Raw genomic sequence first — 72089 nt, 5'->3', positions numbered from 1 at the left:
GACAACAGATCCGAGATGAAATGGAAGCTCGGCACTGCCTATGTACCTAGTCGTCAATAATGCTAACTAATGGTAGCGAGCTAGCAAGCAAACGGCAAATGACCGGAAAACTTGGGCGAGTGAAATTTATTTTCGTGGATGAGTTATGCTGATTTTAGCGAAATTTCTAAGGTGGCCTGTGTGTTTGAGTCTTTTCAAGGAATTGCTCTTAACTGAATTGATGTTGCAGGTTGAACGGATTTTTTTCGTTATATCCCAAGCCAGAAAGCCTTACGTTATAAGTTTGAACAGTAAATATATTGCTATATGCTTCACGAAGGTTTGCCAAAGTGTAACTTTCGTGCTGTGATTGTTGGTATTAATATCTGCATTGTCATCGGAGGTCACTTGAAGTCGAGTCCTTCTGGGTCCTTATGGGTCTTCAGGTGGGCGTAGAGGCCGATCCTGGAAAAAATATTTGCATATATTTTGGCTGACCCACATACATTGAGATATTTATGAAGTGATTATGACATTCAAACGTTAATATTTGACTCTCAATATCCCCATTTATGATTTGTTATTTATATTTGTTTGTTACAGTTTATCTGCCACACGTAAAATGCCTTTGTTAGAGCGAATAAACATTTTTGGTTGCCAGTTAAATTAGCTAGTAAAGGTGAACGTAAATGACAATTGTCTGGATTCACAATGTTTCGAAAACCCTTTAATGCAGTTTCAGGTAGGTTAATCCTATAATGGTAGCTAGGTAAAAAGGCAGGAAAATACAGGCATCATAATGCTTTGATGTTGCACGGTGACGAAATCATATCATGTCTAAGTACCTGTAAGTGTTAATACTTACTCCAGTTTCAGGTGTAAAAAAACGTTCAGTCATGGAGGTGTGAAATGAATATTCTGTTTTGGTGTTGAGATCAAAAGATGTTTTCACAGAAACGCATTTGGACTTCATGACTGTATATTATTGATTGATAAATCAGATGAGTAACTGTGTGTGATGGGGAGAGTAATTAGATGTATCTAATTAAAGTTGAACTGCTGTTGCAGTACATGTGACAATACTCACTCTGTGCCTCTGCACAGATTAATTATTCTCATTTGCACCTCAGGTTTGGGGTTTGGGTCTCCTGAGTGGCTTAGTCAACAGGGCGCTAGTCTGCAAAGCTGAGCACTATAGCCCAGGTTCAACTCCAGTTGTTTCATTAGCTGACAATGGCCAATAGCCCAAGGTGGCAGAAAAAAATCGGCTTCATTCCGCTGAGATAGGGGTAGGTGTGTCTGCAGGGCCACCTAATTTCACTGACTCTCTGACTCTCTCTCCCTTGTGAGTTGCTTGGGTGATGTCTGAAATAGCACCTACGGTGCATTCAGAAAGTATTCAGACCCTTTCACTTTTTTCACATTTTCAGTTTTTTTGTTTTTAATAAACCTGCAAATATTTCTGAAATCCTGTTTTCATTTTGCCATTATGGGATTTTGAGTGTAGATTAATGAGGGGAAACGATTGTAGCATAAGGCTGCAACATAACAAAGTGTGAAAAAAGTGAAGGGGTCTGAATACTTTCTGAATGCACTGTATTTTTAACTGGTATCCACTTCCCTGTGATGCACTGTGGGACTTATAACGTGAAATTCGCCATTGCCTGTATGCAGGCACATCAGAGGGTTGCTTCAGTGCAGAAGTTTTCAGGGAGAGGCAATCAATGCTATTAGCTGTTACACAATAGGGGGTTGCATACTGTAGTGAAGGGTGAGAGCAGTCACCCCACCCAGCCTCGAACCCAGGTCTACGGGGTACCAAACTGCAGCTTTGACCGTAATGCCAAAGAGCCAGGCTCGTTGGTATGGCAGTCAGAATGCATACTCAGCTGTAGTGACAGCACTCTGTCACAAGACATAAATGCATGTGTGAAGTGGTTTACATAAAGCTGTTTATTAAATCTTCCAAAAAACAAATTAATGCAAGAAAAACAGGCTATATATATTTTTTTTTAAAAAACTTGCAAACAGTAACTGAGCTGCTGGTAATATTTGGTCATACATGTGCTTAGTTTTGTGCTAACTGGAGTGACACCTGTTTTTTTGTTGTGTGTGTGCTCAAAAATAACTGCATTTTAAACCAATTCAGATATTCTCAGACCAGATATTTTCATGGTAACTTTCAAAGTCATTTGCTTTTGAGCAAAATGAGAGTCTGAGAGTCAGAATGTAGGAATGATTAAACCACTAGAGACCATTTTACAGGAACTGCAATGTCAGTTGTCAAGAGATTACCCTGAAATTACATGCAAGCTGTGCTGTAATTGATGTGAAATGTGTTACAGGAGATCGAGTTCTTGACGTCTTCAATTGGTCAACTAAAAGTAGTCCAGACAAAGTATGTGGAAGCGAAGGATAGTTTGAGTGTTCTTAACAAGGACAATGCGGGTGAGTGATTACAGCCAATCTGACAAAAGATGGGTGTGGACAGGGTGGTGATAGTAGTTTATAGCAGTGTGTGTTTAGTGTTTATGAGTGATGGTGTGAAAATTATATGTCTCTTATTGGTCCAGTAATGCAATCAGTGGTCATGGGTGTGTCCTTGAAAAAATTCTAAACTAACATACTTAAAGAGTGTCTTGTTCTCTGCCCATTGAAAACAAGATCTGCCACTGATCAGCCATTGTTCTGTGCTTTTCCTTTTCCCTTTACTCAGGCAAAGAGCTACTGGTTCCCCTCACCAGCTCTGTATCCTTTCTTACTGTCTTTAACTCCAGCAGTCTGCAGCTGAACCTGCCACAGTTAAACAGACCTTCAGATCTGTGGGTTTTGGTTAATGTTGGTTAATGTTGAGAGGTGGATTATGTCATGGATATTTGGATTAATACAGTTTGTTACGGGCTTGTGATTGATGTGAGTGTGTTAAATTTACACTGACATGTTGTTGATCATGTCATAACGTAACATGTCATAACACATAACGTTGATTTTAGGAGAGGAGACTCCAGTGCAACATCATCATCATCACCTGTGGGTCATTAGTACTGTGAAGTTTTGTTACCGTTTAATCCCTTAACCCCGTTGCTGTAGATGTATGTTCCAGGGACGCTCAGTGATGTGGAGCATGTCTTAGTGGATGTTGGGACAGGATACTATGTAGAAAAGGTGAATTGAAAATCCCAACTTAATACACCAAATAAACATGACAAATGGGGGGCCAGAATATGTGTTAGTATTAAGCCACATTGTATATAGACATTTTTGTAAAGTATGACACTTGATTTGATGTAGCTAAGCAAAGAAATGTAATCTTACTGCACAGAAAAGATGTGACTGAATGTCTTTCACCCTAGAATGTGGAGGACACCAGAGAATTTTTCAAGCGCAAAATTGACTTTCTCACAAAGCAGATTGAGAAGATCCAGCCAGCCCTGCAAGAGAAACATGCCATGAAGCAAGGTGGGAGAAGAACATGCTTTCTTGTGTGTATGAGCCATAGAGAGAAAAACAGACTGAACATATTGACACCTGATTATACACAGAAGTTTGCCTTGTCAAGACATAGAGAATACTACGGCTCTCCTTATGCCAACTAAACATTTATGCTTTGTTTTAATTCTCTGCAGTTAAGTACAGGTCGTATGTCTTGCGTTGTCTTTAGATAAAGTTAGCTCTAGAAGAATATCAGATGTCCACTACTTTCCCATTCCTCCTATCTCATGCTGAAAACACGTAACCATTGCAGCTGCGGTTGTAAAGCTAAAAGCTAGCACATGATGAAATGTAATTCTTTTTAATCTGAATTAATATTATTGCAGAAGTTAAATTCTTATCCTTTTTCCACTGTTATAGAATGTGGCTATTACAACTTAAAATATCTGAAGAATTTAAATATTTTGCTGTATATTTATTAAACTGCGGAAGTAATGTTAAGCTATATGGCTGGAGAACCCATGGTTTGTCAATATTAATTATATTGGAATGACAAGGAGGTGTTGTTAGGCATCATGTCAATTTTCATTATATACCATGAATTCTTTGTTTCATGAATTTTGTTTCATGTATTATGGTGCGTTTCCACCAAGCAGTACAGTAGAGTTCGGTTCGTTACGTAACGGTTTGGTACGGTAAACTCTGGTATGGCTTGTCTCCACTGCCAACCGTACCCTACTTAATAGGCGGGGCGTATGCTGGATGGCGATTGCTGCGTCAGCTAGGTAATGAGGTGACATCATAAAAACGCGCGAAGAACGCAATACAGCAGAGACGGTTGATGAACTTTTGTGTTTGTATTAAGGCTGTGAAAACGCTTGTTCGCGATTAATCTGGAGACTTTAACGCGTTAATGTTTTAACGCAAATTAATCATATTATCAAGTTTGACCGCAACTTCCTTTCGCATGTAACTTATTTGTTATGGTATGTAGCGCGTATGTAACTTTATATGATTCGTTATGTTTTCATTTGCGTTAAGTTTTTTTTTTTATAGATTTCAGTTAGCATTTGCTATATTTTTGGAGTTAAATCACTGTTTCCTCAAAGCCAAAGTTAGCTAGAATTTCTCCAATCTAGTGTTCTAATCGCACCAGTTTTAGCATATGCGCTAAACAGCTAATCACATCGGTGTGACCGTACGCGCGAAAGGGTTAAAACGAAATTTGCCGTTCAGTACATATGCGTTTGCCACGGCTTTCAGTAATTCAGCCAGGTAAATATCCGCACTGGAATTACTGGAATATTATCAAGTCAAACTTGATAATATGATTAATTTGCGTTAAAACATTAACGTTAAAGTTTCCAGATTAATCGCGAACTAGCGTTAACGCGTTAACGTTGACAGCCCTAGTTTGTATTCACGTTGTCGCACGGAAGTGACGACTCTCTGTTGACCAATCAACGGACGGCAGTGGGTGTAGCTCCATCCTTTACAAACCGTATCACCGTGCTTGGTACCCCAACAGAAGGGTACCAAAAACCAGTAAGGTATGCTTATTTTGGTACGGTTCGCAACTTTTGATGATGGAAATACAAATAATTGCGTACCGTACTGTACCGAACTATACTGTACTGCTTGGTGGAAACGCACCATAAGTAACACCCATGGTAATTTACCCATGGTATATTAGGGTATATGTTCCTACTGGTAATGTAAATTATGATAGGAACAGTGAGTCAGAACTAAGGATTTTATGGTACATCTTAAATTGTGGGGACTTGGGTGTGGTTTTGCACCAAATAAAGTTGAAGAATTGGGAATTTCGAATAACACACAGCATGCTGATTTAATGTGTATTATGGCTTTCTATCATGAGCTGCACTGCTAAATGGAACAGTGGCATAGATGACTTTAACCGGCCGATTTTGAGAACTTCTCCACCTTCTCCAACTTGTGTCAAGTCGGAGTGGAGCCAAATGTGGTCCAATGATTTTGCTGGTTCTGACATGATTTAATTGGGCCCGGATGGGGGGGGGGGGGGGGGGGGGTCATGATGAAATCAACCTTTTGTTTTGTGTTGTTCACCCCCGCCATCTTCAGATGTTAGCAGTATACAGCAGTACAGGACAGTCATTTCATTGTGAAAAAATGTATAATGACAAAAAAAGATTTGCCTTGGACTTATGGATGACATTCAGCTTGCGCAGTGAAATTCAGGTTCTCTTTAGTATTTGGGCCAAGGCTGCTGTGCAGCAGTAACCACTGTGTTCACAGCAGAATGAGTGAGTTTGACCTGCATTAGCTCATAAATACATAAGTACTATAAGTAAGTAAAAAAGAAAGTGTGTGGTCTGTGATTGCACTTAATTGTGTTTTATCCTAAATAGCACTAGCAGTTTTCACAACGACCCTTGAGTGTCATTAATGTGAATGATTCTTTAATAAAGGATAAATAGGTGAAAGGTGATAGGCTGAAAGGTGTTGACAGTGTCATTGTACTTTCATGTTATTACATGATGTAACTCATGACTGCAAGTATGCTCATGACTGCATGCTCAGTCACTTCTCCACAGAAATATGCAGTGCTGCTTCAAATGCATATGAAATGATGGACAGAATTCAGTAGACCATAACACCATTTTCATTATTTGTTGCTCTTTTTCAGCTGTGATTGAAGTTATGAACATGAAGATTCAGCAACTGCATAGTCAACAGACATCACAATCTGGGACTGCCAAGGCCTAAGAGAAAAGGAGGATGGGGGTCCTTCAGGAAGCAGGGTTTTCCTGTACACAGAAATTGCAAACTTGATGCAGGATGTCCTTTAAAAATAGTCAGTTCTCATGGCAAACACATTACCCAAGCATGCATCAGGATACTAAGTCTAAACAGCTGTCAAAGAGACCAATGAATAATGAAGGAAAAGTAGAGTAAACCTCCTCCATCCTTACTTACAGGTGAAGGAGGGAAGTGGAAGTGGAAAGGAAGGTTCAGGAGTTTTTTTGGTTCAGTGGAAATGAACACGTTAGTTGAATCCATGTGCTCTGTAAATCTTACAAATTTGACTGAATCCCTCTGTATCTTTGCAGCTGTTGGTCATTGTAATTAGCCAGATATGTACTCATTTGAAGTTGAAAACAAATGACTGCATTCTTTATCATTTTCTTGTACACTGTAGCCCCTGAAAATGGCAGAGGACGAATAAAATGGCAGCAGTTCACATATTTGTCAGAGTGCAGTGATTACTTTAAAAAGTGATCAGTCATCAGTTTTTGTTTGCCTGAATGAATGATATGTTTGCCACAATAAATAACCTCTGACCTCCCTGCGGGGGGGCAGCAGTGTAGCATAGTGGTAAGGAGCAGGACTCATAACCAAAAGGTTGCTGGTTCACTTTCCTGCTGGGACACTGCTATTGTACCCATTGGCAAGGTAATTAACCCAGAATTGCCTCCGTAAATATCCAGCTATATAAATGGATACCATGTAAATAATTGTAACCTATGTCAGTTGCTCTGGATAAGAGTGTCTGTTAAATGTCAATAATGTAATCAGGGATGCATCAGGGGTGAAAAAGATGACAAAGATGCAAATCCCCTAGGGGGGACTGGGGGCTTGGCCCCCAGGGAAGAAATTTTTTTAAATATCAGCTTTAAAATGTGGATTTACAGTTGATTTTAGCATGAGGATATAGAGGAAAAACTCACCCTAGAATTAATGCAATCTTACTGCTACAAAAGCAATGTAAAGGGGACTTAAAAAAAAACACTCAAGAATGCAGAGCCGGGTCCAAAATTGTATTAAAGTGCATTGCATCCACAATACAATAAAGTTCATCAAACAAAAAAACGCAATATGCACAACTGACAAATCAAATGGAAAATACAGCTTATGTTATATTTTGGTAGAGATAGACTGTCCTAGAAAAACTGTCACAAGGTAATTTCAATTCAGATTCTGTCGTTTTCAGTGAGCTTGGCATTTGCCCCCTTTTCAAGTGACATAATTAGGCTATTGTAACAAGCGTTCCGTTTTAGCTAAATGTCTACACGGGTCTCATGAATTACTCTCATGTTCCAAAACAAATCCAAAACCAAATTGTTTAATTACGTCGTGGTTATGGCAGTATTAGCCTTGCTAATATTATCTTACCATAAAGAAAATGCAACCATCAGGGGCTAACGTTAAATTGACACTTTGGTTGAAGAGCTCAACTTATAATCGTCGGCAAAATGGTAACGTTAACGTTAAACGAGTAGTCCCAGAGCCCTTACGTCAGTAACGTTATACAAGTGGAATTAGGAATAACAAGTACGTTAGCTAACGTTGGAAATGGGAAATATGGAAATAACGTTAACACCACATCCAAACTGTGATGCCTTAGCGTTTGCTAAATCAAAATAACTCAACCTTATCAGGCTAATTAACAGTCCCAAGCTTGGCATATCGTCATATAAACCAATTAAGGGCTGTTTATCAATTCCAAGAACGCAAGAAAGTATGTGTGTTCTTGAGAAGAACGTTCTTGCCAAGCGTCCATGACGAGAACGCATTTGTCAGAGATTGAGATGCTATGTTTACTTGCTATTTCGCTATTACCCTGGGCTCAGCTCATTTAAGCAGTGATATGACAACACTGGCATTATCAGCGCAACTTTTGATAAACTTTTGTTTCATTGTGTTTGTGTATTACATTTGTGTTTTGCCATAGTATAGGCTGCTACTTTGATCATATAAAAAAGTTAAAGACGAACTCAAAACTCGTGTTTGTCATTTCACTCATGTGGTAGGATGAGTAGCCTACTAAAAATGTCATGATGCCCCTGCCTTAAGCCAAACAGTCGCATGAATCGCCTTTAAAATGAAGCGGTTGATTGACCGGGGGGGGGGGGGGGGGGGGGGGGTGTTGGCTCTATAACGATGAAAAGTAACTTAATGTAAATTGGTTTAAGTACAGTTTTGAGGTACTTGTACTTGGCATGAGTATTTCCAATTTAGGGGACTTTGTACTTTTATTCCGCTACATTTCAAAGCAAATATTCTACTTTTTATTCCACTACATTAATCTATAACAGCTGCAAATACTAGTTACTTTTATACGCAAAACATGCAGGCAGTTCATACAAATGATGTACTTTTTTAACTCAGAGTCAGCCAATCTAAAGAGGAAGCCATCACAGTAACTATAACCAGCCCACAAATCCTTTTAGCTCCACTTAGAAGTTAATGCATCAAATATGGAATACCTCTTTGCACTAAATTATTATTTTTTTTTGCCAACGGGAGTTTCCTTTAAGCTATAACATTGGCGACGCAGAACATATCGGGAAAGCAACTGTTTGTAGAGCCGTGAGAAAAGTGTCCCTTGCGCTTAAACGCCTGTTGCACATTTTTGTAGTGTTCCCTGGGCTTTTAAATTGTAATTGTAAATTGTTCACATTAAAACAACGATAGAAAGTACAGTAGGCTAGCCTACAGTACATACACAAGACATTAGCATAGGTGTTTATTATAACTATCAAGACATAGGCCTATGTATTATATGGTATACTATGTATTGTACCATTATACGCCTGGCAGCGCAATCGCTTTATTTCCATGAGACATGAGATACACATGTTGTGTGCGGGAAGCGTTGCCTGCGCTACGTCCGGTTACGTCCGCCATGTCCCATTCCGCGATCGGGATTTTTAAACTTTATTTTAACCTTATGGGACTACGCAGGGCCGGAGTGGGACTCATTTTCAGCATTGGAGTTTCATGCCTCAGACCGGCCCACTTTAGATCACGACCTATTATATTAAAATCATGTAATTATAACGTCACATGTTAAGTCTACAATAGCGCAGTTCTTTAAAGCTTTGTAATTCAGTCTATTTTTCTAAAATATTTACAATTAAGTGCAGGTAAGGGTTGCTTCACAATGTAGATTTATTTCAACATGAAAATATTAGATTTAAACAAATAGACAAAATATAAAGTGTTGCACTTTCTAATAACATTAACATCTTTTTCCTCTGCCAGAAAACAGTTCCATCACAATTTAGATTTCACAAATATGAGAAAAATGAGTTAAAGGACAAATCTCCAACACTATTCTTTACAACATCAGAATGTACTTTTCTGCAATATCAAATATCAAGTAAATTAGTGTTCAGATATCTGATCCTTAAACAAGAATAAAATAAGTATTGTACTATTGTACTATCCTGTGACTGAGGGCGAGCAAAGTAGTCAAAACTATCAACAGATTCATCTTCATCTGTCTCATTCCTGACTTGTGGTTCAGGGTTCTGCTGCTGAGCTGCTGCCTTTGTAATCAGTCCCTGAGTAGACTCTGCTGTCCCTTTCACACTTCCTCCAGTTTCCCTAGACTTGCCTCCTGCTCCTGTATCATAATAAAAAATAATTTTCTGTAAGGTTTTAGCACATTTGACATGGAAAACACATTTTGACAGAACCAGTTAGGACTTTTTCAATGGCTAAATATACAGGCTTATTTCATATTATTTTCATCCTATTCTCTTTTAATTGTGGGCTTTGTATATTCACTATCTTACTTTTAATGATAAAAAGTATAACGGGTCACTACTATCATTTGGGAATAGAAAGTGGTTATATTGGAACTAGCTTGTCACACACTTCTACAACAGCTCACCTGTTCCTTCTGTACTGACAGCAGCTATCCCCTCCTCACTACTGGCTCCTGGCTCTGCTTCTGACACTAAATCACATTTTAAAAATGGTCATTATCACCACAAATCTCCCCTTTTTACAAAACCTTCTGATCAATTCAAGTCAGTTTCATTAATGTAGTGCTGAATTATCTAGCATCTCAGGGCACTTTTCATATAGAGCAGATCTACACCATAGGGTACTCTTCATTATATTAATTCTACTAATATTCACTCAAGGAGTAATCCTACCTGCCCTCTCTGGACCTGTGAGCTCAAGGCTGGTGCTTGGTGATTTGTCTTGCTGCTGAGGGGCTACAGGGCAAAGTTTCTCAGTTATGTGGCGTCGCATCATACTATTATTTAAATTACATAACGTTATGTTATATGTCACAACTCCACACAATCCATTGACTTGATAAATAATTAGTCTGAACGGTGGTTTGCAAGTTGTATTGTGTTTAGCATCTCGCCTTACCCATTTCATCACCCTCAGAGTCATTTGTCCCTTCAAACCGCGAGCTCTTTTTAAAAAAGTTGCCAATTTTGGCACATTTGGCTGCGTCTGTTTCCAGAGCTTTCTTCTTTTTAATCCTGGCCTTCTCCGCACCACCCTTGCTCTTCTTACTTTCCATTTTTCTAAGACCGCTGACCTTCTCTTCATACACCCCTGCACTGACTGTGTGCGCTCTTTAACTGATAAGTTATGTTACGTTTCCATGGTTATTATGGACGTATATGTGAATGGACGTTGTCCGAATGGACGTTAAGCGGCGCATGACTGTACAAGCCTTTGGCCTTTTCTTTAGTGATTTTCACAATTTGTTTCCAGTGACTCTGCATTTGTAAATTTGTGTTCCCTTTAGAGCTTTTTAAACATCTCTCCAAATATGGAAAGCTGCTATAGTATTTCATATCTCATTCGTATCGAATCGTTATCGAACTGGAATCGAATCGTTACCTTGTGAATCGGAATCGAATCAAATTGGGGCATCTGTGCCAATACCCAGCCCTAGTGAATAGGACGTGTTTCCACAGCATTAATGTGCAGGTACATTGACTACTGCCTTACATTAACAAAGACTATACATCACAATATACTGCAACTAATATCTCTCATCATGATGCAACACACTTGATCACAAATGTTGAAGCCAAGTGGCCTGGCTCTGTGCATGACTCACTCACGAATGTATTGTGAGTGTACCCTGAGCAACAGATTTGCACATGGTAAGTAAAGCTTTATACAAATATCATTCCCTTGTCTCCCTCTGTTAACACCCTCAAAATGTACCCACTATATAATTACAGGAGAGTTTGATGGCCACCTGCTTGGTGACAGAAGGTACCCATGCCAGCCCTTTCTGTTGACCCCTTACCCTGACCCTGAGCCAGGCCCCCAACAGCATTTCAGTGTGGCCCACTGCAGGACTAGAGCCCGGGTTGAGATGACAATAGGCATGCTCAAAGCCCGGTTCCAGTGTCTACGTAAACTCAGGGTAACTCCAGAGAGGGCATGTGACATTACTGTGGCATGTGTTGTTCTCCATAATATTCCCACAATTAGAGGAGAGCAACACCCTGCTATACAAATGAATGACCCTGAGGAAGACCATCCCATCCACCCTGCAGATGTCCCAGATGGAAGAGCTGTCCGAGACATAATTTGATGGAATCATTTCACAGATTAAGCTACCACCACCCCCAGGAGTCAAATAAAGACAAATCATTCACATTTCATTTGGTCTTCTTTATTTCCTACAAATACAAATGAAACAATTAGTATTTTTATATTGTTCCAACAGTTAACATAATTCACCTGTGACCATGCACCCACCTCTAACTGGCATTCTAGTAATTCAATTTCAAGATCTGCCTTTTTAATCTGCTGCTCCAAGCACACCCTTTCTAGTCCAGTTTTTGCCATTTTCTTGAGGAGATGCATTTTGTACAACTCCTTTACTGGTAACTGGGAAAACATAAGGATGGCATTAAATTCTACAGTTCTACATGCAGAATTAACCTGGCATTTACTGAACATCTCACTGTGTTAATCTGTGCTGTGGAGGTTGATGGACCCTCCAACTGGTAATGCCCAGTCATGCTCTGTTAAAAAGGATAATAATGTGCAAGTTGTTTTTCCATTCATTATTTATTCTCATCACTTCAGTGTACATTTCAAACTCAAAATTCCACACAAGAATGTAAAAATTTAAATGGGGAGAGAACTATCAGTAGCTAGTGTTAAAAGGTTGGCTGTTCCTTTAAGACTGTGGGGGCTGAGCAGCCAATCACTGGCCAGCAGAAGGCGTGCTTCCGGAGCCTTGCGTAAGGAGCGAAGAAAGGCAAGTTCGTGAACTGACCTGACCTGACCCTGACCCATCTATGATGCTGAAACAATGAACGGGCTGTTTTTTATGATTCAGCTTGAATGGGTTCTTAGCACTTATATTTTATACACACAAATGTATAAAGTCAAACTACAGTTACAGTAGGTCTACAACTACAGTTAACCAGTTTAAAGCTGCTTTACAAACCTTCAACCTCCTCTACTGTCTTTTCTCTTGCGGGCTCTTTCAGTATTTCTTTTGTTGGCATACTGCATGTAGCATTCTCTATGGTAGCCAACATGAGCTGGCACATCTGGAATGTGGCTGTCTTTTAGGTCATATTTTTCTACAACTCTTTCTGCAATTTGGCTTTCTTTTGAATTCAGATTCACCCACTCCAGAAAACTCAAAGCAAATTTTGTTCAACTTGCAAACGAAAAGGGTAAGACGTTTGTTGTACAGCTTGTTACATGCATGCAACACTCCATATTTTTTCCCGTTTACATCCAGACATGCTGGTATACTCGAGTTCGGGTTTATGCAAATGAGATGTCAGACATCAAATGAGACAGATATCAGATATGAAATGAGGTGGCAGACATGACTCAGAAAAATAGTTGGATGAAGTAGTTTATTTGGGCATTCTTCTGAACAGATCAAATTATACATTAGAAACTCATAAAGCAGTCAGTTTAGGGTCTATAACAAATATATAAAATCGTTACTGTTTAATGTTAGAACAATATGAGAAAATTACATAGCAGAATAAATCAGAACACTGCCATTTTAAGCACCTGCAAAGGAATGTGACATCTTACATAGATTATATTCCATATTTAGACATTAATTCGTTCGTTAATTCCGACAACTACAACGAGACTTTTTTTAAGCTTCTGAACTTGTTCAGAACCAAGCTAATGTATCATACCGCTATGTAAGTCCAAGACCCGCTCTGCATGTTTACATTTAGGGGTCCTATTTAAGCCGTACGCGATTGGTTGATATTTTTAATGACGTTAAACACTACAATCTGATTGGTTCATCAACTAGAGCTATCCCGCGATTTGGCCGAGTAGACTGACAATTAAAATATAAGTTTGTAAAAATATATGATGAAACCACAGCTGCCAACAAATTTTATTAGACTTTATAGAATTATTTAATATCATACATAAAAAATGGATTACTCTATCGATGGAAATCGATCAACAACACGAAAAATGCGTTCGGCCCACCGTCTAAATACCTAAAATTCGCTTGGCTTTCCTCGCGCGGGTTTGATCACTTCACTTGCCTGAAAAAAACGAATTTCGCGCCACGTTTTCGTTTAACGTTTTTTAACTCAAGCGAACCGTTGCGAACGCTCGTTTCGCGTCGCTCGCAGTTTTGCCGTGATTAACTCCGCCCAATAGCCTCCTGCCATTGACTTTTCATGCATTCGCGTCGCTCGTAAATTTCGCTTTGCTTTCGGTTAAAACGCCCTTTCCCGCGTACGGTCACACCGGTGTGATTTGCCGTTTAGCGCGTATGTTAAAACCGGTGCGATTAGAACACTAGATTGGAAAAAATTCTAGCTAATTTTAGCTTTGAGGAAACTGCGATTTAACTCTAAAATATATTAAATGCTAACTGAAAACTAACATAAGGAAAACATAACGAACGACGTAATGTAACGCGCACTACATAACTACATTACCCCCCCCCCCCCTCCCCAAATTCAAAAACTCATCGGAGCTACAAGAATCACACAAATGACCTATTTTAGATTCAAAACGGCGATTTTCGCCGAAAGGTGACAAGTTTGCACCATGTAATATACAATGTTAAAACATTACATTTTAACACCACCCCTCTACCCCCTGTGATAAGAGAGCACTCACCCGAATAAGTATCAGCTAGATGGTCAAGTTCAGATACAGTTTTTATTGTCCTTTTTAATACAAGTGCATCCCAGCTTTGGGCTTTTTTGGGCTAGTAACACTTCAGAAGCTATAAAATAATACCCAGTTGTCTCAAGACTGTCTTCAAGATCAAAGGTAGCTAGCTAGAAATAAAACCATGTAAAATAAATAATGTTTGTAATGTCACAATGCAGGTCAACATAAGAAGCTTTGATGTTTATTTAAATAAAGTTAATTCACCTCCCTCTGGGTGGGATGGGATACCATGGCCACACTTGCTAGCTAACTGCTAGTAGCTCAGTTGAGCTCATTTTATTGTAATAATTGTGCAGTAATTAGATGTGTACCTATGTTTCAAACTTTTTGAATCCCTGTCTGGTATATTTTCTTCTGGTTGCAGTGTGTTTTTGAGCGAGCTCCAGGACCAGAGAACAGGATTATCTGATGTTATTTTCCTGTAATCAGAATACAGAAAAATAGCATTTTGATCCTGTCTTGAGATCATACTACTTTTCACATTGTTAAGTTGGATAAGATGGTGATTTTCCAGGGATAGCTTTACCCAGTTGATATGTGGACAGTGTACAATGATGTACAAGTGTCTTTGCATCACAACCAAAACTGCATGTTAGATGCAGGAGCGGAGGCGATGGCTCATTGCAGAGGGGGCGAGGACCTGTAGTGGGCCCTTATACAGCCTATTATAGGCTGTATGGAGATGCAAGACAGCTGCACCCTCTGCCCCCCTGCTCACTGCACTACAGGTTAGATGCAATTAGATTGCCAAGTAGAGAGAACAGTGTAAGCGTCAGGAAGAAACACATACATGGAAAACTGGAGCTTCTGTTTGAGAGAATGAAGGTAACTTATCTTCATACCAAAGAGACATTTGTAGACCACATTGATAACCTGACCTTAATACAGTTGTTTTGACAAGAAAAAACAATGTACACTTCATTGAAACTAGATGTGGGTACTGAACAAAAAGCTTGTAGCTGTAACTTTGCCCAGTGGGATTTCAAATTGGAAATTTGGGGAAAAAAAGCCTATCCAGGAGACTTTGGAGAGACATCATGTTCTAGCCAAGGTGAAAGACCTCATTCTGGATTATTACTGCAATTTCAGCCTGAGAGTCTCAGCAGAGTCATCAACATCAGAGTGGCACAGACCAGAGGTTGGGATTATAAGAGGCTGCACCATTTCAGTGACGCTGTTTGTTCTGACAGTTAACATGTTGGTGAAATAAGCGGAGCTGCAGGGCAGGAGCCCAAAATCCAGGACCGGGATTCGCAAGTCACCAATCTGGGCCTTCATGGATGATCTAACAGTGACCACAGAGTCAGTGCCTGGAGACAGATGGATCCTGAAGGGACTGGAGAGGCTGATGGAATGGGCCAGAATGACATTCAAGCCTGAGAAATCAGGATCCTTGGTGCTGAAAAAGGCCGGGTCATGGAGAGTTTCCGGTTCTCCATCGCAGACACATCGATTCCAACCCTCTCTGAGAAGCCAATGAAGAGCTTGGGGAAGACTTTCAACAGCAGCCTCAATGCTGCAACATCAGTCAAGACCTCATCCGAGGAGCTGGATGGGTGGCCTGGCGGATTCACCACAGTGCCCTCTTTGCCCGAGGAAGGGTACCCTTGAGCACGTACTGAGCTGCTGCCCAAAGGCACTCGGTGAAGGAAGGTACCGGTGGCGGTACAACCAGATGCTCAAGACCATTTCAGAGGCCATCTGCAGTGCCATCACCAGTTGCCGGAGAGAAAATCCAGAAAAGCCAGCCATCGGCTTCATTAAGGCTGTAGAGAAGTCGATAAAAACGTCTAAAGTGGCACCAGGGCTCTTCAACACAACTCAAGACTGGCAGCTGTTGGTGGACCTGGGACGGCAACTCAAGTTCCTGCAGCATGTTGCCAAGACCACTCTCAGACCTGACATAGTGCTGCTGTCGGAGGCAACCAAGAACATTGTCATGCTAGAGCTCACTGTGCCTTGGGAAGAACAAATGGAGGCCTTTCAGCGGAAAAAAAAGAAATATGATGGCCTAGTCAGTGACTGCCATGGACATAGCTGGAGGGCAAGGCGCTTGCCTGTACAGGTTGGGTGCAGGGGTTTTGCAGGCCAGTCCCTCTATCCCTACTCTGCACTTGGCATTGCAGGAGAGCAAAAGAGGAGAGCCATCAGGAACAGCACATGGATCAAGAGGGCAGATTTGTGGACAATTGCTGCTAGAGCGGAAGCTGAGGTCTGATCAACCTTAGATGGGCCGTCTGGGCAAGGGTGTCAGATGAAAGATCCGAAACACCCGATGACCCCAGATAACATCACTGATGATCTGCCCCAGCTTAGCATCTTATAATGTTTCACTACAACTGTACCACTCTCATGCAGATACAGTAGTGGCGTGGGTGGTGAGTTTTCCTTCGATGTAGGGACATGGTCAATGCTCAGGTTTGAATCTCTCCATGTGAATTCCTTTCTTATTATTCAAATATTTGTATTGATTTTCACATATATTGAACAATCACAGTGGTACTCAATACTCCAATACAAAATTTCAATACAAAATAGAAAAAAAATAGAAAAATAAAATCAGATTATAAAATCAGCTAGGCTTTACAAATCATGAATGGAAATGTCACTTCAGTACATTAAATTGGCATTTAATGGAAGGAAAGAAAAAAAAAAACAAAATCAGAGCAAAAATATATACAGATACAAATGCTGAATGAAAAGCAAAAAGGGTAATGGGAAGGGGGGGGGCTACATTGCATTAGTGGAAGGGACTGTTATCTTTGAAATGATAGGCACTGAAGCATTTGAAACAAACCCGCCATAACTTCACATTCTTTATGTGGTTCTTTTTCTCTAAGATATATAGATACATGGTTTTCTGAACCTTGGGCTCATGAGACTCATGGAAATATTATGCAAATGGCAGTTCAGGTCTAACACCCAACACATGTATGATTCCAGAGAAAGGTGAGGTGTGTGTGTGTGTGTGTGTGTGTGAGGGAGAGAGGCTGAAAAATGAAAAATAACAATGATGATACATCTTATACAGCTCTGGAAAAAATTAAGAGACCACTCCAAATTTTTCTTAAATTTTTCTCTTCACTACATGTATGGCAGCCATTCCATACCAGTGACTGTTGAATTCCAACACAAGCACACCTTATTCTACTTAATGAGGTACTGATTAGGTGATCACCTGAATCAAATCTTATTTAACAAGGAAAAGTATAAAAACCACTGCTGTGGTCATCACTATCCTCTTGCAATAGGACCATCTGGATGGCAAAAACAGTGCTAGTACTACCTCAAAAGTAATTGGAATCAAAAAATAACTATTGACCATGACAAAAGAGTTGAAAAGAAAAGTTTTGAGTGAGGAAAAGAAGGGTTCAATTATGGCTTTACTGGCAGAGGGATACAGTGAGCATCAGGTTGCTTCCATCCTTAAAATTTCAAAGACCGCAGTTCATAAGAACAAGGTCAAGCAGCAGACAACAAAGCCACAGACTGGCAGAGGGTGAAAACAACTCTCCACTGCCCGGGATGACCGCCAACTCATTCGAATGTCACTCAACAACCGTAGGACGACATCAAATGACCTACAAAAAGAATGGCAAATGGTAGCTGGGGTGAAGTGCATGGCCAGGACGGTTCAAAACAGGCTCCTAGAGGCAGGGCTGAAGTTGTGCAATGAGAAGCAAAGAAGAGCCAGGCTAAGGTTTGCAAAAGACCATAAGGATTGGACCGTGGAGGACTGGAGTAAGGTCATCTTCTCTGATGAGTCCAATTTTCAGCTTTGCCCAACACCTGGTCATCTAATGGTCAGACAGAGACCTGGAGAGGCCTACAAGCCACAGTGTCTGGCACCCACTGTGAAATCTGGTGGAGGATCATTGATGATCTGGGGGTGCTTCAGCAAGGCTGGAATTGGGCAGATTTGTCTTTGTGAAGGATGCATGAATCAAGCCACATACAAGGTTATCGTGGACCTTTTTATTCCAAATAAAGGTCACCGTGCACTTATTTAATTCCTTAAAAAAGGATTTAGGAATAAAGACTGGAATTTGTCAAAAGAATTACAAATCTGGGCATGATAGACATTTTTATAGAATTGATCCTACCAGGAAGTGACAACGGGAGGGTTGACCATCTCTCCATGTCGTGTTTGGCCTTAATAAAATTTTAAAATTACTGTCCCACAGATCTTTGTATTTATAAGTAACACAAACACCCAGGTAAGTAAGGCTATCCTTACTGACGGAAAAAGGGAAATTCCGGAATGACATTTGACGTGCTTTATTATTTATGGGGAATAGAACACTTTTAGTTAGGTTTAATTTATATCCTGACACCCGCCAAAACTCTGTGATAAGGTCTACAGCACATGTGTCAAACTCAAGGCCCGTGGGCCGAATCCAGCCCTCCATCTCATTTTATGTGGACTTCGAGAGCTTGCAAAGAAAATGATATTCTTATAATACAATTCTATGCTGCCTTACAGAAGTATGCATCTTGATTTTTCGATTTTGTTACCTGCGCAATGAAGACATCTAGCAACTGGATGGCAGTGTCTCAATATCAAGCATCAATCAATATCTCAATATCAATATCAATCAAAAATTTTTGAAGTGTCCCAAAATGTCCAAAAAAAGAAAAGTTGATGCAGAGGGAAGGCAATTTAATGAGAGGTGGTAAAGCAAATATGTTTGTGTTTAATGGAGACAAGCCGGTATGTCTATGCTACCAGGCAGTGGCAGTGCCCAAGGAATACAATTTACGTCCTCACTTCGACACCAAACACGGAGCTAGGTATGCTAACCTTAGCCACCAAGAAAAGCAACAAAAGGTCCAAGAATTACAAAGCAGCCTGCATTCTCAGCAGAATATTTTTGCAAAAGTTACAGCAAAAAATGATGCAGCAGTGAAAGCCAGCTTTATTGTGGCTGAAGAAATTGCCCGAGCTTCAAAGTGTTTTTCAGAAGGCACATTTTTGAAGCAGTGTATGCTGAAGGTATGTGAGCAGGTGTGCCCTGACCAGAAACAGGCTTTTAACAATGTCAGCTTGTCAAGAAACACTATCGCAGACCAAGTCAGGGAACTTGCAGTAAATCTGATGACGCAGCTGGCTGAAGAAGCACACAGTTATCTGGTGTTTTCATTAGCTGTTGACGAAAGCACTGACAATACTGATACGGCACAACTAGCCATTTTTTTAAAAAAACCTTCAGGTATATACAGTACAATATCATGAATTGTATTTCAATCAAGAATAGGTACAAGGTAATACAGTGCTGGCCAAAAGTATTGGCACCCCTGCAATTCTGTCAGATAATGCTCAATTTCTCCCAGAAAATGATTGCAATTACAAAAGTTTTGGTAGTAATATCTTCATTTATTTTGCTTGCAATGAAAAAACACAAAAGACAATGAAAAAAAAATTAAATCAATTATCATTTTACACAAAACTCCAAAAATGGACCGGACAAAAGTATTGGCACCCTCAGCCTAATACTTGGTAGCACAACCTTTGGACAAAATAACTGCGAACAACCGCTTCCGGTATCCATCAATGAGTTTCTTACAATGCTCTGCTGGAATTTTAGACCATTCTTCTTTGGCAAACTGCTCCAGCTCCCTGAGATTTGAAGGGTGCCTTCTCCAAACTGCCATTTTCAGATCTCTCCACAAGTGTTCTATGGGATTCAGGTCTGGACTCATTGCTGGCCACTTTAGAAGTCTCCAGTGCTTTCCCTCAAACCATTTTCTAGTGCTTTTTGAAGTGTGCTTTGGGTCATTGTCCTGCTGGAAGACCCATGACCTCTGAGGGAGACCCAGCTTTCTCACACTGGGCCCTACATTACGCTGCAAAATTTGTTGGTAGTCTTCAGACTTCATAATGCCATGCACACGGTCAAGCAGTCCAGTGCCAGAGGCAGCAAAGCAACCCCAAAACATCAGGGAACCTCCGCCATGTTTGACTGTGGGGACCGTGTTCTTTTCTTTGAAGGCCTCGTTTTTTTCCTGTAAACTCTATGTTGATGCCTTTTCCCAAAAAGCTCTACTTTTGTCTCATCTGACCAGAGAACATTCTTCCAAAATGTTTTTGGCTTTCTCAGGTAAGTTTTAGCAAACTCCAGCCTGGCTTTTTTATGTCTCTGGGTCAGAAGTGGAGTCTTCCTGGGTATCCTACCATAGAGTCCCTTTTCATTCAGACACCGACGGATAGTACGGGTTGACACTGTTGTACCCTCGGACTGCAGGACAGCTTGAACTTGTCTGGATGTTAGTCGAGGTTCTTTATCCACCATCCGCACAATCTTTCGTTGAAATCTCTCGTCAATTTTTCTTTTCCGTCCACATCTAGGGAGGTTAGCCACAGTGCCATGGGCTTTAAACCTATTGATGACACTGCGCACGGTAGACACAGGAACATTCAGGTCTTTGGAGATGGACTTGTAGCCTTGAGATTGCCCATGCTTCCTCACAATTTTGCTTCTCAAGTCCTCAGACAGTTCTTTGGTCTTCTTTCTTTTCTCCATACTCAATGTGGTACACACAAGGACACAGGACAGAGGTTGAGTCAACTTTAATCCATTTTAACTGGCTGCAAGTGTGATTTAGTGATTGCCACCACCTGTTATGTGTCACAGGTAAGTAACAGGTGCTGTTAATTACACAAATTAGAGAAGCATCACATGATTTTTCAAAGGGTGCCAATACTTTTGTCCGGCCCATTTTTGGAGTTTTGTGTAAATTGATACTTGATTTGACTTTTTTTTCTTTCTCTTTTGTGTTTTTTTATTGCAAGCAAAATAAATGAAGATATTACTACCAAAACATTTGTAATTGCAATCATTTTCTGGGAGAAATTGAGCATTATCTGACAGAATTGCAGGGGTGCCAATACTTTTGGCCAGCACTGTATGTGTGCATTCTACTGGTTGCGCTTGCATTTTGTTTGTTTTGTGTTTCCAGGCAGCATTACCTCATCAACCTCAACCCGAACCTGACCAGTATGGTTATGAACTCAAACAACCCTAATTTTTATTTTGACTTTATTATGTATACTACTTTGTATATGTACTCAGTGTGTGTGCAGGTGCGTGTGTTAATGCAGCCACGTGTTTACTATACAGTGCGGGCTGTATAGCACTGTAATCAAAGCCACTCCTCATTAGTTGAGCTTATGCACACTGCAAGGCTATCTGCAGCTATTTGTTTTTGTAAAATGGTGCACCACTGTAAAAATCGTTTGCCCCTGTAAACATACCAGTTCCGATGCACAAGCATGTGTTTTTGTTAACAAACTCATTTTTAAACTAAATTTTACAATAGTTGTACACTTGAATATCTGCTTGCCATTATTTTTCCTAGACTTCTACTAGAGCTAGTTATTGATGAAGTTATTTCTAAAACTAATAATAATCGAATGCAGAGGCAATTATGTAATATGAGAGTACATACATTTGTATATTCTTACAGTTACAACTGGCCCTTTGAGGGCAACCATAATGCTGATGTGGCCTGGGATGAAATTGAGTTTGACACCCCTGGTCTAGAGCAATCGGTATATTAGTATATGAATCCGACAGAAAAAGGAGAAGATCATCTGCGTAAAGCAATAGTTTATGCAAATGTCCCCCCTTGTGCTCTCCAACTAGCCTAGTGGACTGTCTTAACATTATTTAACATTTGACAATCCTGTGAAACGCTTTTTGTGCATCTAAGGAAAAAAAATCTCCGGCTCGATAGGCAATAGCTGTAACGATGGCGGCGCGTGCAGACGCAGCGGCTCCTCTCTGTCCCAATAGAACGGCGTTTTCGTGTTTATTCTCGTGCAAGTCGGCGTGTTTTTTTCAGCGTACGTTATGTTTGTTCAACACAAGGCAAACTTACAACCGGAAGGATTTGCTAGTCATCAGCAGATCTGGAATCTGGAAATTAAACACCACGTATTCTGAGGAACTCCAGAGACATGGTTTACTCCGCTGGCCTACCACATCACCGGCCTCGACTGCAACTCCCCATCCGGAGAGGAGGCGTTGCAAGCGGTGTGAGAGAAAGCAGAAGAGGGGCAAGCATGGAGGTACCCGAGTCAGGCTAGCAGCTAGCCCATACAAACCGACTATTCCAGCCATCCTCCTCGCCAACATACGCTCTTTAGACAATAAAATGGACCACATACGGCTTCTGAGATCTTCACAGTGAGCCGTGAGAGAGTGCTGTGTTTTTGTATTCACTGAAACGTGGCTCAACAACAGCATACCGGACTCCGCCATTCAACTTGACCAGCTAACATGCTATCGAGAGGACAGAGCCCTGGTTAAGAACAGTAAGACCCGCGGTGGCGGGGTCTGTGTTTACATCAGTGATGCATGGTGTCCTGATGCCACAGTGGTCTGCAGACATTGTTTACCCCTGGCGGAGTTTATGATCTTGACATCAGTTTATGTCAAGTGCCGTCCATTCTACCTGCCGAGGGAATTCACAGCCATCCTGCTAGTTGCTGTTTACATTCCCCCCAGCTCTAACAACAGCGACAAGAACGGGGCAATCAGTGAGCTCTACCAGGCTATCAGCGATCAACAGACAGCCCACCCAGAGGGATTTCTCATTTTAGCTGGAGATTTCAATCATGCAGACCTTAAGAGTGTGTTTCCAAATATACATCAACACATTAACTTTCCAACACGGGGAAATAACACATAGAGGAGCATATAGAGCCTCACTCCTCCCCCACCTCTCTGACCACATCACTGTTGTGCTAATGCCAGCATACAGACCACGGGTGAAAGTCACCAAACCAGTTCAGAGGCAGATCAGAGTGTGGCCAGAGGGCGCCTCCTCAGCACTGCAGGACTGCTTTGCCACCACGGACTGGGACATGTTCAGATAGGCAGCCACTGACAACCAACACATCAACATTGAGGAGTACACAGAGACAGTTACCAAATGCATTGATAATGTTACTGCCTTCAATGCCGGTGATGATGCTGCACTGAAAACAGCCAGAGCCAACCTGTCCCGCGGCATCAGGAAATCCAAAAAGCAGTTCACACAGAAGTTAGCACAGAACTTCAGTGACAGCAGAGACACAAGGAGCCTGTGGCAGGGGATCCAGACCATCACAGACTATAAGCCCCCACCACGGACCTGTGACAGCAACATCTCTCTGAGCCAGGCAGTTGTCCCTACCTGCATCAAAGCAACCACAATAATACCTGTGCCAAAGAAACCATCTCCATCCAGCTTCAATGACTACCGCCCTGTTGCACTGACGCCCATCTTAATGAAGTGCTTCGAACGGTTAGTCATGCAGCACATCAAATCCATCCTCCCTCCCTCCCTGGACCCACTCCAGTTTGCATATCGAGCCAACCGGTCCACAGATGACGCAATCTCCACTGCTATCCACTCAGCCCTCACCCATCTGGAAAAGAAGGACTCATATGTGAGAATGCTGTTCATAGACTTCAGCTCAGCATTCAACACAATCATCCCCATGTAGTTAATTCAGAAACTGGATCACCTGGGCCTTAGCACTTCACTATGCAACTGGTTACTGGACTTCCTCACTGGAAGACCACAGGCAGTTCGGGTCGGCAGCCACACATCCAGCAACATCATACTGAACAGGGATGTGTGCTTAGCCCCCTTCTCTTTACGCTGCTGACCCATGACTGCACACCAAAGTACAGCTCCAACATCTTCATCAAGTTTGCGGATGACACAACTGTGGTGGGTCTCATCACCAACAAAGATGAGGCTAACTACAGGACAGAGGTGAGCCAACTTGCCAAGTGGTGCGGCGACAACAATCTCTCCCTGAATGTGAAGAAAACAAAGGAGATGGCCGTCGACTTCAGGAGAGAGCACACCCAGCATCATCCTCTGACCATCAATGGTGCAGCTGTGGAGAGGGTGAGCAGCACCAAGTTTCTGGGTGTGCACATAACAGAGGACCTCTCCTGGTCAAACAACACCACATCACTGGCTAAGAAAGCTCAGCAACGCCTCTACTTCCTCTGCAAACTGAGGAGAGCCAGAGCCCCAGTTTCCATCATGTGCTCCTTCTACCGTGGCACCATTGAGAGCATCCATACCAGCTGCATCACTGTGTGGTTTGGAAGCTGCACCACCGCCAACAGGAGAACCCTGCAGCGCATAGTGGATGCAGCAGAAAAGATCTCTGGTGCCTCACTCCCCTCCCTCCTGGACATCTACAACACACGCCTAGCAGATCTGCACAGTCACTTTACTTATATAACAGTCTACATCATATCCTGTGGAATCTATATTTATATTTACAGTATATTTTTATATTTCTAAACCTACCATGTGCCTTGATGCCCTTGCTGTAAATATTTGTAGCTTGTTTCTGGGAAAATTCTTGTTCTTGTCTCTCAGTGTCACTGTGTTATGTCGAACTGTTGTATTGTTACCGTGGGCCTGAGAGAAACGCAATTTCAATCCTCCGTATGTCCTGTGCATATTGGAGAACTGACAATAAAGTTGACTTTGACTTTTGTTGGGTTGATAGATAACATTGAACACACGGCAAAGGTTGCTTGATAACTGTCTACCTACAATGAAACCCATCTGATCTGGATGTATCAATTTAGCCATAATTTTCTCAAGCCTACCTGCCAGCACCTTGGTTAGGATTTTATAGTCGCAACAAAGTAGACTGACGATAAGACAGGCGATAAGACTCACACATCAACAGATCTTTATTCTTTTTGAGTAATAATGAAATAGAGGCCTGTGCCATAGCTGGGGGAAGAGCCTTTTTGGCCACAATCTCTTCAAATACCTTCGACAACAAGGGCAGTAATTAGGGTGCAAATTTTTTAAAAAACCATCAGGACCTGGTGCCTTTCCGGCCTTCATTTTTTAATTGCACTGTCAATCTCTGTTAAGGCGAGACACGGTAGGCAAAAATGACGTTCAATTTTCAGATTTCTGGTTATTTTGCTTCTATAACATGTCTTCTACAACACTATTGTCATAAAATGTCCAAACTACACACAAATATGTTTACTTTACTACATTTTGTCTACTTGAGTCCTCTAATTTTTTGTAACTTTAGCCAATGTTAGCATTTTTGAGCGTGATATAGCTCCGCGATCTTTCATAAAACCACAGAGTGTAATACCTCATTGTAAAGCTTGTGTCCTCTAGCACAATGCTAGCTGTTCCATATATGGCCATTTTCCTTGTAGCAACGACAAACAGTGAACAAACCGAGTGATGAAATGGTTGCTTCTCGAAATCTCATTGGCTAATGAAGTTTATAGACCATTTCTGGCTTTCTCAAAAGACACCAGCACAAATTAAAAGAAGGTCTTACATATGGGGATGGATAGATCAAAGATAACGAAGTTCAGCATGAGAACGTGATAGACAGGTAGGGCACAAAAGGGCTGCGCAGTGATTTGAAGGTCCTGTGCCTATGATTCTTAGTTGTAGTTAATATAATAATAATAAAGTATATATACAATTTAGATATATTTAGTTGTTTGATGGGCAGTTGGGGGTATCATTGGATGGGTTGTTGTTGCTATAATCATTAAATACTACTTATTGAATATATGAACTCACAATATATGTCTTTAATGGCCATTTTCTCAAAATTAATTTTTTTCCATGCTCTGAACCAAAAATCTCAACTTCTAGAGCACTTATTTAACCAAACTTTTCATATTCATTCATAACAGTATTCTCGAGGATATTACAGAAGGATTTGTTTATACATTTCTTATTTTCTGATTTATTAGACATTTTGTTCTTAAAAATGTGCCGAAAATGCATTTTTAATACCTGTACATAGTATTTTCTGATTTATAAAATGAAAAATGGATGTATCCAAAATCTGTTCCGTAAAAACTTTGGTCTACACCATGTTGTCAAAATGAAATAAATATTTTAAGTCTGGCTTTATTCATTATCTAGATTTCTGGTTTTTAAATATATGCAAATTAGCACATATTTAATGAGATGTTGCCTAATTTGTATGTTTAAATGTGAATTTCTGGAAAACTTGCAATACAAAAAAAAATTATAATAATGAGAGTAATCAACTGACAAAGTTTCATGGTGATACCTTTTAGTTAAAAATTTTCCCCCATTCACCTGTAGTGTCTCGCCTTAAAGTTATATTTCTTTCCAATCCACATTTGTCTGCTTCATCCAAGGAGGGCATTTCCAATTTACTAAAAAAGTCCTCTACTAATTCTTTGTTACATGGTTCTGAGATATACAAGTTTTCATAGAAAGACTTAAATTAAGTGTTAATGTCCCTTTGGTCCGTAACAATATTACCTTCTCCATCTTTTATTGCAGGTATACAACCTGCTGTTGCTGACTGTTTAAGTTAATGACACAAGAGCCTTGTAACGAAGGGTGAGAGCAGTCACCCCACCCAGCCTCAAACCCGGGTCTACGGGGTACCAACCGTGCGACTGTGACTGCAACGCCAAAGAGCCAGGCTCGTTGGTATGACAGTCAATGCTCAACTGTAGTGACGGCACTCCGGCACACTGTCCTCCCCTTTGGGAAGCTCGCCCATGTGCTTCACGCACCAAGGCATGCGTCCATGTGCTTCACGCACCAGTGGCATCCCCCACTGTACTTCTCCCATCCCAGGGTGCCCCACCCATCTCTGGGATCCCTCACCCCGTGCTTCACCCATCTCTGGGGTCCCTCACACACCGGATTCAACCAAACCTGGGGGTCCCCTCGTACAGCTCACACACACTGGGCACGCCTCCGATGGCCTTGCGGCGAGCCATCCCACGAGTGACGGCGAGAGCAGTCACCCCATGGGGTACCAACCATGCGACTTTGACCGCGACACCAAAGAGCCAGGCTCGTTGGTATGGCAGTCAGAGCACATACTCAACCGTAGCGACAGCACTCCGTCACAAGCCTACTGGCACACTCCCCATGTTCACAGAGACTATGACGAGATTTTAAATGAAGATCTATGCCGTTATCGATAGTCAGGGAATCAAATTCTGTCTGAAGTGAAATTCTCTCTCTGTACAGATTCTCAGAGGGTGATGAGGAGTGTAATTGGTCAACCACTCTAATCCTGTCAATCAACTCTGTGGCCCTTTTACTTTCACTAGCATTATAAGATATCACTTGTCCCCTCACATATGCTTTCATGGTTTCCCATAGCGTGCAATAACTTATCTCAGGGGACTCACTGGTTTTGAGAAATACAGAATACATGCGTCAACAAATTTTTTATCTGCGAGGAGTGTTGGGTTAAGGCGCCATGTACGCTGAGGAAGTATGTTTTGGTCTATTAAAAAATAGTCAATTCTAGAGTAGGTTTGGTGCACTGGGGAAAAAAAAGAAAACTGTTTGGACGTTGGGTATTTGAATTTCCAGGGGTCGGTCACTGCATAAGCCTGAAGAAATGCATTAATGCAACACGCAGATTCCTTAAGCGTGGTGACCAACATGACCATTATGGACCCTTGCACACCACCTTCTTCAAAACAAACTCCTTAGCTAGTTTTGGATCCTAGAAACTTGACTCCTGTCCGTCCGGTGTTGTTATTCTTAATATCGCTGGATATCTCAGGCCGTAGCGAACTCCTTCGCAGCCCCGAAGCAGGCCCCACACCTCATCAAAGGCTGCCTGTTGTCTACTCATGGCCTGAGTAAAGTCTGGCAGGATTCGGATCTGGTCACCGTCGGCGGTCGTCACTGCTTTCATCTCTATGTCTTTCTTTAACAGAGACTCTTTTTTGGAGAAATAATGGCATCTCACTACAAATGCTCGTGGCGGAAGGTTGTCTTGCGTTGGTTTGCTACGGAGAGTGCGGTGCACCCGATCTATGGTCGGTGGCTTCTCAAGACCCAGAGCTTCTTTTAGCATGTTAGCCACAAACTGAGATGGTTGCTTTCCATGCTCACGTCTTTCCTTCACTCCCGTGTCGTGGATACTGCAACGCCGAGATCTTGCCTCCAAAGCTTCGCATCGGTCTCTCAATGTGGCCAGTTCTTTTTTCATGCTGCTGACATCTGATTGCAAGGAGGTGATTGAATCCGAGTGGCTGCTAACCTCAGTTTCTAGCTCAGATACTTGACCCTTGGCTGCCCCGATTCTTTTATTAACTTGTTCCACTGCACTTGTAGTTCTGTCCGAATTTGCTTAACTTGTTTATCTAAACGCATGATGATTTATGTAACGTAAAAAGAGCTATATTCTGAAATTATTAGTTCACATGAGGAGCTCAGCAAAACTCCATCTTTACATGGTGCCGCCCTTACTGGAAGTCCCGTGAATTCCTTTCTTAATACAATTTTTGAAGAGGAACAAATACAGATACTGAGATTAAAACAGTGGTTGTCTGTGAAATTAATTTTCCTGCATTATACACTTCAGTTTGTCTGTTCCACGGGTTTTTGTTTTAACGGTTGAAGTCCATTCCAAGCAAACCCTTTAAACTGGTGACTACAATAGCTACCTACTGCAAGATCAGTCTGATCTGGCTAGTACACTTTGCAAGAAACAAACACTGTATCATTATCATATAGGTACAAGAAAATAGTTAACTTGCATACAACCACACAGCCAAACAATCAAATTACTCTTGTTGTGCAGCAAGTATAACTTACTAAAGATCTTGAAGGAGCCATGAGCTGTTCAGAACACACTGATCTGTCTGAAATACATTACCCCACACAAATCTGGAAACAAATCTGCAACTAACAACTGTTTTGATAGTCAAATAATCTATCAATTATTGATACAAATAATCAACTATTCGGATTATAAAGCACACAATTACTCAATGGCTCATTTATCCATCACCTTTTAAATTTAGCTTGAGGTTGGACTAATTCAGTGAGGGCACTTGCTTGCTGGGGAGTACAAGTCTGCTTCCTCTGAAGAAAACCATCCATGGAGATCCAACAAACCCATAACTCATTCGAATTAAAACCTGTGTGTATTTGTGCTTTACAACATAACCGCCACAAAACAATTGGGGTGTGGGGTGGATCTCAATCTCAATCTCTCTCTCGGATTGAACCAGCAACCGTTTGGTTACAACTCCTGCTCCTTAACCACTATGCTACACTGAATGAATTTGGGGCAGGCAGTGAAATTGGGGTGCAATGATAAAAAGAACGGCTCTCAGGTACGACTGATTTCCCTTCATTCGTACCAAAGAGCCCTTCAAAAGGCTCAGATGGGTCGTGAACGTAACATCACTAATTCGAATGCAACCCACATTGGGCACGCACGCATAGAGTTGTAGAAATCTTCTGCGATTTAGAAAGTATCAAATTCTCAGATGTTCTCAAAACTTGTGCACTCGGCAGCAACACTATCTCCAGCCATAAACGTTGCCATGACAACGATGCAACGTTTAAGCAGAGACGGGCTCTGGTTTACATTGTAAAGTAAGGGCACACTTGGAATGTGAACAGGATTGTTGTGAACAAGAGGTTATTATTTGCTACACTATGTTCAACGTCATTAATAATTTATTGATCAAGAGAAAATGCATTTCAAAATAAAAAAATGTTACAGCTCATAACGTGAACACAGCTTTTAACATTAACATTACTAACTTAAGACGAGTCTTAATCATCCAGAGAGCCAACGTGCTCGAGCATAACTGATGTGCTCCAATGCCAGGCAAGGTCAGGTTTGCAAATGTTGCCGTTCTCACAACCTTCTTGGCAGAGTGAACCCTTTCGCCCTACGGTCACACCGGTGTGATTAGAACAACTATGTAACATAACACTTGCGCTACAGAGCATAAAAAATAAGTTACATGCGAAAGGGTTAAGAGTGAAATGCTGCCACACTTTTGAGGTCTTTGGTCATGAGGGTGTTGCCAACTCTATTGTTCACTCCAGTAAAGCAACGTAGCTTAGGCTACATGTCTGAGCATTCAGAGTCAGCATGAAAAAACACACACAATGACGTCAACTAATCGACAATTAAATTTGTTGGCAACTAATTTGGTCATCGATTTTAGTTGACTACGTCGATTATTCCTTGCACCCCTGTCTGGAAATATAGGGAGGCTGTACATAGTGCACACAATCACACATGCACACTCTTGTCATGTTCTCTCTAATGGGCGGCAGTGTAGCATAGTGGTTAAAGAGCAGAACTCGTAACCGAAAAGGCTGCTGGTTCGATCCCTGATGGGACACTGCTGCTGTTGTAAGGGCTCAGGCAAGGACTCGGTCGCAGACCAAGAGAGCTTCAGGTTCCAGGCGGGTTTATTAATGACGGCAGGCAAGTTGCGCAACAAAAGCAGGCAGGGTCAAAAACCGGAAGGCAGTCCGTGGACAAAAGCAGGGTCGGTAACAGAAGCAGGCTGATCTGATCAGGCAAACGATCAGGCAACAGGACAAAACGGCAGGCAGAAAACAAAGACGAAGGGCAGGCAGAGTCAAACACGGAGAAATCAGACATCCAAAAAACTGCAGGAACGAAACAGGTACGAAACACACTGCAACGAACTGGCAAACAAGACAGGAACAAGCAGGGTAGAAATAGGGCTGGGCTGATGAGGAGATGGGATGCAGGTGAGCAGGCAGGCAGGTGAAGGTAATGGGGCAATCAGGTGGGCGGGGACCAGGCGGGGAGCGGGGCGGGGCTGGAACACAAGGAAAAACAAAAAGCACATGGACAGGGAAAAACAAAAACACCACAGCTAGGGGGGCGGAGCCCTGACAGCTGTACCCTTGGGCAAGGTACTTAACCCACAATTGCCTCAGTAAATATCCAGCTGTATAAATGGATAACATTGTAAAGAAATGTAACCTATGTAAGTCGCTCTGGGTCAGAGCATCTGCTAAATAATGTAATGTAAATTCTCAGAAATCCTACTTAAAACATCTACTAACTGAGATTACTTTTGGCTGGGGGTCTGAACCTTCATGTTAACAATGTGTTCAATACCACAGCTACTTCACTCAGCATGTAAACGTGCCAAAATGTTTGTTTTAAATGTGCTTAAGTATCCTTGTTTCCCTGTCCATTTGCTGCATTAAAAATAGTAATCTTATTTGATGAACTGCTCCTTCAGTTTATTTTTATGAGAAACATTGGTGAGCCTGAGCATTTAAGGCCTTAGCATTGCTGTTCCTCCATTTAAGTGTTTCCTTTGTCACTTCACTCCTGAGACTCTGTATCTGAACAGGCTGACACTACTCATGGAGCCCCACAGGGATCCATCCTTGGTCCAGTTCTCTTTTTTTTGTATATGCTCCCCCTTAGCAGATTAATAAGTGTTCATGCTATTAGTTTTCACTGTTATGCAGATGACACACAACTGTCTAAACTGAGGATAAAGGCTCAGTTAGCACCTTAGAAAAATGCCTCACAGATATAAAACTCAAAATTGATGTCTGAATTATCCTCCGTTAAATCAAGACATGGCAGACATTTTAATAATTGGGCCAAAAGGAAAAAAATTTAAAATGATAAAATATTATATTAAATAAAATTTACTGTTATTATGGACACTCATCTGAGTTTTCATATCACATATAAAAAGTGTAAAAAACTGTATTTGTTTCTTAGATGGAAAAAGGTCAAAGATCATTTCTGTCACAAGCCAATGCAAAACAAATACACACTTTCATCACTAACCAGTTAGACTTTTCTAACTTGGTTTTCCCATCTTCGAAAGAAATCAACAGAACAGCTGCAATTTGTATAAAAATCATCTGCAAGAATTTTTAGACATAAAGAGAGCATGTATTTTCCTGTACTTAAATCACTGCATTGGATACCAGTTCTTTTCTTAATGGAACAGCACCCAAACACACTTTCAATCATTTAACTTATCAGCCAATCAGAACTTTGAAATCTGCTGAAGCAGTGCTCCAAAAGATACTTATGCATGAAGTGGTGAAGCATTCTTTTCTGTGTATGTACCAAAATTATGGAGCAGTTTGCCACAGAAAAATAAGAGAATTAACATCCACTAGTTTACTAGTAATAATTGATAAACCAAACAAAACGTTGTGGAAAAAAATGTTTTTCCAGACTATACAGCAGGGCGAAGGATATGGTTTGCAAAAAAAAAAAAAAAACACCTCCCATAAAAGTTTGTACAAGAGGAAAGGTCACTAAAAATCTAAACTGGAACATATGGATATCAAGGATTAAGTCTTCCTATTCCACTTTAGGGAAAAGTCCACCCCATCTTCTCCGTTTGATTTCCTGTTGATTGAATCCTGAACCTCAGCTATCATTGTGTAATTTGAGACCAGGCAGATAACCAACATTTTTACATTATCAGTAAAGAAAGGACAATCCACAAACAATAACATATGCAGAGGATGGCATCAGATCACAGACTGCTGTTTATTGAGCCAGTTGCTATTGGACCAGTCTATGCATCATTTCAGGTACAGCTGATATCTTGCTCTTAAGATACAACTTTTGTTTTGTTCCTGCTATGGAGGGGAAGGCATGCAGTGCTTTAAATTTCAAAACTAATTTACAAAATGATTATTCATGCTAAACACAAGAAGCTCTTTTGTGGCTCCACAAAAATCTCACAGCATCCAATAAAGTCTACCCTGATAATCCCATCCCATTAGGGAAAATTGATAATTCTTCAATAACTCAATTGTACTTTACCATCACGTTCACCTACCCCACAATAATGATTGTACCTCTGTGAGGAAGCTGGCCAACACTTATCACAAACAACCTACTGTCCAGTCACATACCTATATTTAACAAACCTGCACAGGCAGGTGAGGCTTATCAACCAATGTCTGGCTCACACAAATTAACAATGGAACAATTGATCTATTTAATATGCCATGACGCATATGCAATAACTAGGGATGCACGATAACTGTTTTTTACAACCGATATCGATAACCGATAAATTCCTGCTTCTCATGACCAATACCGATAACCGATAACATTTTTTATAGTTTTGTGGTGGATATCCCCCTGGTCTGGGCCAAATGGACCGAGGGTCTTCCTCCACATTTTGATGCCTTCCAGAAAATAATAAGTCCTCACAGAGTCTGATGTAATCATGGTTGTTTGGTTTATTGCATATGGTGATCAATCACATACAGTAAACCGGGTTGGTCCGCGGAGCAACAGGTGTATATGCGTGTGTATACATTGACAAACACTCCCCAATCACTCCGCCTTCCCCTCAGCCTACATCCATCCTTTATGCCTTTTCTCACTCCTCCTATCCCAGACCACAATTTCCAACTCCTCCCAGGCTCCTCCTTCAAGATCATCCCATTTTCCATTTTAATACACCATTATTTATTTTTTAAGCTGTTACATTTACCCCGCCTGGAAAGTCCCATAAACTCCATAGTCATTAATTGTATATTATTTTTAAACATAACACTTCTGAAATTTCCCATTATTTCCACTCCACACCTATATGATTTTTAAACATAATTAAATAATACACAGCATATATGCCTGGAATATTACCATTATTTCCAGGCCCACATTTAAATAATAAAAAAGGTTAAGTAACTCAGTTAGCCAGACCGCGGTGCTGCAGACTGTAAGCAGGCACACAGATATGTATGTGCCATAAGCTACAAGGTTAGGCCTTAAAGCAAAGGGTTAATGTAAGAACTAGGCCCCGTCTGGACACGGCCCAAGAGAGAGCAAGACAAAGAAGAATTAAAACCCGCAAAGGGGGGCCATTGGCTCAGCACTACTATGATGGGCAACTATGACAAACTGCAGTAAATCCACATACAGTTCACAAGCATTTGCCAGTAGATGTCAGCTAGATGTAGTAGATGTCAAGCAGGCAATCAGCTCTTATTTTCTAGCTGTATGACTCCTAAAAGAAAATATAAAACTAATATGGGATGCATATGTTAAAAGGAGGCAAAAACATGCTGACACGCTGTAGGGGCATGTCAGGGGGAGAAGATACAATAAGCGAAGGTGGCATGACTATGAGTCAGAGAAAAAGGATACAATAAGCGTAGACCGTAAACCAATAGGAGAAGTGAAGGGAGAGAAGATACAATAAGCGTAGATTATGAACCAATAGGAGAAGTGAAGGCAAAAAAGATACAATAAGCGTAGACCATGAACCAATAGAAGTTGGCATGACTATAGAACAGCAACATAGTGCACGAAGGTTCTGGGGTGACTTCCAGGGAGGGCCAATGCTGAAGGCAGTGTTCCTTCTCCAAGGTCACCCACTGTCCTGTAATAGCCCCCAAGATTACCCCCCTAGCGGTGTCTTACAATGGCCTACATGCAATGTTTATGACCTAGGGTAACCCCCAGCATTATTTAGGCATAGAATCACATCATATTACTTTTCAGTAGTAGTGCTTAATGCAAATTTTCCACTATACAAAGTATAATAGAATACACATTATTTAAGGCTAACATATTAGATTGTCTGGTTTCCTTATACACTTCTAGACCTCCACATGTACAGTAAAGATAAAGTAAATAGCTAATGTAATATATCAATAACTTAAGTTAATATGTCAATAACTGTGGTTAAAATCAAAAGCTAACATCTGTTGGCAATGCTTATGATGTTTGCTGGCAATAACTTATTTCCACCATGTAACAAGCTTAATCGTACTACGTCAAGCTCCGCTTTTCTCTGGGGGGGGGGGGGGGGGGGGGGGGGGGGTGAAAGTGGCAATACTCATAATTTTCATATGGGGTATACACTTTATCAAAAATTTTCCACCACAGTTTATATACACACTTGAGTGTAAGAAAGGCAAAGATGTAGTGAGCAAAGATGAATTTAACATTATAGCTCTGCCTCTGTCCTAACCAAATATAAATGATATCACTACTGTTGTAATCACAATAAAAACAAGAACAGTTCCAATTTTTCAAATGAACATTTATTATTATTATTTGAACAGTGAATCAGTCAATAGAAAAATAAAGGCTTCAGAACCAAAAGCCTATGGCTGCTGGAAATAGAAAGTAGACCAGGGGGTTTTTAGTTACTTGGCATCATAGAAAATAAAGCCTATCAGATAAACATGTTCCACAAGAATTCAAAATCAAAATAAATTAAATGCTTTCACATTCTGTCAAATCAGATGTCAATGTTAACACAGGTTACCACTAGTAAAGTGCATCATGTAATACAAAAATAAAGCCTTTCAGGACTGACAGGAATATCACGGTTTTTATGTGAAAAAGCAGCAGGTTTAGAACGAATGTTGCTTTGTTGCATCACTTGTAAATAGCCATTCTAATCTAATCTAAGTTGCCCAATATGTAAATTTTAAACATGCCCTTCCCTATTTCATGGAGGACACAGTGACATAGTGAAACAGCACCAAACCACTAAGAAACTGTTAGGAGACAGTTTTGTGGAACAGCATGGCGTTTGATCTGGAGACACATGATGTGTATTTGAATACCAATGCTGGAGACAAGCGATGTGTATTCGAATACAAAGCGATGCCACAACATCCGACCGGAGCCAAACAGTGCCTCTTGAGGGTAAAAGTCTGCGGAACACGGGGTTCCCCATAACCATATATGGACATCACTTCCGTCTGAAGTTTGAGTTTGAACCCTGTGGAGCTAATTAGGTTACAAGGCTCAGGAAAGACCCAATTAGAAGAGGGAGCTGTTTAGCTCATCATAACTCACATGTAAATGTAACTGTATAAAAAAAGAATGAAATGCTATACTTGTTGAACTTCTGCTCAATGCAGATGTTCCCACGGCCGGCTGTGCAAATAAACCTTCCTGTCTTTTTCTACGAACATCGAATCTGCTTTGTCGGAACAAAACACGTTTTGGTGTTCGGGACTTTTACTAACAAAACCAAACTGTGAACAACCCCCCTGCCCTCCACACACTGAACTGGATCACTATGACAGTGATTCTGTCTCAGCAGAAGTTCCTCAAAATAAGGTGCAGGGGAGGTACGCCAGGTAGGGGGGACGATGCCATACAGGGAGTGCCACTGCTGTGGGCTGTTCACCTGCTGCCTGAAAAGTTGAGAGCTGTACTGGGATCGTGACTGGGACTGGTGGGAGTACATGTTGAGGTTTGCGCTGCTGTAACAGTTCTTTGAAAAGACAGTGTCGATAGCCTTCATTCACACCTGGAAAGAAGAGACAGAAATGAGAGGTTGGCTTTGTACACAGTTAATATTTTTTGACCCTTTTCACAGCATTGACTATTCTCTGCTGCATGCAATCCAGTTTAAGAAACTCCTGCTCAGGGCACTTAAATCCATGTTTACAAACCTCTATTTATTTATTTTTTCTAACTCTGGTAAGGCTGGGTGTGTAACAATGCCAAACTATGCAAAACCGGAATGCCAATGGAAGAACTTCAATTCTGCTTTACAGTTAATTTACCTCTCGGAATTTGGTGATGTGTGAACACATGAACTGTAGTTAGATGGAAAATAGGGAGTATAACAGAAGCCATGGTGTGCAGATATACCAGCCTATGGGTGTGTTATCCTCATGCTCTGTATCAAACAATAAGAAAGTACTGGACAGAAACTAACAGTGACAACAAAGTACACTTTTTTTGGGATTACCAAGATCCTAGTACAGATTAGATTGTGGTCTTATGAATGACAACAACTGCTCTTGCAAGCACAAGTTAGTTTCTAAGATTTTTATGTTCAATTTGCATTCAGTGTTAGGTTTCATGTGTCCTCAATGGCTGACAGCAATCAATGAAAAACAACCTTTCAATATAATGCATCAACAGAGAGTGGTTATCATCTGAAAGAAATTCACATTTTTCTCCTTCAGATTCTGAAGTTAGCACCAATCACTAATTTTCTTTGGTGACCATGACCTAGGTTTGCAGCAGAAGACAGTTCTTATTTCTCAGTCTTAGGAAAAATTTGCTTGGGGGCAAAGGGAATAAAAGCCTATTGATGAGTCCCCTCAGATCTCATAATCTCACAGTCATTAGGGCAGGATCACTGAAGGAGGAAGAAGATGAGGAAGACAAAGAAGAGTGAATGCTAGAAAAGGATGAGGGAATATTAGAGTAAACAGAACAGATATAGAAGAATAAAAGCCTCCACAGTAGCAGTGACCTGGATCCTTCCAAGCGCGATACTGATCATCACTGGGGGATAGCCTATAATGCAAATAAACTTCAGTATCAAAACAAGTATCATCTTCAATAAGGTCAAACATTTCTTCAAATTAGGTTGAAAACACTTGTTCTGAAAACAGTCTATGGAGTTGACATAAGGTTGAAGTGACATGTCAGATTCATCATCTGATCTTAGTAAGCATACTGTTTGTACCATGTGTTTTTCCAGTAACATAAAGCAGCATCAGGGACATTTGTACCTCATATACACATCATACAAAGCTGCCAGCTGGACTACTGTAGTCACATCCTTATCAAATCCATGCTCACATATAGCCTCAAGATCATCTGCTGTGCCATCTCACTGTGCTGTGAGAGACCATATGTTAACATGTTAACATGATCACTGCAGAATACACCAGGAGCCCCAGTGAGGTTTACCTGTAGGGCATCAGTGTCCCACCGGAATGTAATGTACCAACTATTATTGTGTGCAAATTCTACGCTGAACACCTTCGGACAACTGTCATTTTTACGAAGGGCCTCCACCTCCTGGAAGAGAGTGTAAGAAGGAAATGAGAAATGCAACACCTCCTAAACATTTTAAACAAAACATTAACTACTGCATCATTTGTACAATACACGTCAGCTGTTCTCAGACATGTAAAGCCTGTGAGAGAAACCCCCCCCCCCCCCAAATTTTTTATTTATTTTTTTTGGGGGGGCATCCTCTATCCTCTATTGTAGAGCATTGGTGCAATTAATAAAGCTAAACCTAAAAGTTTAGACAGAAGCATTTAGCTTCTTTTTTTGCACTTTTGCAAAATAACCTGCATATTTCAACTGCTGCCCAATCCTTTACCGCTACAGTTGTCGTCTCATGCACCTCCCTCAAAAGTAGGATACAATGTGTGTGATTAGGACGCATCCTCTCTCTCACCTTTCATCCACTTGTACCATGGGAGAAGTTGTACAAAGGAAAAAAAGATCAGGTTACCCCGATCAAACATGTTTATACTTGTTACATACAGGCATAGATCTCAATATACAATTAAAGGAGGCTGGTGACAGCATTTTCATATGTCGTTATATGTGATTGCTATCTACAGGTCAACATTACCAAAAAATTTATTCTGCAGAAACCAAAAATGTTGGTGTCAGTCAGTCTTTCCACGGACTTTCAAAACAATGATGCGCGATAATCTGTGTCAGTTCATGGCAGATCATGTTTGCTGTACGATTCATGCATCAAAAAGGAAGGCAAAGGCATACAATTGTTCCAGTAAAATGTAGAACATCATTGCTAATAAAATTCAAGCTCACAGAAATTGGTAAAATAAAAAATTACAGACATGAAAGAGGCACAGCCTGAGCTACTGTGGAGTCCATATGGAGCCCTTTTTTTTCAAATCCATACTAAACTTACATTACAAATCAATATTTTTTTCTAAAATGTCTTTTTCTACGAACATCGAATCTGCTTTGTCGGAACAAAACACGTTTTGGTGTTCGGGACTTTTACTAACAAAACCAAACTGTGAACAACCCCCCTGCCCTCCGAATTGCAGCGATCCGTTTGCTTCTCTTTTCTTTAGTTTTCGGCAGTCTGTAAAAAGAGAGCTCCCATTTCTTGTTGAATCTATTTGTATAGTCAATCGCATAACAGCTCTTTCCCATTTTAGATGTTTTTTGTGTTTCCGCGGCATTCAAGCTGAACGCTAACGCTGCCTTTCTGCCATTCAGTGGGTGTTAACCCGCACTGACTCTGCCTACTGTGATGTCACATGCATAACCCCCCCCAACCCCCACCCAATTTTTTTTTTTTTACGGATCTGCATGATTCATGTGGGTCACATTTTCAGGTTGGAAAATCCAGAATTCCGGATTAATCCAGAAAAATCACATCCCTGAACCTTGCCTACCTAAATGACGGAGATACGACAACTGAGAAGGGATGTAGCCTTTTCACCACAAATGCCATTATCGCTCTGTGACACTCCTCAGGTTCTCTCTTTGGTCAGCTTTCCCTTTATTGTCAACAAGAACAGTGTGTCACGGCTAGCTTTCCCTGGCTCTACTGGAGGTGCTAGCGAGGTGCTACTAGCGCTGGCTGATGACACACTTGGGCTCGGAGACCACAAGACATCAAACACTGTACAGTCTTTCAGATCGATGCCGTGCTGCCTTAAATATTGGTCAGATTTGATGCGCAACCTGACTTGCAGCTAATTAGCTTCCCACATGCATTGCACTTTGCCTTGTTGTCATTTTCTTTTCTAAAGTGAAGCCACACTTTTGACCACTTACCGTGGTCCATCTTTCAGCTAGTTCATATCTAAACAAATGGACACGTAAATGGACACGCTGTTGCTTTGATGTGTGATGTAGTCACGTAGAGATTGATTTATGAAGCAGTCAAAGCCAACTGGGCTACTTTGAAGACAACATTTCAGGGATCAAAGTTTTAAAACACATTATCATTGCAGATGTTCGTAGCAAGGAATTTGTCACTGATGACTTCTCGCTGTGGGTTTAGTGTACAAGCCACGGATATTGCCAGATATAGTAAATTAAATCTGAAGAGTTGGCATGAAAAAGGGGTGCATTTGCTTTCTATAAAAGAATACAAGATGGACTTCTACAAAGACTAGGGCTGCCCCCGACCAAAGATTTTCCTAGTCTAATAGTCTAAGGAAAAAGTCATTAGTTCAAGCCATTAGTCGACTAATCGTCGCATATTTACGACATTAATTTAATTATTTAAATATACATTTTTTGGGGCATCAGAAAATGGTTTGAGTTCCAGGGCTGAGGAAGAGTATTATAAGTAACATTGTTAACTGTGCTACGTTACAGAGAAATACAAAACCGCAATAATGAGCCTTTAAAATATAAATTTTACAAGCGCACGCACAAAGCGAGCCGCCTGTTAACGACATTGCTAACGGCAAAAGCGGTAATGATCCTGAACGTGTCGGAACAACTAGCAAGGAGACTGATCATTTTGTTAATTTATTTCAACACAGTGTAACATAATACAACTTATGAACTTGTAACACCAACACAATAACTTTTAAAACAAATGATAAATAAACATGAAACAGAAAATGAAGTTAAATATGCAGTAAGTGAGGTAATTTAGCTTCCCCAGTCCCCAAGAACATTTGGATGAGCCTAATAGCGCATATGACAATGTATTTATTTATTTTCATATAGCCTTAACTTTGCAATTCGTTAATGTTAATTAGGACATTAATTATTTAGCATAATGGAATAACCCTTTCGCGCATATGGTCATACCGGTGTGATTAGCCGTTTAGTGTGTATGCTAAAACCGGTGTGATAAGAACACTAAATTGGAAAAATTCTAGCTAATTTTAGCTTTGAGGAAAGAGTGATTTAACGTTAAAAAACATATCTAATGCTAACTGAAAACTATGAAAAGCTTAATAACGCTAATGAAAACAACGATCCATGTAATGTAACTGCGTGCTACACTGCATAAAAATAAGTTATGTGCGAAAGGGATAACGTTAGGCTATTTAGGGGAGAGCCGGGATGAAAATAACACTTTTCAGATAAATGTCATTTTAAATGATAACGTTACAGACAGACACTAATTTTCGTTGCGATCAACAACTCACGTGTGTGTTCTATCAATACCAGGTGCTATTTTGTACAAATGTGGAACGACTTTGGGATAATAATATAAGTATAGTTGTTATTGTAGAGGGATGAAAGAAACAACTGTTACAATAGTCCTGACAATGACTCCTGACATTTAAACCTGACTTGCTTCTAAGCTGAGAAACTATGGCAAACTACATGGCAAACTTCAGGATGTGTTAAAATACTAATTAATCTGTCAAATGATCATGACTATGACACATGAAACAATAGACACAGCTTGTCATTCAAAAAAAATCCACGGGATGTTCAGGGTACTGCTAAGTGTTGCATGTTGTACATGCTGACGCAGTCAGGCATATCAGACTTGTATGGGCTCGGAGAAAATCGCAGTGTTACTTTTGTCCCGTGTTACATTCGTCCCGGCTCTCCCCTACATGTTTCAGATGATAAGTCATGTTTGAGGTGGACGAATGATAGGTGAATCTTTGCATGTCACCTTCTTGTGATCGTCCTTTACACGGTCAAAATGATCCCAAACTTTGGATGATTTCCTGCCTGACATAGTCTAATAACTTTTAAGGCGCAGCTCCGAATGGAGTTTGAGGGTTTGTTTTTTTCTGCGACTAACCAACCAATGAAAACTTGGTCAACTAAGGGCGTACTCACACTAGGCCCAGTTTCCTTGTACCTTGCCCAACCATGAATGCCCCCCCCCCCCCTCCCCATTCCCCCGCTGGCCTGCAGTCACATTGCGCTTAACGTTCCAGGCCCAAGCATGCTTACGTCATCACGATACAAACTTTTTGTGTTGAAGAAAAGCGCTCTCGCGCAGCACAGTGGAGTTCATGATTGTACTTTGTGGCTTATCTGGAGTCGTTTTGGGCGCGGTGACACATGGCCCTTTCACATGCCTTATAGATGGTTATCAATTATGCAACACAGCAATTTTCAGTTAATCGTGCTGCATGTATAATAAGATTTTTACGGGGACAGCTGACGTTTCAGTCATTATGCTGTGTCAGATTACAGCAGCCTAATCACAATAATGTTAGCTAATGTTAACCAGTTAGGGCTACTACTTGTGTGTGCACTACTGTCATCATTACAACAACAAACCTTTTCTATTAGGTACTACTTGGATAGTACACTTTTCAATTCATTCTTGAGTATTTGGGTTAAACACAGGTCTGGTTCTCACCTTACTGATGAACGTGAATTGTAGTCGGCGAGTAAAGCTCCAAATTCCTCCCCCAATGTCAGCTGCCTCCGTAAAAATCTTCATATACGTGCAACACGATTAACTGAAAATCAATGCGTTGCATAATCGATGTTAACTGGCTGGGGAGCTAAAGTTAGCTATCTAGCAATAGATTTGACAAACAGCTCGTTAGCTAACCGGCTACCTATCTGAACAATTGTTGAAGACTAGCTACTTAAACAGGTTAGCTGCTTCATTTGTGATACTCTGACTAAGCCACTGACAACAGCAATGCTTACATCGCCACGTAGAGTATGGTTAGTTTTATTTTGCTTGGTAGTAATCAAGCTAATGTGGGGATCCACAGTTATTTTTAGGTATAGATCTACAGAACTAACCAATCAAAGATCATTTTGGAGGTAGCCAGATTGTTATAGCTGTTAACAGACTGTTATGCTACCTGACTAGCTAGCGAGCTGTACCCACTATGCCTTTCGGCGGTGTAATTTTGTAAACGTAAAATTATTAGTGTTACACAGTGGCAGCTGGTGAGCTAGAAACAGGGGAAGCGGAAACACTAACTTTAAATCTATCATTAGATATCTTTCAACATGTTCCCTTTTATCCTCCTTGATTAACAATAAAACAAATAATTCACAAAATAATCAACACCAACCACGTAATTAGAATAAATGATTATGCTCGCGAAACACCGCAGATTGTCTGCTATTTTGTGTGCTATTGCAAAAGCTACAGCAAGAGATTGTTTAAATAACAAGGATGGCAATTTGAATAATTAAAGTGGCAAGTAATCCCAAACTTTCTCTTAAATGTTCCACATTATAGCTTTCTTATGTTACAAAATTCAAATTACAAAACAAACTAAATTTAGTTAAATCTATTTACATTACTGAGAATAAACTTTTAGGTTAGGTTGAGTACAATGAACAATAATGTTTAGAACACAGGACCGCACAAAAGCTGTGATATATCATGAGCATTTAACGTAATTTAAATCAATAAATGCCATCCCTGTTAATGAAACAATCTCACGTTGTAGCTTTCGCAAGCACTCAAACTACAGACATTCTGCGTTTTAACCGAACGCGAAGCGAAATTTATGAGCAACACGAACGCATGAAAAGTCCATTGCAGGAGGCGAATGGGCGGAGTTAATCGTAGCGAAACTGCGAGCGACGCGAACGGGCGAAAGGAGCCTTTGCATCGGTTCGCTTAAGTTAAAAAATGTTCAATTCGAGCAAAAATTTCGCCTGGCGAAAGCCAATCACCTTCAACTAGGGTTAGAAGCCACGCCCCCCTCTCCAGCAACAGATTGGAGAAATTCTAGCAAATTTTAGCTTTGAGGAAACAGCGATTTAACTCTAAAAATATAGCAAATGCTAACCGAAATCTATAAGAAACTTAATAACGCAAATGAAAACATAATGAACCATATAAGGTAACACGCGCGCTACATACCATAACAAATAAGTTACATGCGAAAGGGTTAAAATGAAATTTACAGCTTCTGTCCCTGCTAAAGAGAAACACCCCTATAGCGTGATGCTGCCACCACCATGCTTGATATGGTTGACTGTTTGGGCTCTGTTGGTTTTGCACCAAACATATAATTTGGAATTAAGGCACAAAAATTCTACCTTAGTCTCGTCAAACCACCAGAACTTTTATTACGTGGCAACAGGAAATCCAGTGTCTTTTTGCATAATTCAGATGAGACTGGATGTTCTTCTCTGTGAGAAGTGGCTTCAATTTTGCCACCATACAGTCGCTTTTTATAACCTTCTCCTGATGTTTACCTTTTAACAATTTGATCCCAGAGATGTTTGGTAACTCCTTGTTGCCCATAGATGTTTTCTCACACAGGCACTCAATAAGGAACAAGGAAACCTGCTGAGAAAACCTACAGGAGCAGTTTTCTGAACTAAAAATCACTTCAGGTGGTCACAGGTGAAGTAAATTAGCTTTGGGAATGATTTGGAAGGTGAATAGTTAGACATGAGCACAATTACAGTTCCCATTGTAAAAGGTGTGTAAACGTATGCAACCAAGGTGTTTTAGTTTTTCTACTTTTAATTAATATTCAGAAATGTGTTGACTTTTATTTGTGGGTTCAATAAGAACAACGTTCGAATGTTTATCAGACTACACTAACTAAAATAAAACATCCAAGTTAACTAACTTTACCTACCGACTTGATAGCTTACCGAAAAAAGAAAGAGGGCTACTGATCAATAACCTGTAATACTTATTTGACCCCAGCTAAAGCCTGAAATGCATTTCACTTAAGTGTAAATTAGTCGCCCTAAATCGGAATGCAGTAATCGTTAAAAACGCCCAGCGAGCGACACTTAAATTTTGGTCTGCTCAATGACAATAATGTAATGCAAACATACACGGAGAAGTCGCTGTTAACTGTAGGTACACTGCGCATTAGCTAGCTAACGTTAGCTAAGATGATATGATTATGCATCATCTCTCTCCGAAATCGGCACCATGCTAAAAAAAAAAAAAACGTTGTTAATGTTCATACAACTAGCTGTCTAACGAGCTAGCAAAGCGATGCTGGCTAACGCAGATAGTCTGGCTGCGTAGCTAATCTACAGTCAAAGTTTCGTAGTTCTGCAGGTTCAACGTTACCTTAAACTTCAACGTTCTGCAGCATACTTCTGGAATGGTATCAGTCAGTTGAGAAATACCATTAAACTAGGCAGCTACTAGCTAGATCGGTTAAGCAAGCTGTCGGCCTTGTCTCTCTAACCTAGACATCAAGCCATTGCTAAAGTTTAGCAAACGTTACAGAAATCACCATTAGCTTTGGCATAAACGTTACTTTAGAATCACTAATAAATAGCAAGCTACATGTAAGCAAAGCTGCCAAATACCTGCAATGCATCGGTAATTTACAGTCTTCTAACGAATTATCAAAGAAAAGTCACCTTAACAGCCAGCTAGGCTCGCTTGACCGTTTCACTAGGCAGCATTGCTTTATTCGCCAATATTAGCTATGCCAAGTCGACATATTGCAGTGTAAGATATATTATCTTGGAAACATCCGATTCCGATCATCCAGTTGCTAACTGCTCGCTAGCTGGCTAACGTTAACAAAAATCATTGGTGGCTGGGATGGGGGAGGGGGCAGTTCATAGATTTGCTAGTTAACCTTAGCTACTTTACTACCTTTACCTTAGGTACTTTGACGTCCAGCTAACGTCAGTCTAGTTTCTGACGTAAACGAAGTGGACTATGCTAGCTAGTTAAGAATTGTTTTGTACCAGCTATTCTAGGACAAGGCCTCAACTCACCGCGCCGCCACGGTTTCCGACGGTTTCAGAGGTTTTCTTTTTCTCCCCTTGGGTGTCTGATCTCTGCTTGGCCTTCTGCTGCTGCTGCCCGTTCCCTTTAGAAATTCAAGTTCCCCCTTGAGGAAGCCATGTCTGTTCACAGACGCTCCAGAAGCACCCAAGTACAACTGGATGTACGGAAAGCGAAATAGCCCAAAAGTAGTGCCGCTGGTTTCAAATGTCTTGGCACACATACAATAGCATACATTCATACATTCATATTAATGTTCTGTTATTTTAATGTTGTTTCCTTGCTTTTGTTTTTGTCTTTTGCAGTGGTCGTATGTCGCATTTAGCCAACACCATTAATATGTCTGAGCCCACGTCCAGACTCAATGGTTTTTGTTGTTTGTTTGTTGATTGTTTTTAGTCAATAAATTCAAATTATTCTCAAACTCATTTGTCTGTCGACGAACTTACTGATAAATTCATACATAGGCATAGGAATAATAGGCTAGGCATTTTTTCGCTGAGGTAGGCTATACTTTGGGGGAAGACACAAATAATTGTGGGCTATATTTTTGCTACGCAGGGTTATTTAATTAGTAAATGAATGAATGTTTCAAAGAAGGGAGGAAGGAAGTAAGGATATGTATAATGATAAATATAGTAACTTTACACACGTAAAAAAAACCCACCCATTTAAAGACCTATCCGAAGGGTGAGCTGTCACGTGACTGTGGATGGCTATCTTTAGTTCTCCGCTAGGGGAACACCTTATTCAGGTGAGACATGCTACCTTGTCAAAATCTGTTCCCTTATCATTAATGAAATAAAATCCATGGACACTAATGAAAACATAAAATACAAACAATAATTCCACACAACCACGCGATTTGTCATTAAAAAAACAACTTTTTTAAAATCGCATCTGTAAAAATAGTGTTTATACAGTAGGCTGAACATAGAAGGCTTATATTTTCATTATTCCCCACTTCAACATCTTTGCTCAGCTGAGCTATAATTAGGGGTGCAGGGTGACTACGTGACACTTTGATTATTGGTGTGATTTTGAATCCAGCCCTCAATGGGTTGATGAGTTTGGTTTCCATTGACCATTCTTACGTCATTTTGTTCTCAATGAATTACACAATGTATATCAATGAAGATTTTCGATTTGAATATTTCAGGATTAGGCTACACTGAAAGGCTCAAATAAAAACAAAGAAAAGGCAATAATTCTTGCCAATGAACTATCTATACTTAATTGACTCGCCAGGCACTAAGCACATTTTTACTAAAATACTGTAGGCTAGTTAAGTTTAAATAGGCCCATTACTTTCATTATAGAACCTCCATGCAGGTTACTTTTTTGTCTTGTAATGACAATATAGCTGTTTCAATAGGTGGTCAACTTTACCATGTGTCAAAAAAACAACAACATGGAATTGAAAAGGACAGAAGTGGTTGGCCCTAAAGAAGCCAACCAAATATTCATGGAATTCCATTTGGTGCACACTGTGGAACTGATAAGACATAGTCAGCCATCTCAAGCAGATTCTACTGGCCTGGAATGGGCATTGACATTGATAAATAGGTAAACATTGAATTACTTCCTTTCAGCTTTTCCTTTGTAGACATAGAAAAGGATCACTTTCAGGACTGCATTTCTCATGGCTTTATTTGTTTTTGAATATCAGGTTTCACAGTGTGCCCAGTGCCAGTTTAGCTGCCCATCCATCAAACAGGAGCCCAAGTACATTCCAATATGTGTATGTAAGCCTGCTGCACAGACATGCATGTGCATGGGTATGGGGATGTTTCATTAAATCACAGAATATAAATATATGTATTGTGTTGTTTTAATTTTAAGGTGGACCAGCCTTTGGAACTACTTGGAATGGATTTGGTTGGTAAAGTCACCCAAACCAAACAGGGCAACCAGTACATCTGTGTCCTTGCAGATTATTACACAAAATGGGCCGAAGCTTTTCCCATTCCAGACAAAACAGCTGAGGTTGTCTCTCAATGCATAGTGAAATTCTTTTACAGATTTGGGGCACCGAAGAGAATTTTAACTGACCAAGTGACTGAATTTGTAAACCAGGTTAGTAGTTAGGCTTCTTGAATGAGTTAACTTCACTATGCATCAAAGATTTAATATATACAGAAGATAATCTGTGCTATTTGCAAAACATATTTATGGTTTATTATAGAATTAAGTAAATGTATGTTTTCAAAACAGATCAACCAAGAACTATGTGGTTTCCTTAATGTGGAGCGAAGACTATGTGCTCCATAACATCCACAAACCAATGGTCTTGTGGAAAGACTAAATGGAACCATTCAAAGGTGAGGCTACATTAAAAATAGATGACTCTAAATGAATACAGCATTCAAGGAAATATTGGTGTGTTTTGAATTTGTTACTGATGACAATTAACTCCCTTTTCTGTTCTGCCTCCAGAGCCTTGTGTAAACTAGTAGAGGACAAACCAGAAAAATGGAATGAATACCTTAAAGCAGTAATGTTTGGGTTGAGGACCAAAAAACATTTAACAACCAAATTCTCCCCCTTCTAGCTAATGTTTGGAATGGAGGCATGGTATCCATGTGAAGTGCCTGAGACATATGAAGTATGCTATAATCTATGTTTTTCTGAAAATGTCATTTAATATTATCAATTACAAATTTATGAAATAACTTCCCAAATCTGCAATGTTATTTCTGAAAAGGTGAAGACCACAGTGGAATTAATCATAGCTAAGGATAGTGCATCCAGCACAATTGCCCTAAAAGACAAACTGGACAGTATCGTTAAAGAAATGTGCAAAAAAAAAAACAGGACAAGAGACAGAAGGTTCCAGGCAACTTTTTCTGTGGGCCAAAGGGTCCTCCAAAAAAAACATAAGGACTCAGCAAAGAAAAGGAGGGAAGCTGGAGCGCAGCTGGCTGGCCTTATACCATAATCCAACTCGTCAATAAAAGTGCAGATTTATTGGACGAAAAGTTAAAATTAATAAAGATAATAATAAGATTTTAATAAAGATAAAATTAATATTGATCATTTAAAACCTTTCAAAGCAAACTCACTCTAAATACCCCACAAAATTAACTCATCCTCTGAAGAACCATTAGAAAAAAAAACCCTGTCCAGAAAGAGAAAGGCCATCTGTACAATCCCCTCCACTTGCACCTGTTGATCTGACCATTATTGTTGTACCTGACACTCAGCATCCACAATCACCTCCATCCTCTTCACTTGATTTGTCAACCAAACCACCAGACCAATGTCATCCTACCTCTCCAATAGACCTCACATACACACCAGAACACCAAAAAACAGCATCTCTCAAATCCTCTCCCCTGTCACCAATGGACTTGTCTTTTAAACGACCTCCATCAGACCAATTTCCACCTGGATCTTCCTATCATGTCTCCCACATACAAGAAAAGTCTCAATCTGGCCAACTCGAACTGGAAATAGTGGTAACAGCAAGCACCAGGGAGGACACTGTGCATAGTTGTAAGTATCTAAATACATGCCTAATGATATAAACTCAGATATCAGTCTGAATTCTAATATGTTTGTCAGGTGTGAGGTGCTGTCTTTGTTTATCCAATGTAGGCATCGAAAGTGCGTAGAGTGGGAAGGATAGTCATGTGCTGCTGTCAAAAATAGGTCCATATAAATTTTTTTATAAGGACATACAACAGCTTGGCCCTGGAAAGGAGTTGGAGAGTGAGGTGCATATTTCATTGATATTCAAAGGCATATGGCTTTTAGCTGCTAAATGTATTAATATCTTCTTTTCCAATGTTCATCTACACAATAAATGCATATCTGAGACTCATTGTGAGGCAACACAATGAGGGATCTATGCATAAAGCATATCACATTGATACGTTTGCCATAACAGCCATGTGGAACCAAACAAATCAAAGACTGAAGGTGTGCTGCACATTTTAATGTTCATTGCTCTATGTTATTTTGTATTCTATTACTTATGGTAATTTTCATTATGTTATGGGCTGTGTGTCTATTAATTTGGGTTGTCGGTACAGACCTAAGGCCTTAGATGTTATATTTAGTAAGGGGTATGTCACAATTGTGTAACTGCTTTTATTTCTCTTTTGTCAGTTGGACCCAGCCATGTATGGTGTGTTATTAGGAGTAGTAAACAACTGCCACCATTGGTTTCTTGCTGTAAGTATGTGTGGTAGAGAGCAGTTTCCCTTAACTTTCCCCTAACCCCCTTAAAATGTTAACACCAATATTCCTCCATCACATTCTCTGTGGATGATATTTTTGTATGTTCCTACCCAGGCTATCTATCCACCTAAAAAAACACCTTTCTCCTTGACTCACTTGGAGAGTCAGAGAGCAAGAAAAAAGGTGTTTGGAGACAACAAGGTATTTTTCCTGCACCACAGTCACATACTGTGTTGTTTATTATGTATAACTGTATTGTGTGATTTGTTAAACAACTAAACTACCTTTTTGTTTGTAGAGCCCTGATGGGAGAAAAGGGTGTACCTGTATCACATGGGACATGTGAAACAAAGCCTCACCCACTTCAGAAGGATTCAACATCTTGTGGTGTCTTCGCTTTGAAGGTGTGTGACATGGCAAATGTCACATGTTTATAGAGAAATATATATAAATTGGATGATGCATGGCATGGCATTTTTTTTTTAACTTTGTTACTTCTTCAGTTTGCAGAACACATCCTTAATGACACCCCAATCAGCTTCTCATCTGATAATGAAACAGTAAACAAGATCAGAATGGAAATAGCAACAAATCTACTCTGTCAATCTGGTATGACTTTTTACAACACCTGTGTGCCATTGATGTGTGCTTTTTGATGTGTATCACTTACATTAGTGTCTGGGGAACTGGCAAATGACTAAAATAAGGGGAATTTCAGTAATCACACCATGTCCATTGTATGCTAAATCATAGATGACCTAAGCAACTTATGTCACTTCTGTGGGAATGCAGAAACGTTTGATGATGCAGCAGAAGTTCTCTGCGTAACTATGACTGGGAATTTTTGGTTGGTGTGCAGCATACACTAATTAATGAATGAACCAGGACTGTTCCCAGATAGTAAACATTCTGGCTGTAGTCTGGCACACATTTGGCATTTTTGGATTAGTTTTGGCATAGAGGTAAGCAAGGTAATGGCTTTTGGCTTAACTGTGGCATGATTATGGTTTACTATAATAGATAAAAAGGCGCAGGGGTTGAAATATACGGCTGAGTTATGGCATCTTTCTGGTTAGCCAAAAGACTGAGCAAAGAGTGGGAATTTTCAGAATTGCTACCCAGAGAAGAGCCATCCTACTTCAGTTTCTCCAGCGTGATCATTGAGTAAGGTATGTTCATTTTATCTCTCCAAATATTGTTGTTACTGCTACACAATAGTTTATAGTTTCGTTTTGGGGGATCGCTTTATAATGTTACGCAAGCAATACATTTCACAAAATAGTAACTTTAAATTTAAAGGTCAGCCAAATGCACTGCGATCAGATCATTATTTTCCTGGTAGACAGCCACTGTATACTTAACATCTTAACATGTATTAGGCGTACATATTAAAATGTTATAGGTTTGTACTTAGTAAGGTCCGATTTTATGTTATTGTCCTGTTTAAATATCTGATAATAGCCAGGCTAACAGCTCCCGTGGAAATAGCTAAACGTTAGCTAGCAATTAACGTTAACTATCACGATGTCTTACAGTGTGCTGGCTAGATGGCTAATAAGCGAGCTATCCGGTAGCAAACCTGATTCCTGTAAAACAGGCAGACCCAGGCCACTAAATTTAACTACATGAATGCTACCGTGCATGAAGAGCTCAATGTAGAATTGGTAGCTTCCTTACCTTAGCGCAGATCATAAATAACTTAACTAGCAACGCTGTAGCTGAATTTCAATAACGGCCAAACTCAAACAAACAAACTCAAAACCCTTATGTCAAAACTCATACACGCTTTTATTTTTAGTAGGGTTGACGAATGGTCTTTTCGCAGGCCTTAGAAATACCGTCAATGAACTGCAGCTTATATAAAATGCAGCTGCTAGATTTCTTACCAAAAACAAAAAAGTCACATTTCCCCAACATTTCAGTCCCTACACTGGCTTCCTGCAAATCACTACTTATTGTTTATAAATCAGAAAATGGAGCAGGATCAAAATACCTCTCAAATATGTTTCAGGACTACATGCCTGCTAAACCTCTCGGGTCAGAAATCTATTGGCAGTACCTACAGGTAGAACTAAGCATGGTAAAGAGGCTTTTAACAACTATGCTTCTCACCTCTGGAACAAACTTTCTGCTGACACTGAAAGGTGCCCCAACTGTAGCCAGTTTCAAATCTAGACTTAAAACTGTTCTCAGAAGCTACACTGCGCCCAGTTTTCTTATGGTCTCATTTTTATTTCTTTTACATGAGCACTTTTAAAGGGGACATATGAAATATGAAAATCTGACTTTTACCGTGTTTAAGTGCTATAATGGGGTCCCCGGTGCATCTACCAACCCAGAAAACGTGAAAAACGACAACCCAGTAGCTTTGTTTTGGTCAGCCTTTCTCTGCAAGCATGTGAAAAAACGAGCCGCTCAGATTTCGCTCTCGTAGTGACGTAGGAGGGGGATCTTATTATAATATTACCACCCCTTAATCTGCACGTTTCCACCCACGGCGCCGCCATTTTGTTTTCGCAAGCGACAACGGTGTACTTTCCCTTAGCTTCCTTACGCTCTATTACTTTATGCTACTCGTGCAGACAAAAGTTGTTTGACAGAAATGTATCCGTGTTACTTATGACTCACGCACAAAACAGCTTAGACTACTAATATGATTCAAGCATTGTAGTTCATTTGCTGATTGCTAGCTTTTTAGATACCCTTATATGTTTGATGCAGTGCTACGTTAGCTTGGATAGTCTGCAAGTTGACCCTGGCAAGCTCGACTGCTAAAAAAGGAGCGTTTCTGTCCGAGCCATATTTTGGAAAAAAAAATATTAGATCATTCACAGCATTTGATAGCAATCATAAACGCTTCGTCTCCTCCAGCAGCCATCTCTCGCTCAGTTTCTAGAACGCTCTGCTCTATGCTCTTTCTCAGGAGTCACGCTCAACGGTCGCCCTGGTAGCTTGGAAAAGTACCGGCGTGGGCACACCACGCTGAAGTTGGGGGGTGTGATTATCAGGGGCTCATTATCATAATACAGAAGTAGCGCTCAAAAGCTGCCATTCTAGACAATGCCGTTTTTGCAAGGTGAAGATAGTGCTGTGGTGCTTTATCCTTGTGGTATTTTGACCAAAAAAAAATGTCACAGCCCTCCTTATAAAGACCTCAGGCAACTGTGTCAACTTGTGTAAAAGTAGGTAAAAATGTCACCTTTAAATTCTTTTATTATCATTTAAAGCCCTTTAAATCTCTAACCTTATAAAAATGGAAAACTGACTTCACCAAACAATTGCCGAGGCTACTTATATAGCAGATTTAGTAATTGTTTGTTTTGTCTTTGTTTATGCGCTGTAACTTGATGCTGTGAGGAGAAACCCAGTCTGCTCCGCCGCCACAGACCTGGACATCACCCAGGCTATCAAGCGCTGGTTCTACTGGGCTTGGGATAGGGAAGGTGGGCGGAAGAAGCACCTGCCGCCTGCCAGTCAGGAGAATGACTGTACTAAACACACAGTGCCATGCAAAAGTTTGGGCACCCCTGGTCAAAATTTCTGATACTGTGAATAGCTAAGGGAGTAAAAGATGACCAGATTTCCAAAAGACATAAAGTCAAAGATGACACATTTCTTTAATATTTTAAGAAAGATTACTTTTTATTTCCATCTTTTACAGTTTCAAAATAACAAAAAAGGAAAAGGGCCTGAAGCAAAAGTTTGGGCACCCTACATGGTCAGTACCTTTGGCAAGTATCACAGGTTGTAAACACTTTTTGTAGCTTTTGAGTCTTTCAATTCTTGTTTGGGGGATTTTCGCCCATTCTTCCTTGCAAAAGGCTTCTAGTTCTGTGAGATTCTTGGGCTGTCTTGCATGCACTGCTCTTTTGAGGTTTATCCACAGATTTTCGATGATGTTTAGGTCGGGGGACTGTGAGAGCCATGGCAAAACCTTCACCTTGCGCCTCATGAGGTATTGTGGATTTTGAGGTGTGTTTAGGATGATTATCCTGTTGTAGAAGCCATCTTCTTTTCATCTTCAGCTTTTTTACAGACGGTGTGATGTTTGCTTCCAGAATTTGCTGGTATTTAATTGAATCCATTCTTCCCTCTACCAGTGAAATGTTCCCCATGTCACTGGCTGCAACACAAGCCCAAAGCATGATCAATCCACCCCTGTGCTTAACAGTTAGAGAGGTGTTCTTTTCATGAAATTCTGCACCCCTTTTCCTCCAAACATACCTTAGCTCACTGCAGCCAAAAAGTTCTATTTTAACTTCATCAGTCCACAGGTCTTGTTTCCAAAATGCATCAGGCTTGTTTAGATGTTTCTTTGCAAACTTCTGACTCTGAATTTTGTGGTGGGGTCGCAGGAAAGGTTTTCTTCTGATGACTCTTCCATGAAGGTCATTTTTGTGCAGGTGTCGCTGCACAGTAGAACAGTGCACAACCACTCCAGAGTCTGCTAAATCTTCCTGAAGGTCTTTTGCAGTCAAACGTGGTTTTTATTTGCCTTTCTAGCAATCCTACAGGCAGTTCTCTCTGAAAGTCTCTCAGTCTTCCAGACCTCAACTTGACCTCCACCGTTCCTGTTAACTGCCATTTCTTAATTACATCACGAACTCAGGAAATGGCTACCTGAAAACGATTTTCTATCTTCTCGTAGCCTTCTCCTGCTTTGTGGGCATCAATTAATTTAATTTTCAGAGTGCTTGGCAGCTGCTTAGAGGAGCCCATGGCTGCTGATTGTTGGGACAAGGTTTGAGGAGTCAGAGTATTTATAGAACTTTGAAATTTGCATCACCTGGCCTTTCCTAGTGATGATTGTGAACAAGCCATAGCACTAACAAGCTAATTAAGGTCTGAGACCTTGATAAAAGTTATCTGTTATCCCAAACTTTTGCATGGCACTGTATTTACTGAATTGTTGATTATAATAAGCCAATAACTATATGCCAAAATATGCCAATAAAACATAATGAAATGCATTTCATCTTCCTATTGTTTTTTTGTACAAATATATATAGACACACACAATATAATTTAACAATATAACCTTATGAGCCTAGGATACTAGGACATAGCAATTAATAATTATTAGCAATGAACTCATGTAAACATATAGCAAATTAATTAAATTTAAAGATTATTAAGAGGATTTTCAATGTAGAAGCAATCATTTGGCATAATTATGGCCTCACTTTGGGTCAGTTATGGCTACTTTTTGGCTGGATTGTGGGGATTCTGGACTCTTTTTGGAATTCCACAATTGGTTTTGGGTGCGTTTTGGCCTCCTTATGTTTTGATTTTGGCATCCCTAATTTGGGTCATTTAGGGGCCGTACATCCTTCCAAAACGTTGCCAAAATGGCAAGCCATTATGGCCAAATTTGGGCCATAATGATTTTGCTATCTGGGTTGCTGTCAGTATTTCTTTAAAGCAGTTCACATTTTTTTTTACAGATTGCCTGTGATACCTGTGGTAGGTGGTTCCACACAGGATGTGTGGACAATCCATCTGTGGAGGCTACATACCTGTGCTTTGCATGTGTATAAGTGTGTGTCTTCTGGCAATAAATTATGTAGTCTACAACGTTGTTGGAGTGTGTATTTTTCCATTATGTTTTCCCTTTGGGTAATTCATTACTCCTTGTGCAAAATCAGTCAGTGAAAACTCAGACTGGCGTTATTGAAATGTAAAAATGTAAAAAATAGTAAATTAAAACATATAAGAACATACATTGCTCTTATATGTTTGCTCTGCTCAACTGCTCTTGCCTGACGAGTTAGTGTTGTGTTTGTGGAGTGGTCTGTCTGCTCCTGCATCCAAACGGATAAAAATAAAAAGTGAGGCTATTCATCTAGTTATTTAATAAGGGTAGGTCTGATCTGCTCCTAAAGTTGAATCTTTTGTTGCCATTAGGGGACAGAGAAGGAATTTTCCACTTTTTTTCTCCGTTGAAGTGTTGGCCAACGAGTTAGCTCGTTAGCAAACGCAGCTAATTCGGCACATATTCAGTTCAGTTCAAGTTCAGTTCAGTTCAAAGTTTATTATCATATGCACAGTAAAGAAACAAGTTCCCTGTACAATGAAATTCTTCCTTTGCCTTCCACTTATGAATGCCGTTAAGAATAAAACACAAGAAAACACAAGAATTTAAGGAAGAAAATATATAAAAAAGGTCCGAGAGTGTAAGAAAAAATAAATAAAGGATATACATTAAATTATATACATTAAATGTGCAAAAAGGACATCAGTGCAGTGTAGGATGTGCAATGTTGATGCAATGTCAGTTCCATTCCATTGCACAGTTGGTTGCGGTGTGGGTGTGTATGTGTGAATGTATGCATGGGCTAGGCCGGGGAGGTGTGTATTTGTGTATTTGACCCATTCAAGAGTCTGATGGCTGTTGCATAGAAGCTGTTCCTTAGTCTGGATGTTCTGCATTTCACACTCCTGTACCTCTTGCCAGAGGGTAGGAGTGTGAACAGTTCGCACTGGGGGTGGGTGTAGTCCCTGGCAATGGAGCAGGCTCTTTTGTGGACTCTTTGATGATAGATGTCCTGCAGAGAGGGTAGCGGTGTCTTAACAATCCTTTCAGCAGTCTTTACCACTCTCTGCAGAAGCTTACGGTCCATTTCAGAGGTACTCCCATACCACACCGTGATGCAGCTGGTCAAGATGCTTTCAATGATGCAGCTGTAGAAGTTGCTGAGGATCTGTGGTGACATGCCAAATTTCCTCAGCCTCCTCAGGAAATACAGCTGCTGTTGTGCCTTTTTGACCAGCTGGGTGGTGTTAAGTGTCCAAGTGTGGTCATCACATATGTAGACGCCCAGGAATTTGAAACTGCTCACCCTCTCCACCTCAAGCCTATGACTGATCAGTGGCTGATGAGTTTTCTTCTCCTTTCTCATGTCCACGATCATTTCCCTGGTCTTGTCCGTGTTGAGGGTGAGATTGTTCTCCTCACACCATGTCACCAGATTTGCCACCTCATCCCTGTATGCTGTCTCGTCACCGCCAGTAATGAGTCCGATGACAGTGGTGTCATCAGCAAATTTCAGGATGGTGTTGTCCTTGTGAGAGGCAACACAGTCGTGTGTAAACAGTGTGTAGAGCATGGGGCTGAGGACGCATCCTTGTGCGGTGCTGGTGTTCATCACGATACTACTACATGTTGTATTTCCTATTCTGACAGCCTGTGGCCTGCCAGTGAGGAAATCTAACATCCAGTTACAGAGTGTGGGGCTGAGACCAAGGTGCAGCAGTTTGCTGGTGAGCTTGTAGGGGATGACTGTGTTAAAAGCAGAGCTGTAGTCAATGAAGAGCATCCTGACATAGGCATCTTTGTTTTCCATCTGTTAGAGCGGTAGGCGTACTGCAGGGGGTCCAGTGTTCCACGTATGCTGCTCTGGATGTGGGCCAGAACCACTCTCTCAAAACACTTTGCGATGATTGGAGTGAGTGCAACTGGCTGGTAGTCATTCAGGCAAGTCAGTGGGCTCCTCTTGGGAACTGGGATGATGGTGGTGGTTTTGAAACACGTGGGGACTGTGGCTTGTGAGAGGGACAGGTTGAAGATGGAGGCCAGAACATCAGCCAGCTCTGTGGCACGTGCTTTGAGAGCCCTCCCAGGTATGTTATCTGGGCCTGCTGCCTTGCAGGGGTTTATTCTTCTCAGGACTCTGTGTACATCAGTTGCTGAGACAGTTAGTGGGGGGGGGGGGGTTGCATGGTCTGGGTGTTGGAGCACCTCTTCTGAGTATTGCTGCTGGAGATCTCGAAGCGGGCGTAAAATTGGTTTAGTTGTTCTGGCAGGGTGGGGGGGGGGGGGGGGGGGTTGGTGATCTCTTTGGTGGTGCCTTTGTAGTCTGTGATGTGCTGCAGGCCTTGCCACATCCGTCCAGCATCAGCAGTAGAGTAGAAGCCGTCCATCCTTTCTCTGTACTGCTTTTTAGCCTCCCTGATGGTTTTCCTCAGTCTGTACTTTGCTGCCTTGTACTCCTCCTCGTCACCTGATCTGAATGTGAGGGATTGAGCATGCAGCATGTGGCGTACCTGACTGTTAATCCAAGGCTTCTGGTTTGGAAACTTCTTGATTTGTATGGTGGGTACAATGTGGTCAACACAGGAGCTGATGTACCCAGTTACATACTCAGCATACTCATTTATGTTAATAGAAGAATCCTCCAGTGTGGCTGCAGCTCTAAACACATCCCAGTCTGTCTGTGCAAAACAGACAGAACAGTCAAAACAGTCCTGTAAGATACAGACAAAACAGTCCTGTAAAATACTCTCAGTCTCTGGAGACCAGCATTTAACCTGTTTAACCGCTGGGTTTGTTAGCTTGAGTCTTTGTCGGTAAGCCGGGTACAAGAACAGGGAGATGTGGTCTGAGAGTCCAAAGTGGGGGCGGGGAGGAATCTTTACGTGTTGGAAATATTTCGGAAGCACAGTCCGTAGATTGCAGTGGTTGAAGTCTCCTGCGACGATGAAAACAGTGTCAGGGTGAGCTGTTTCCAGCGTGCTGATAGCGTCGTGGAGTTTACCGAGTGCTGCTGATGAGTTAGCTCACGGAGGGATGTAAACGGCGGCCAAAAACACAGCACTGAATTCCCTCGGTAGATAGTAGGGTCGGCATTTCAACAACAGCATCTCTATGTCTGGCGAACAGTGTTTGTGGATAGTTTGTACATCTCCACACCACAAGTTGTTTGTGTATACACACACACCACCTCCTTTAGCCTTACCGGAGGCGTCAGTGCGGTCTCCTTGGTGAACAGGGTGCGTCTGTAGCTGCACGGCGGATTCTGGTACTTTGGCTGACAGCCAGGTCTCCGTGAACATTAGAGCGCAGCAGTCTCTGATTTCCTAGTGTGTTGTGATCCTGGCTCTCAGTTTGTCAAGTTGCTGCCTTGACAAACTGAGAGCCTTGCGATCGCATGTTAGCTAGCAGGAGGCTGGGTAGCGGTGGTCGGCTAGCACGAGCTTTAAGCCTGGCATGCAGTCTCCCCCTCTTGCCCCTCTTGTGTCTCCGCCTTCGCGGGGGTCTCCTCAGGTCACCTGAGTGCGGTACCGCAAGTAAGCTGTCTTGGGGTTGGTGGTGGTCTCGTGTGGAGCAAACAATGCAGTGCAGGTCCGGAGGTGTAAGACCGATAAATACAGAATCCTGCTGCAGCCTGGCGATGTCCAACAGTGTCTGTTTGTTACAGGTTAACAGTGCGTTGCATTTATGTGCAATAAAAAAGACTAGATACACAAATACACGGCACAAATACAAAGACACGGCATTCAAGAGCGGAACGAGCAAACACGTTTGCCACAGAGGGTGCCATGATTGACATCCGTGATTGACATATTCTAGCCGACAAGAGGTTTTTTGTGGTTTTTGCCCTCTCAGGAGCAAATCTTTAAAGTATGCTAGGTAGCATACTTTAGCTAGCTAGTCGGGTAGTGTAGCTAGCCAGCCAGTTCGCTTGTTTCCTTTGTTTTTTACCGTTCTTCTGCGTTTCCCTTTAGGTCCTGATTCTGGTTGTGTTACCGCGTCTGCTTTTGCTGAACTGTAGGCGTAGTTTATTGTATCTAGTGTTGTATTTCTTGTGTTTAATTTCTGCCTTTGACTGTTCCGAACCACCTCGATGCTTTTTTTAGCTGGTAATTCTGTCTCGGCAGTAAATCTTTATTTAGGGAAAGTGTGCTCAGTTAGGGGAAAAAATGTGGCCAAAACTGTGCGAGAGTTGCCGGATGATCGGATTTCTGGAGGGAGACTTCCAGGATGAGTTCATCTGTGACCGTTGCCGACTTGTTGAGCACTTGGAGAACAAGATTCCTGATCTTGAGGCCCAACTAGCTGGACTCCGCAGTAATCTTAAATTGTTAGAGTTCCAGGAACTGATTAGTACGTCCTATAGGAAGATAGTGTGCTCACCAAAGCCGGTGTTGGCTTTCGGTGAATTGATGCTCTCGCAGGCTAACTAATAAACTGTTACACAAAGAACTTCAGTCTGGAGCGTGGTCGAAGATGAGGTAGAAACAGGTTTTTATTGATGGTCTTCATTACAGCAAGGCTTCACACGCGATGGTCGACTTCAGATGTTACACGCACTAAGTCTCACTTAGAGTCTTACGCCTTACATACTCATCCTCACGATCCAGTCTGTCTCTGCTGCGGCTAGGTGACTCTCGCACCCGCACCTGGATACACGTACACGACTCGACTCTGCTCCGTGCTGCGTTGTGCTGTGCCGTGCAGAACAAAGAACATCTTATACCATCCCTGAGCTGTCCAGAATGGTTAATTATGACTGTCCTTGCATCGCCTAGAGCCTGGCGTCTAATTGGAAAAACATTGCTTCAAAAGGTATCTCTAGATTGATAAGGAGTACACACTGACCCAACTCCCCTTTGTCACAGACACTGACAAGGGAGGCAGAGTGGGAGAAAGTTCAGCCGGGTAGAGAACCCCTATATCACCTAAGAACAAAACCTTTATTATAAGTTATAAGAAGCTTCTAAGAACTGAGGTATCTTGGTTGTGCTGATCATCCCAAATGGTTAAATATGACATGACTAACCTAATACTGAACTACAGCTATATGAGTGATTTCTACAGCTATATGAGTGCTCGAAATCATAGGCCTCACCGTTGGGACGGCCTTGTGCCACATACACACTTTCAGTATGCCTGTGTGCATGATTAGTTCAACATAGCAGCATCTCTTGGAATGTAGGCCACAGGTCACAACTCTGTGAGCAGCCTAAAAACTACACAGTCACATTATACACTGTGCATACTAATTCAACCAAACTAATCAGTCTACTGATATAATGAGCACTAAATAATCACCACTATTCTTCACCGGGTAGGGGGGAAGATACAGACCAGATAGGGCGAGAGAGTTGGGTTACAGTAGGGTGTAGGCGTAGAAAGGGGCGCACAATTCCAAGAGGGGCAGCATCTCCAGAGATCGCGGTGACCAACCCTTTCATGCCACTGCAGGACGAGTTGGCCCACAATCCTGAGAGTGGGAGGACTGATAAGCCCCAGGGCACCCAGGCGGCCTCATCCTCCAAGAAAAGGGAGTTAGTGAGCGTGGGGGACTCAATAATTAGAGGGGTAGATATCATAGTGTGTTCGTGCGACAAGGAGTCTCGCATGGTCCTTTGCCTGCCTGGTGCCCAGGTTGGAGACCTCCTAGAGCATGCGGACAAGCTTCTGGCCAGAGCAGAGGAGGATCCAGTGGTCATAGTCCATGTTGGAGGCAATGACATAGGAAGGGGTAGGTTCGGGGTTCTGCAGGACAAATTTATTGAGCTAGCGGGTAAGATTAGGAACAGAACCTCCACGGTAGTCTTCTCTGCAATTCTGCCGGTACCACGTGCAAGCAAAGGGAAGCAAGCCTTTATATGGAGATTTAACACGTGGCTACATACCTGGTGTAGGAAAGACGGGTACAGGTTTATGGGACACTGGGACTCCTTTTGGAACAGGGGTGACCTGTACAAGTGGGACGGGTTACACCTGAACTGGAGGGGTACAGCTGCACTGGGCCAGTGTATGTTTAGGGTAGCAGAGGGTTATTTAAACTAGGGTCTGGGGGGGCAGGGAGGTTGTACAGTGAGACGGGTAGGGATAGACAGACTGCCGGAATAGAACATACCATGGCTAAGTATTTTATTTGTAGTGAGGGAACCATGATTGCAAATCAGTTAGAGCAGCACTGTAATAGAGGTGGTTTTGAACAGCTGGGAGTGGAAGGGAAAGACAGGAAATACACACGCAGTACCCTGAAATTCCTCTGTTTAAATGCTAGAAGCATAAAAAATAAAATTTTGGAACTAGAAACTGTTATGAGTAATAGTAATTATGATGTTGTTTGGATCACAGAGACATGGCTTGGTGCAGGGGATGGGGATGAGTACAACGTAGAGGGATACAAGCTGCTAAGAAAAGATAGAACCAATAGAAGAGGAGGGGTGTAGCTCTCTATGTAAAGGATAATCTTAATATTTAGGAAATTCCAGGAATGGAGCCCCTTGGTGTTAGTGAAGACATATGGATTAAAATATTGGGGGAAAATGTAGAGGGTCTGAATGTCGGACTATGTTATAGGCCACCAGCCTCAGACAGCATTGGTAACAGTGTGCTCTTTGATAATATTAAGATAGCATGTCAGGAGGGTGAGACAATAGTAATTGGGGACTTCAATTACCCTTCAATTAATTGGGAAGCTGTGTCACATCAAGGTAAATGTGAGGAAGAGTTTTTAGATGTCGTAAATGACTGCTTTTTGATACAGTATGTTACTCAACCTACAAGAGAGAACACAATTCTAGATCTGGTTTTGTGTAATAATCCTGATAGAATTTGCAGTACTGAGGTAGGGGAGCCACTCGGAACAAGTGACCATAGTGCAATTATATTTGACGTTTTTTGGCAAGTTAAGTCTGCATTCTCCAATGCTAGAGTTTTTAACTTTAGACGAGCTGACTTCATTAAGATGTGTGACTATACAAGGAATATAAACTGGGTACCTCTTCTAAATGGCAAAACTGTGGCAGAAATGTGGAGCATATTTAAAACAATTATTCTGGATGTACAGCATAAATTCATTCCGCAAGTGAGAGAAGGGAAGCTGAAAAAGAAGCACCCACAGTGGATGAATAAGGCATTACAGGACAGTTTGAAACAAAAAAGGAAATTATTTAGAAAATATAAGTTGGACAGCTCAGAGAGTAATAAGATCAAATACAGTAATATGCAAACTCAAGTTATGAAAAAAATAAGGGAAGCTAAAAGGCATTTTGAAAGACAGATTGCACTAGATGCAAAGAGCAACTCTAAACGCTTTTTCAATACTACAGTCGTAAAAGGATAGTTAAAAGATGAGGTAAGAGGCATAAAAATAAGGATGGAGTTATGGTTTATGATAACAAAGCTATTGGTGATACCCTAAACAGTTACTTTGTGGAGAGTTTCACTCGTGAAGTGTTTTCATATATGCCTTCAGGTGCATTCAATTCTGAGAGTCTTATGGAGGAAATTGAATTAAATCAATTATCTTAAATGATAGCCAGCACGGTTTTCGCAGAGGGAGGCCATGCTTAACAAACCTCCTGGACTTTTTTGAGGAAGCTACAGTGTGTTTAGACTCAAAACAAGCTTTTGATATTATGTATTTGGACTTTCAAAAGGAATTTGACAACGTACCACATGAGAGGCTCATATTGAAAATGAAATCTGCAGGAATTATAGGAGCTATCACTGAGTTTGTTCAAAGTGGGTTGTCTAGTAGAAAGCAGACTGTAACTGTGGGAGGAATTGTATCAGAGCAGGGTCCTGTACAAAGTGGGGGGAAAAACTAGCATGTGCTCAATTCAAAAAAGACTTGGGAGTAATAGTTGACCCAAGCTTAACAGGATCTAGGCAGTGTGCTGTAGCAGTAAAAAAGGTCAACAGGATGTTGGGATATATAGCCAAAAGTATTGATTATAAATCTAAAGAGGTTATATTGAAATTATACAATGCTTTAGTCAGACCTCACTTGGAATATTGTATGCAGTTCTGGGCACCGCACTATAAAAAAGATATTAAGGCTCTTGAGAAAGTTCAAAGTTGGGCAACCAAATTAGTTCCTAGCATGAAATACAAAAGCTACGAGGAAAGACTCAAGTTACTTAACCTATTTAGGCTAAGCGAGAGGAGGCTTAGGGGTGATTTAATTGAGGTATTTAAATTTATAAAAGTGTTAAGCTTGGGTCAACCATTACTCCAAAGTCCCTTTCAAATTGAGCACATTCTAGTTTTTTTCCACCCATGAAGTAGTCTTGTCTAAGGTTCTTATTTCCTACATGCAAGATTTTACATTTATCTAAATTGAAAGTCATCTGCCAGGTATCTGCCCACTTTTGGATGCTGTTTAGGTCTTCCTGTATTACCTTAGTTGATTCTATACTGTTGGCTAGAGCCCCTAGTTTTGTGTCATCTGTAAATTTTACTATTTTACTTCTAACCTCTGCATCAAGATCATTTATGTATATAAGAAATAGCAAAGGCCCCAACACTGATCCCTGCGGGACTCCACTTCGTACAGGACCCTGCTCTGATACAATTCCTCCCACAGTTACAGTCTGCTTTCTATTAGACAGCCAACTTCGAACCCACTCGGTGATAGCTCCTGTAATTCCCGCAGATGTCATTTTCAATATGAGTCTCTCGTGCAGAACTTTGTCAAATGCCTTTTGAAAGTCCAAATAGATAATATCATAAGCCTGGTTTGAGTCCAGACATGCTGTAGCTTCCTCAAAGAAGTCCAGGAGGTTTGTTAAGCACGACCTCCCTCTGTGAAAACCATGTTGGCTATCATTTAGAACACCATTTCGTTCCAGGAATAATTCCAAATTATCCCTAATGATGGATTCCAGTATTTTGCATGCAATACAAGTTAAGATGACAGGCCTATAATTTCCTGGTTCAGTCCGGTCTCCTTTCTTGTAGATAGGTACTACACTGCCATGTTTCCAGTCATCTGGTATTTCTCTAGTTTTAAGGGATTGCTTAAAAATAACTGTCAGAGGCTTGTAAACCACCTCTGCTAGTTCTCTGAGAACTGTTGGATATATTCCATCAGGGCCTGCTGCCTTATTTGTTTTAAGTTTTTGAAGTTTATCTAGTACTTCTGCATCATTTAAATCAATTTCCTCTATAAGTCTCTGAGAACTGAATGCACCTGAAGGCATATGCAAAAACACTTCACTAGTGAAACTCTCCACAAAGTAACTGTTTAGTGTATCAGCAATAGCTTTGTTATCGTAAACCATAACCCCATCCTTATTTTTTATACCTCTTATTTCATCCTTAACTATCCGTTTTTCGACCGTAATATTGAAAAAAGCATTTAGAGTTGCTCTTAGCAACTAGTACAATCTGTCTTTCAAAACGCCTTTTAGCTTCCCTTATTTTTTTCTTAACTTGAGCTCGCATATTACTGTATTCAATCTTATTACTATCTGAGCTCTCCAACTTGTATTTTCTAAATAATTTCCTTTTTTGTTTCAAACTGTTCCGTAGTGACTTATTCATCCACTGTGGATGCTTCTTTTTCAGTTTTCCTTTTCTCACTTGCGGAATGAATTTACACTGTACATCCAGAATAATCGTTTTAAATATGCACCACATTTCTTTGACAGTTTTACCACCTAGAAGAGGTACCCAGTTTATATTCCTTGTATAATCACGCATCTTAATGAAGTCAGCTTGCCTAAAGTTGAATACTCTAGCATTGGAGAATGCAGACTTAACTTGCCAAAAAACTTCAAATGTAATTGAACTATGGCCACCTGTACTGAGTGGTTCCCCTACCTCAATACTGCCGATTCTATCAGGATTATTACATAGAACCAGATCTAGGATTGTGTTCTCTCTCGTGGGTTGAGTAACAGACTGTATCAAAAAAACAGTCATTTACAACATCCAAAAACTCTTCCTCACATTTACCTTGACCTGACGTAGCTTCCCAATTAATTGAAGGGTAATTGAAGTCCCCCATTACTATTGTCTCACCCTCCTGACATGCTAGTTTAATGTTATCAAAGAGAGTACTACTGACATTGCTATCTGAGGCTGGTGGCCTATAGCATACTCCAACATTCAGGCCTTTTTCATTTTCCCCCAATATCTTAATCCATATGTCTTCACTAACACCAAGGGGCTCCATTCCTGGTATTTCCAGGTATTCCAGTATTAAGATTATCCTTTACATAGAGAGCTATGCCTCCTCCTCTTCTATTGATTCTATCTTTTCTTAGCAGCTTGTATCCCTCTACGTTGTACTCATCCCCATCCCCTGCACCAAGCCACGTCTCTGTAATCCCAACAACATCAAAGTTACTATTACTCATAACGGTTTCCAGATCGAGAATTTTATTTTTTATGCTTCTAGCATTTAAACAGAGAAATTTCAGGGTACCACGTGTGCCTCTCCTGCCCTCCACCCCCGCCCTCAACTGCCCAGAACCACCTCTATTACAGTGCTGCTCTGACTGATTTACAGGCATCGTTTCCTCTCTACTAATAAGATATTTAGCCATGGTGTGTTCTATTCCGGCAGTCTGTCTATCCCTACCCATCTGACTGTATAAACTCCCTACCCCCCCAGACCCTAGTTTAAATAACCCTCTGCTACCCTAAGCATACGCTGGCCCAGTGCAGCTGTACCCCTCCAGTTCAGGTGCAACCCATCCCGCTTGTACAGGTCACCCCTGTTCCAAAAAGAGTCCCAGTGCCCCATAAACCTGTACCCCTCTTTCCTACACCAGGTTTGTAACCATGTGTTAAATCTCCATATAAAGGCTTGCTTCCCTTTGCTTGCACGTGGTACTGGTAGAATTCCAGAGAAGACTACCGTGGAGGTTCTGCTCCTAATCTTCCCTGCTAGCTCAATAAATTTTTCTTGCAGAACCCCGAGCCTACCCTTTCCTATGTCATTGGTTCCAACATGGACCATGACCACCGGATCCTCGCCCGCTCTGGCCAGGAGTTTGTCCGCGCTCTCCAGGAGGTCTCCAACCTGGGCACCAGGCAGGCAACAGACTATGCGAGACTCCTTGTCGCGTGAACACACTATGCTATCTACCCCTCTAATGACTGAATCCCCCACTATCACCAACTCCCTTTTCTTGGAGGATGAGGCCACCTGGGTGCCCTTCAGTCCTCCCACTCTCAGGATCGTGGGTCAACTCATCCTGCAGTGGCGCGAAACGGTTGGTCACCGCGATCTCTGGAGATACTGCCCCTCTTGGAATTTTGTGCCCTTTTCTACGCTTACGCCCTACTGTAACCCAGCTCTCTCGCCCTATCTGGTCTGTATCTTCCCCCCTACCCGGCTTGGGTGAGCACACTATCTCTCTATAGGGCGTACTAATCAGTTCCTGGAACTCTAACAATTCAGGATTACTGTGGAGTCCAGCTAGTTGGGCCTCGAGATCAAGAATCTTGTTCTCCAAGTGCTCAATAAGTCGGCAACGGTAGCAGATGAACTCTCACACAGTTTTGGCCACATTTTTTCCTCTAACTGAAAACGCTTTCCCTAAATAAGGATTTACTGCCGAGAAAGAATTACCAGCTAAAAAAAGTGCTAAAAGCACCGAGGTGGCTCAGAACAGTCAAAAGGCATAAATCAAGCGCAAGAAATGCCACTTAGCCTAATACAATAAAACTACGTTTACAGTTCAGCAGACGCGCTAACACAACCAGAATCAGAATATCCTAAAATCTGACGCTGAAAAATAGTAGAAAAAGGTAAAAAAGTGAACCGGCTAGTTAGCTAAACTACTCGAATAGCTAGCTAAAGTGTGCTGCTCAATTATTTAGAGATTTGCTCCTGAGAGGGCGAAAAACCACAAAAAACCTCTCATTGGCTAGAGCCGAATTAGCTGCGATGGAGGAAAAAAAGAGGAAAATTCCCTCTCTGTCCCCTAATGGCAACAAAAGATTCAACTTTAAGAGCAGATCAGACCTACCTTATGTAATAGCTAGGTAAATAGCACCAATTTTTTTTTTTGTCCGATTGAATGTAATAGCACAGAAACCACTCCATAAACACAACACCAACAAACACAGCACAAACACAGCAGGAACTCGTCCAAGCTAGAGCAATCGAGCAAGAGCAATCGACCAAGACGCAAGAGCCAATTATGTCCATTTATGTCCCCTTGTAGAACAAGGGGACATAAATGGAAACTAGTGAAGAGTAAGTTCCGCACTGACATAAGGAAGTACTAATTTACACAAAGATTTATCAATACGTGGAACAGGTTGCGTGGAACCCTTGCTGTGTTCAAGTCCAGACTTGATGCAGTTTTGGATTCTCTTTAATTGAAATGGCAAGCTTAGTTGGGCCGAATGGCCTGTTCTCGTCATAATAATAATATGTTCTAATGTGATAATACACATACACAATCATTGTGGCTCAAATAAGCTATTATCATAATAAGCCTTAATAAACATAATGTTGAAATTGGTGAGAAATACTGTGAAGCCAATTTCAATATGTGTGCTTGGCGAGTCAATTAAGTATAGGCCTAGCTAGTTCATTGGCAAGAATTATTGGCTTTTTTTGTTTGTATTCGAGCCTTTCAGTGTAGCCTAATCCTGAGGAGTGATGTCTCTATAAGGTTGCTATAGTGTTATATATCAGCTTACCATCAACTTGAAATTTGGAGGAACATCTACGAATGGCGTATTTCTGTTCCTTTTTTAGGCGTGCAGGGTAGACACCTAGTGTCTTATAATTTAGAATTTCTTCGTATGTATTTGGATCCATGTTTCCAAACCAAAGCAAGACTGACATGCGCCAGCAAGACTATAAATTCATGTGACAATAGTGTGTCATCATCTCCACACTTTATAACTTTGCCTAGCATATGTATTATTCCTACGCCTATGTATGAACTTATCAGTAAGTTCGTCGACAGACAAATGAGTTTGAGAATAATTTAAATTTATTATCTCACAACAATCAACAAACAAACAACAAAAACCATTGAGTTTGGACGTGGGCTCAGACATATTAACGGTGTAGGCTAAATGTGACATACGACCACTGCAAAAGACAAAAACAAAAACAAGGAAACAATATTAAAATAACAGAACATTAATATGAATGTATGCTGTTGTATGTGTGCCAAGACATTTGAAACCAGCGGCAATACTATTTCAATTTCCGTACATCCAGTTATGCTTGGGTGCTTCTGGAGCTTCCATGAACAGACATGGCTCCCTCAAGGGGGAACTTGAGTTCATAAAGGGAACGAAATCGGCTGCTACACCCGCAGCCCTGCTCCCAACTCATCGACCACTCACTAGTATTGTGTAGTTCGTGAACAGACATATCGTTTTGAACGAATTTTTTCAGTGTATTCTATATATTGGTTCACTGTTCCGCAAGATTTGTTCATTTGACTTACCTGTTAGGCAACCTCCACATTGTGCTTTGAGTGACAACTACATCAGAAAAAAAAACAGAGCCATGTAGAGAGAGTCACATCATCTCATCTCCGTTCTCTCCAATGGACCATTTTTTACAGCAATGGAGGATCGCGGAGCCTCTCAATAGTTCCCGGAAGTTAGCAGCAAATACTAGCAGCGCAGTAGAGTTGCAGCAGAATACACTGTTTGTGATGCATGCAAGGGTAAGACGTTTAAAGAATCATATTTAGGGCTGTCAACGTTAACGCGTTAACGCTTGTTCGCGATTAATCTGGAAACTTTAACGCATTAGTGTTTTAACGCAAATTAATCATATTATCAAGTTTGACTGCAACTTCCTTCCGTAATTCCAGCGTGGATATTTACCTGGCTGAATTACTGATTTGCAAACGCAGATGTGTTGAATGGCAAATGAATGGCAAACCCTTTTACGCGTACTGTCACACCGGTGTGATTAGCCGTTTAGCGCATATGCTAAAACTGGTGTGATTAGAACACTAGATTGGAGAAATTCTAGCAAATTTTAGCTCTGAGGAAACAGCAATTTAACTCTAAAAATATAGGCTAGCAAATGCTAACTGAAATCTACAAGAAACTTAATAATGCAAATGAAAACATAACAAACCATATAAGGTAACACGCGCGCTACATACCATAACAAATAAGTTACATGCGAAAGGGTTAAAACGAAATTTGCCATTTGTGGTGTATTTGTTCGAGCACTCAGTGCTCCGCTATGTTTGACTGTTACGTCACTTCTATCTGTGATTGATTGCTAAGGCCTAGGCTTGTGAAGTTGTAGCCTGCAAGTAAAACTGATTGAGTTTGTACCGCAGCCTCTCCTCCGTCTGATTATCTTGTTGTATAAAGTTGCAAGTTACCCACAGCCTAAGTCAGAGCAGTACAGTGGTTTACGAGACACAACACAAGACGGAGTTTCGGAGTGAGCCCGGTACTGTGGGCACATCAGCCAAAGATTAGCCAACAACTGACGAGGTGCTAACGACATGCTGCCAGTCGGTGAGAACATGGGACAGCTCAAGCCCCCGTCACCGCTGATACTTACCGGTAATGTAGCAGAGAACTGGCGCAGATGGTTTCGCCTGTACATGGTCGCTTCAGCTGCGCTGGAGAAGAAAGAGACGGTTAAAATAGCCATCCTGCTTCACGCTGTTGGCGAGGAGGCATTAGAAGTGTACAACACACTCACCATTACCCTAGCCGCTGGTGGAGATGCAACAATAGAGGACGTTCTCAAAGCGCTTAAGGACTACTGCAGCCCACAAAAGAATGTTGTATTTGAATGGCACCAGTTTTGGTCACATGCAATGCCAACGGGGATGTCGGTGGACAGATACATCACGGAGCTGCGTCAGAAAAGCAAAGACTGTGAGTTTGGCCGAAGTGAAGATGATATGATTAGAGATAAGCTGGTATTCAGTGTAAATGACCCTCGTCTAAAAGAGAGGCTGCTACGAGAGAATGAGCTTACACTGCGCAAATCTATAGAAATATGTAGATCATCAGAGCTTGCAAAGAGCTTGCATCACCTGTCGTTCATGATGCTCCTGTGGATGCCATAGAAAGAGCAACAGGGCAAAAACGAGCGGACAGCTGGAATAAAAGCAATAAAAGCAGCAAGAAGCACGCAACTATAAACTGCCAAAAGTGCAGCAAAAATCACGAGCCCCGTCAATGCCCAGCTTATGGAGCGGTGTGTCACAAATGCGGGAAACACAATCACTTCTCCAAGGTATGTCGAACAACCAGTGAGAAAAGCAACAACTATAAAACAAAGACTGTACACAATATAGAGAGTGAAGTGGACTCTTTATACATCAGTGTGGTAGGATATGATGGTGAATCACCCCAAAATAAGGACAGTGAATGGTATGTAACAGTCAGCATCAGAGATGTGGCAATAAAATTCAAGCTTGACACAGGCGCAGATGCAAATGTGCTGCCTATGTCCACATACCAGCAGCTGCCAGGTCCCACTCAGCTGTGGCCCACAAAGACAATGTTAATCGCTTTTGGTGGAGCTCGCCTACCTGCAGATTGGGTTGTGTCTCTAGAGTGCAAGACCGCCAAGCGCACGGCTATGCTGGATTTCCATGTGACTAGCCAGGCAGACAAGCCAATTTTGGGCCTAGATGTGTGTGAGGAGCTGCAGCTGGTGAAAAGGATCGAGGAGCTTGAGGCAAAATTGCCACCACCACCAAAGCCTCCATCCACCAAGGAGGAGCTGCTAGAGAGATATGCAGAGGTCTTCACAGGACTGGGTGAGTTTCCAGGAGTTCACCACATACACGTTGGTCCAACTGTCACACCTGTGATTCACGGTTGCAGAAACGTACCACTCTCTATCATGGATGCACTGAATCACACACTAAGAAAACTAGAAAAAGGGAAAGTGATAACACCCATCAATGAACCGACAGAATGGGTGAACAGTCTCGTTGCCACAAAGAAGAAAAACAGTACACTAAGGGTGTGTTTGGACCCTTGTGACCTGAATGTGGTAGTCAAGCGCCAACACTACTCCATTCCCACCACCCAAGATGTTCGCAGTAAACTAGCAGGGAAATCCATCTTCACCATTATGGACGAAAAAGATGGATATTGGCAGATTGAGCTAGATAAGCCATCATCAAAACTGTGCACCTTCAACTGTTCACCGTGGGGCTGGTTCCGCTTCCTCAGACTCCCTTTCTGGATCAAGTCTCCTAGCGAAGTGTTCCAACAAAAGAACTGTGAGACCTTTGGTGATATCCCAGGTGTACAAATCATAGCAGATGAATGATAATCGCAGCATCATTGGAGCGGGAGCATGATGAGATCCTGCAGAAAGTGATGGAGAGGGCAAAGGCAGCAAATGTGAAGTTTAACAAAGACAAGATTCAGTTCAAAGTCAACACAGTAAAATACATGGGGCACATCATCACGTCAGAGGGACAGAGAGCTGATGACACAATGATCAAAGCAATTGTCGACATGCCACCCCCAGAAAATAAACAGAGCCTCCAACGTCTGCTAGGAATGACAAAATTCTTAGCACAGTACATTCCAAATGAAGCCTCACTGACAGCACCCCTCAGGCAGCTACTCAAAAAGGATGCAGAGTGGCAATGGTGCCCACACCACAGCACGGCGCTAGAGACATTGAAATCTGCCTTAACACAAGCTCCGGTTCTGAGGTATTATGATCACAAGAAGCCACTGACGCTACAAGCAGATTCATCAAAAGATGGGCTGGGAGCATGTCTGCTACAGGATGGCCAACCTGTGTGCTATGCTTTGCGAGCACTCACTGACACTGAAAAGAGATACGCCCAAATAGAGAAGGAGTTGCTCGCCATAGTCTTTGCTGCCAA

At 41.2% G+C, this 72089-nt stretch overlaps 1 protein-coding gene and 1 long non-coding RNA gene across 2 annotated transcripts in view; one reads left to right on the top strand and one right to left on the bottom strand.

Annotated features, from left to right (window-relative positions):
* The window catches only part of pfdn5 (prefoldin 5), a 6826-nt gene extending 202 nt beyond the window's left edge, over positions 1 to 6624 (top strand). The window contains exons 2-6 of the mRNA XM_036531565.1: positions 2325 to 2427; positions 2696 to 2727; positions 3070 to 3144; positions 3333 to 3438; positions 6080 to 6624. Of these exons, the coding sequence (XP_036387458.1) occupies positions 2325 to 2427; positions 2696 to 2727; positions 3070 to 3144; positions 3333 to 3438; positions 6080 to 6159 (396 nt within the window). The 3' untranslated portion in view covers positions 6160 to 6624. The remainder of the gene's footprint in view (positions 1 to 2324; positions 2428 to 2695; positions 2728 to 3069; positions 3145 to 3332; positions 3439 to 6079) is intronic.
* Positions 6625 to 36084: 29460 nt separating this feature from the next.
* Positions 36085 to 45695, bottom strand: LOC118779926. Its single transcript, XR_005005042.1, has 3 exons — positions 45551 to 45695; positions 37841 to 37951; positions 36085 to 36437 (listed from the first exon to the last, which is right to left on the bottom strand). It is a non-coding gene; the product is annotated as an uncharacterized LOC118779926 (long non-coding RNA).
* Between the last annotated feature and the right edge of the window lie 26394 nt (positions 45696 to 72089).

This window comes from Megalops cyprinoides, chromosome 6 (genome assembly GCF_013368585.1).
Source record: "Megalops cyprinoides isolate fMegCyp1 chromosome 6, fMegCyp1.pri, whole genome shotgun sequence".
Lineage (NCBI taxonomy): Eukaryota > Metazoa > Chordata > Actinopteri > Elopiformes > Megalopidae > Megalops > Megalops cyprinoides.
The sequence above is the reverse complement of the archived record's forward strand: the minus strand, read 5'-3'. Positions and strand labels throughout refer to the sequence as shown.